This window comes from Phoca vitulina, unplaced genomic scaffold, assembly GCF_004348235.1.
Source record: "Phoca vitulina isolate PV1807 unplaced genomic scaffold, GSC_HSeal_1.0 scaffold2, whole genome shotgun sequence".
NCBI lineage: Eukaryota > Metazoa > Chordata > Mammalia > Carnivora > Phocidae > Phoca > Phoca vitulina.
The window spans coordinates 73,982,004-74,052,818 of record NW_022589705.1 but is presented as its reverse complement, the minus strand read 5'-3'; the positions used below and the strand labels follow the sequence as shown (position 1 = coordinate 74,052,818).

At 45.8% G+C, this 70,815-nt stretch overlaps 2 protein-coding genes and 1 pseudogene across 5 annotated transcripts; 1 reads left to right on the top strand and 2 right to left on the bottom strand.

Moving 5' to 3' along the window:
• Positions 1–19,134: 19,134 nt before the first annotated feature.
• Positions 19,135–24,015, bottom strand: CUNH1orf216 (chromosome unknown C1orf216 homolog). Of its 3 annotated transcripts, XM_032387977.1 has the most exons (4): positions 23,848–24,015; positions 21,870–22,024; positions 20,816–21,509; positions 19,135–20,257 (listed from the first exon to the last, which is right to left on the bottom strand). In XM_032387977.1, exon 3 carries the CDS (start codon positions 21,502–21,504, stop codon positions 20,818–20,820), a length of 687 nt encoding a protein of 228 aa, XP_032243868.1. In that variant the 5' UTR covers positions 21,505–21,509; positions 21,870–22,024; positions 23,848–24,015; the 3' UTR covers positions 19,135–20,257; positions 20,816–20,817. The 3 variants fall into 3 exon arrangements, 2 of the variants coding, with proteins under 2 accessions (XP_032243868.1, XP_032243859.1); XR_004297491.1 differs by lacking the exon at positions 21,870–22,024 and having other exon boundaries at positions 20,750–21,509; XM_032387968.1 differs by lacking the exon at positions 21,870–22,024.
• Positions 24,016–39,147: 15,132 nt separating this feature from the next.
• Positions 39,148–69,397, bottom strand: CLSPN (claspin). 2 transcript variants are annotated; one of them, XM_032417509.1, is made up of 25 exons: positions 69,315–69,397; positions 66,709–66,817; positions 65,753–66,201; positions 64,978–65,148; positions 63,396–63,473; positions 62,993–63,065; positions 61,401–61,509; positions 60,639–61,216; positions 55,916–56,107; positions 53,237–53,487; positions 51,870–52,048; positions 51,479–51,543; positions 50,685–50,884; positions 50,200–50,354; positions 49,112–49,338; positions 48,467–48,578; positions 44,195–44,270; positions 43,875–43,978; positions 41,665–41,829; positions 41,451–41,572; positions 41,078–41,205; positions 40,649–40,751; positions 39,988–40,070; positions 39,564–39,725; positions 39,148–39,258 (listed from the first exon to the last, which is right to left on the bottom strand). In XM_032417509.1, the coding sequence occupies exons 1-25, from the start codon at positions 69,336–69,338 to the stop codon at positions 39,148–39,150; spliced, it is 4,026 nt and encodes a 1,341-aa protein (XP_032273400.1). In that variant the 5' UTR covers positions 69,339–69,397. The 2 variants fall into 2 exon arrangements, with proteins under 2 accessions (XP_032273400.1, XP_032273406.1); XM_032417515.1 differs by lacking the exon at positions 55,916–56,107.
• LOC116640474 lies at positions 44,530–45,016 on the top strand (annotated as a pseudogene).
• Positions 69,398–70,815: the final 1,418 nt, after the last annotated feature.

Genomic DNA, 70,815 nt, shown 5'->3' with positions numbered 1-70,815 from the left:
GAGCTCGTGTTTGTTTGCTTTTATGTGTACGGTCAAATAAATATATGTAACCTAAACGTTACCATCTTAACTATTTTCAAGTACACAGTTCTGTGGCATTAAACACATTTGCACTGTTGTATAACCATCACCACCATCCTTCTCTAGAATTCTCTTTTCATCTTGCAAAACTTAAACTCTATGCTCTTTAAACATTAACTCCCCATTTCTCCCTCCCCCAGTCCCTGGCAACCCAATTCTACTTTCTGTCTCTGAATCTGACTATCCTAGGTACTGTACAACTTGTCCAACTCTTGATTTTGGCTCAGGTCATGATCTCAGTATTTGTTGACTGGCTTTTTTCACCTAGCATATTGTCCTCAAGGTTCATCCATGCTGTGGCATGTGTCAGAATTTCCTTCCTTTATAAGGCTGAATACCATTCCATTATATGTATACACCACATTTTGCTTATCCATTCATCCATTGATGGACACTTTGTTTCCACCTTTGGCTACTATGAAGGATGTTGCTATGAACATGTTTGAATCCTTGCTTTCAATTCTTTTGGGTATTTACCCAGATGTGAAATTTCTGGATCATATAGTATTTTATGTTTAATTTTTGGAGGAATTGCTGTACTGTTTTCCATGTCAGCTACCCCATTTTACATTCTAACCAGCAGGGCACAAAGCATACAATTTCTCCACATCCTCATCAACGTTTGTTATGTTCTGTTTTTGTTTTCCAAATTCTGATCAGGTCAGCCTCTGCTGACTTCAGGGGAAAGTGGGACAATCAGTGGCCATAAGGGACTTATGGTCCAGGTTTCATATATGTGAGGAGCCTGAATTCTGTATTTTAAATTTTATTTCCAACGAGATAGTACATAGACTTGTTCTGTTTTTGTATCGCTATTAAAATAATCGATTTAGGGGCACCTGGAGGCCTCAGTCAGTTAAGCGTCCACCTTCAACAGGTCAGGATCTCAGCGTCCTGCGATTAAGCCCCTGATGGGCTCCCTACTCAGTGTGGAGTGTGCTTCTCCCTCTCCCTCTGCCCCTCCCCACTGCCTGGGCCCTCTCTCAAATAAATAAAATCTTTTTTAAAAATAATAAAACAATCCATTTATTAATGGAAGCATTTAAATTATACTACACTTAAAGCACACTGTATTGGTATTAGACTTGCTTGTCAAGTCTGAGTCAGTTCTCCCCCCTCTCCTTTAGCCTACATCCAACTGATACCTCATAAAGGGTATTAGACTTGGCCTAAAGTCTCTTGAATTCATCCCCATCCCCTCCCTTCTTCCCCACCACTGACCTGGCTCAGGCACTCACAACCTTGTTATGACACTGTACTTCAATTACCTTCGAGCATATTCAGTGGAAAGAGCCACTTAGCACAGAACAGGTGCTGCATGAAAGATTTATTGGGATATTGTTAAAAAAAAAAAAAAAGAGATGGGGCACCTGAGTGGCTCAGTTGGTTAAGCGACTGCCTTCGGCTCAGGTCATGATCCTGGAGTCCCTGGATCGAGTCCCGCATCCGGCTCTCTGCTCGGCAGGGAGTCTGCTTCGTCCTCTGACCCTATCCCCTCTCATGTGTTCTCTCTCTCTCATTCTCTCTCTCTCAAATAAATAAATAAAATCTTTAAAAAAAAAAAAAGAGAGAGAGAGTGAGAGGTGTTTGGGTGTCTCAGTCAGTTAGGTGTCCAACTCTTGATTTTGGCTCAGGTCATGAGCTCAGGCTCATGGGATTGAGCTCCCCCCCTTTGGGCTCTATGCTTAGCGGAGAGTCTGAGATTCTTTCCCTCTACCCCTCCCCGCTTTTGCATGCACATATGCATGCTCTCTCTCTCTTTCTCTCTCAAATAAATAAATAAATAAATAATCTTTTAAAAAAGAGAGAGAGTGATACTCAACCTCACTAAAAATCGGGAAGGAAGGAAAGAGAAAAGAAGGAAAATGAAAATAACAGTTTTTGTAACATATTAATTGTAATATATAATAATATAGAGTATATTTTGTGAGGTATATATACAATTATATCCAATAACTATTGATTTTGTATTTATTAAATTTGCAAACATGTTCTCATTTCTCAAGAACAATAAAGACCCTTTAATCCAGGAATCCTAACTCTGAGAACCTACCCCAAACAAATAGTTTGAAATATGAGGGGAAATATAAACAAAGATGTTGATTATAACATTATTCATTATTGTGAAAAAACTTGGAAGCATCTTAATTATCTAACAATAGGGGATGAGTTAAGTATGTTGTGGTTTGTTCTATGTAACATTATAAAATTGTTAAAAAATAATAGTCGGACAGTCGATGTAACAGCATGGAAAATGATTACTGCAATGTTGAGTAAACAAAATTGAGATTCATCGTGCTTACACATTATGGTGGCGATGATGTAGAAAATATGACTGGGGAAACAATCTGAAAGAAACAGCATGCTAAGTAAGAGTCATTGTATTCGAAAAGAAGAGTCATTCCTGGTATCTTTAGCTCCTCTTCTTTCACCATAATCTCCTCCTCATCCTTTGCTATTGACATTATTTTCTTAGTGTACAAAGTGGAGAGAAATGCAATTCCAAGATCCACTCCCTGCTCCCTTCGGCAGCACGTATACTAAAATTGGAGCCAAGATCCACTCCCTTCCACCAGACTGCCATCTGAAACCCCTCTTACACAATAATTATGGAGTCACCACCAGCTATCTCTAATCCCACAACCCTACTTTTCAAACCTGTAGTTGGTGACCTTATTTTATGATATGATATATAACATCATATGATTATAATAAATAAAAAATGTATCAGTGCTTTAGTTCTTTTTATTGCTAGGTAATATTCCATTGTATGGATACACCACATTTAATTTACCCATTCATCAGTTGATGGACCCAAGCTCAAAATGGAATCACTGGTGGGGCACCTGGGTGGCTCATTTGGTTAAGCATCCAACTCTTGGTTTCGACTCAGGTCATGATCTCAGGGTCTTGGGATCCAGCCCTGAGTCAGGCTCTGTGCTCTGTGCAGAATCTGCTTGGGATTCTCTCTCTCCCTCTTCCTCCCCCTCCCCCCACCTCATGGGTGTGCGTGCATGCTCTCTCATAAATAAATAAATAAATAAATAAATAAATAAATAAATAAAATCTTAAAAAAAAAAAAAAAAAGAAATCACTGGTGCTAAGCCCACATCAGCAACCAAGACCTACTATCCAATCTAACCTTAGTTTCAACTTGTCCCGGGAATGTAACCTTTAACCAGTTGTTCTGGAAGCACCTCATCAGCACCAGTGAGGTAATCTACAGGATAGATGCCCACCTTTCCTCAAAGGAAGGTAACCTTGCCTGAAACAGTCTCCTCTTTGCTAGAATTATTTCTTGCCCCACCTCCTGCTGCCTATAAAACCTTCCATTTTGAACAGCTCCTTGGAGCTCCTTTCTCTCTGCTGAGATGCTGCCCAATTCATGAATCATTAAATAAAGCCAATTAGATCTTTCAATTTATTCAGTTGGATTTTGTTTTTTAACAGGTTGTTTCCACTTTGAGCTGTTATGGAGAATGCTGCTTTGAACATTCACGTACATGTTTTTTTGGGAATGTATGTTTTCAATTCTCTTGGGCATATACATACTAGGAGTGAAATTAGTGGGTTGTGGAATTATGGTAACTCTATTTTAACCTTTTGAGAAACTGCCAGATTGTTTTCCAAGCAGCTGCATCATATTACATTCCCACTCACAGGTCACGAGGGTTCCAATTTCTCCACTTCCTCACCAACACTAGTTATTATCTGCTGCTTTGGTTATAGCCATCCTTGTGGGTGTGAAGTGACATCTCGTTGTGGTTTGATTTGCATTTTCCTAATGGCTAATGATGTTCACCGTTATTCATTTGTAACTGAAAGGAATTTTTTTAACAAAATAAAGTTCAAATGTTCCCATTATAAAAGTAATTCATGCATATTATTAGATATTTTGGAAACAGATTTTTAAAAATTCAACCACACCCAAATAGCACCATCTAGAGGTAATCTCTGCAAATATTTCAGTGTTTCCTTTGAATATTTTTTTTCTCTACTTTTTCTAAAATATGGCTGAAGTCACGTGACATTTGTAATTTTTGCTTCTGGCATTTTCACCTAATATGATAAAATGGGAATTTTCCCATGGCTGGATGTAACAATGTCCTTAGCCATTCCCTTTTGGATGGTCTTAGGTCCTTTCCAGCTGCATATAATATTGTAAATGATGCAATAATACAGTGATTTGATACTGCTTTTTGATCTGTGTTCCATCTGTCCAGTAAGGCTGAGATCTTTGAGGACAAAGAATCTGTTTCTCTTCCCTTTCTATCCATCAGCATCATCCTGGGATAGGACGTGGTACAGAGGACTTACTGAGTCTTCACTGCAGGACAGGCACTGTTCTAAACATTTGACACACATCAATGCATTTAATACTCACAACTTCCCCATGACTAAGTAATATTATTATCATCCCTATTTTACACATGAGGCAGCTGAGGTAGAGAAATTCGCCCAGGGTCATCAGCAAGTAAAGGACAGAGGTGGAATTTGAATCCAGGCAGCCTGGTTCCAGAGTCTGAACTCTTAACCGTCAGCCATACTGCTTCCCTGTGATGATGGGGGCAAAGGGAACTGGTGATGGGAGACAGCAATCCCAGCTTTGGAAACCAGTTGGTTTCATGTTTGAAACCTGGCACCCAAGCTTCATCTCTTAATTGGGAAGGGAGGGTCAGGAAGCCTTAGGGGAAGGAAGTGATTCAGATCCAACTCACAGGAGCTTCCAACTGTGTCCAGCCTTGCACCTTTCTATTAGCCCACAAAGCACCAGAGGGGTCTTTCTCATTGCAAATCCCATCTTGTCACTTCCCTGCTTAAAGCTCTCTACTGCCTTCAGGATAAATACCCAAGCCCATACCTAGCAGGCAAGGTTCTCTCTAGCTCCATCTCTCTCCATTCTCCACCTGGCTTCTCTTCTCTGCCTTACCCACAGATCCTTCAAATCCCACCACACTGGGTCTCACTCTCATACCTTTTGGACTAGTACCTTGGAGAGCTCTTTCCTACCTCACTCCTGCTTACTTTGGCCTCCCTCAAAGTCTGTTTAAGCACTCCTCTTTTCTAGAAAGCGTGCTCCAAACCCCTTGACTGGATTGTGTCCCCTCTGCTAGACCTGTACTTCTCTCCTGACACTCACCATATTTCTTGTAATTGCTTCTCTTAAAAGCAATACTTTTTTATTCTAGAAAATTCAAATATAAGAAAAACAAAAGAGGATATGCTCACCCCACAACTTCAGTTACCAATTCAGTCAATTGGGTTTCACCTGAGCTCCCAACTCCTTCCCACCTCCTGTATTATTTTTAAGCAAGTAATATAAAGCATTTTATTTCATCTGAAAATATTTTATTTAGCAAGTGTCTCTAAAAGGTAAGGACTTTTGAAAGCATAATTACTGTATCATCCTCATACTTTTGAAAGCCAATTATAATTTTCTTTTTTCAACTTTTTATTTTGAAAAATTTCAAACTACAGAAAAGTTGCAAGAGTAAGTCAATGAACAACCCTAAATTTCTCACCCGATTCACCAATTGTTGGCTTCTTGCCACATTTGTTCTCTGAACCATCTGAGACTAAGTTACGAATATCATGATCTTTTTTTTTTTTTTTTAAAGATTTTATTTATTTATTTGAGAGAGAGAGAATGAGAGACAGAGAGCATGAGAGGGGTTAGGGTCAGAGGGAGAAGCAGACCCCCCGCCGAGCAGGGAGCCCGATGCGGGACTCGATCCAGGGACTCCAGGATCATGACCTGAGCCGAAGGCAGTCGCTTAACCAACTGAGCCACCCAGGCGCCCCATATCATGATCTTTTATTCCTATACATCTCCACATATATTTCCCCCAAGCAAGGAGATTCTTCTATGTAACAATAATATGCTGATCATATTCAAGAAATTTAAGATAGATATGATAAAATATGTATAATACAATCCATATTCACATTTTGCCAAATGTACCAATGCTGTCCTTCCCAGAATTTTTTTTTTCCAGTCCAGCATCTGATCCAGAATCATGCATTGCATTTTGTTGTCTTGTCTTTTTAGCCCCTTTAATCTGGAACAGTTAATTCTTTCATGACTTCGGTGTTTCTAAAGGGCCCCTGCCTGTTTCCTAGCCTGACCTTGAATTGGGGTTTGTCTGATGGTTTCCCTCCTGGTTCTGCATCCCTCAGGTTCTGCATCTTTGGCAGGCCTGCTACCTTGATGACAGTGTGTCCTCAGGGCTTGATACTTGGAGGTGGATGGCCATTGTCTCACTATGATGATATTGATTTTGATTGCTTGATTAAGGTGTCCTATAATTACTTTTAAATTTTTAAATGATCTGGGGTTTTTTGTGGGGTTTTTTGTTTGTTTGTTTGTTTGTTTTTTCCTGCTAGACTGTGAGCTTCATGAGGGCAGAAGCCATGTCTGTTTTCTCCATCTCTGGATCCACCAAGCAAAGCAGATTTGTTTAAACTGGAAAGGTGCACCTACCCTGGGCCCCCAGACTTCCACTGTGTTCAGCTCACAGCAGCCTTGGGAGGGACTAATTGAGACCTCAGATGAAGAAAATGAGGCTTAGAAAGGGCCTGGCTCCATAACAGAGTGATTTCCTCCAACTTCTACCTGAGCTGTTCCCTCCCTCCTAAGACTCTCTCTTTGGATGGCATCTGGGAAAAACCTCCCCCCTGCCCCCCTAAAAATTGGTTTCAATGGAAATAGAAATTCCCAAAAAGAAGGAAATCACATAGCTGCCCAGAGCCTAGGGGCTGGAGGAGAGAGGTGGGAGGCCTTATTTGCATTTTTTCCATTAACAAGCTGGAATCGAGCTAGCTCGCCTGGGGAGATAATTTGAGAGGGAAATCTTTGCATATTTTATTTAAAAGCACCCTGCGTTAGGCGGGTAATAACGCAGAGTGTGGTGATTAGGTGAGGCCTGCGGGGGGCGGGGGTGGGGTCCTTTCCCTCCCCTCCTCCTACCACCCTATCCCACCCCTCATCACCACCCCCCCCCCCCCCCCCCCCCCCCCCCGCCCAGTCCTGGGAACCAGCTTCCTTAAAGGAACAGCCTCCTTAGGCCTCAGAGGCAGGTTGGGGCTCAAGCCTCAGTATGTCTTGACATTTTCCTGCCCAGAGGTAGAGGTCCAAAACTGAGACACTAGCCCTGTGGTCCTAAGTGGCTGGGGTGATGGTGGGAGTGGAGGGTGGGAGGGGAATACCACCCCTATAGGGGGGTTTTAAAAAATATGAGAGAGATGTATTGGTTGTCTCAATCATTGCAGAGGCAGTCCTATTGGTATTTCATATCTGGGACCAAGGATGCTAAAGTGGGACCCTGCATTGCCCAGCACAGTGCCACTGAAAGAATTATTCAAACGCCAAAGGCACGCCCTCCCCGCACGCGTGCACAAGCCTTTCCTGTGAGGCCTGCAAGACTGTGGCATGGGTTTCAACCCCGACCTGCGTGCTCTGAGTAGTTAGCTGAATGGGCGGGGTCCTTGCTCCATCGTAAGTTGTCCGACCTAATACAAGTCACTTAACCTCTCAGAGTCTTCACTTCCTCTTCTGTAAAAAAGGCATAACAATGCCTCCTTCTCAGTATAGTAGTGAGACAGCAATGGGAAAATAGCGGTTCTATTTTCTATAAGTGTTCTATAAACTACAGAATTCTTTTTTTTTTTTTAAGATTTTATTTATTTATTTGAGAGAGAGAATGAGATAGAGCATGAGAGGGGGGAGGGTCAGAGGGAGAAGCAGACTCCCCGCCGAGCAAGGAGCCCAATGTGGGACTCGATCCCAGGACTCCAGGATCATGACCCAAGCCAAAGGCAGTCGCTTAACCAACTGAGCCACCCAGGCGCCCTAAACTACAGAATTCTGATCGCACATTAGAGGATGTAAGGAACTCCTGAGGGTAGTTATCCTTCTCTGGGTAGAGTTTATAAGGCCAAGGCGACCCTAAAACCATTCCCTCCTCACCAGTAAGGGACTCATTAGGTCACAAGATCAGTTAACACTGCTTGTCCTTGACTATAGCTTCTCCACTGAAAAATGGGGTTCATTGCACCCTCTCTACAGCCAAATAACAGAAGTGGAAGTGATTTGAGAAAATCTTAAATATTATGAAGAGGCAAGGTATGAGAAGTTTCCATAAGGTCATCTGTCATTTCAAAATGAGCCGGAAAAATCTGCCTTCTCCTCTCCCTGCCTCAGTCTCCTCATCTGTTAGATGAGTGCATAGTCATTGACTCATCATCCCCAAAATGCATATGCATGCATGCCCACCCACACATACACACACACCCACGAACTAGAAGATCTTATAAAGAATTAGGGGAGTGTCTTAGTGTCTCACACAAAAGAAGTTTCATTATGGAGATGAAGGGGATGATTGCACCTGAGACAAATTGGGGAGAGGGGCAGGAAATCAATAAAAGAGTCTGTTCTTATCTGCCTGAGTTTGGGGATGGGAAGGAATTCAGGGGTAAGGTGGTTTGTGAGTCCTGGGAGGCACAGGAAGCAGAATAAGTACACCTTCCCTTCCCTCCATTTTCCCAAAAGAAGGAGGAAACTGTCATTTAGAGCATTAACTGTAGGGGCACCTGGCTGGCTCGCTCAGAAGAGCAAGTGACTCCGGATCTTGGGGTCATTAGTTTGAGCCCCACATTGGGTGTACAGATTACTAAAAAAAAATAAGTAAAAAAAAATTTTTTTAAATCTAGGGTATTAAATGTAAAACTGTACCATGAGGCAGACACCAGCTCTCATTTCTCCCTCCCCCTTCCATTCCAATGGCAAGCTCCCCACTCTTTCCTGCTCAGTTCCACTTAGCCCCAGGTGGGTTGGTGGGGGTGTCCTCTAAGTTACAGAAGCCTTTCTGAGTACAGATGAGCCTCTTTCTCAGGCAAGGAGTCTGTAACTTTGTTTCTTCCTGGCCAGGTTTGGAGGGGCAGTGTGAGAATGCAGAGTAGTTTGTGGGTCCTACCGGAAATGGAACCCACCTAAAGTAACTTCTGTGTATTCACCTGTAAAATGGGATAGTAGAAAAAGGGCACCTCGGAAGGCCTGAAACACGGTGCCCGTGCCCCTTGTCTGCTCTGTATCTCTACCTTCTTCCCATTCATGTCTCTGTCCCCATCCCCCAGTCCCCATCTTACCTCCTTCCCATCCTCTCCCACAGCACCTTCTCTCAAAACCATTCCATGTTCAGGAATACTAAAAGCAGAACCTCCCATGGAAAGTATTCCCAACTTTGCGAATAAAAGCAAACTTTACTTTTTTTTTTTTTTAAGATTTTATTTATTTATTTGACAGAGAGAGACAGCGAGAGAGGGAACACAAGCAGGGGGAGTGGGAGAGGGAGAAGCAGGCTCCCCACCGAGCAGGGAGCCTGATGTGGGGCTCAATCCCAGGACCCTGGGACCATGACCTGAGCCGAAGGCAGACGCCCAATGACTGAGCCACCCAGGCGCCCCAAACTTTACTTTTCTTTTAAAAAATTATTAATCACAAGCAATAAAGATTACATTATCAGTAGACTTCATTACAATTAATTTCAAAACAGCATAAAAATATCACTGTTTAGAAAACAAATGGTCAACTACTGAAATAAAGACATTTGCTTCTAGAAAGGGTGGAAAATAATATCAAGACAAATTAACAGGGGTGCCTGGGTGGCTCAGTGGTTAAGCGTCTGCCTTCGGCTCAGATCATGATCCCAGGGTCCTGGGATCGAGCCCCACATCTGGCTCCCTGCTCAACTGGAAGCCTGCTTCTCCCTCTCCCACTCCCCCTGCTTGTGTTCCCTCTCTCGCTGTCTCTCGCTCTGTCAAATAAATAAATAAAATCTTTTTAAAAAAAGACAAAAAACAACACATTGACCTGTAACAATTTTGCAATTTATAAAGCAATTTCAAGAGCATTTTTTTTAATACCTAAAATAATCCTGTAAAGTAGATGGTACTTGGGGCGCCTGGGTGGCTCAGTCAGTTAAGCGTCTGCCTTCGGCTCAGGTCATGGTCCTGGGGCCCTGGGATCGAGCCCCATGTCGGGCTCCCAGCTCAGCAAGGAGCCTGCTTCTCCCTCTCCCCCCACCTCATGCTCTCTCTCTCAAATAAATAAATAAAATCTTTAAAAAATAATAATAATAAAGTAGATGGTACTTGCTTTCTTATCCCCTTCTAACAGATGTGGGAACTAAGGCTCCAAAAGATTAAATGAATGTATCTCTTGGTCACAGGACTAGTGAGCTTGAGAAGAGGCTGTAAAGCTTACAGTTTTCTAAAGGGTACAGGGAAGAGAAAGGGACTAGAGATGGGAAGGTCAGATGGGGCTGCTGGTGATGAGTGGGATGAAACTGGACAAGGAGTAAGTGGGGTGGGAATAATACGCTCAGGACAGGATGATAATGGCATCTGGGCATGGAGACTGGGGCGGGGCTCTGAGTAGGAAGAAATGAAGAAATGTACAGAGGTAAGTGGGGGTGGAAGTGGGGCAGTGTGGAATTTGAGGGGGTAAGAGCACTGATCCTGCAGCCACACCATCTGGGTTTGAATCCTGGCTCTGCCTCCTACCGAACTGTGGGAATTTAGGCCAGTTGCTCAACACCCCTGGGCCTCAATTTCTTCATTCACAGAATGGGGATGGTAATGGTATCTTTCTCCTGTGGTCACTGTGAGGATTAGCTAAGTTATCACGCGTAAAGCGCCAAGAACAGTGCCTGCCCTGCACAAAGGAAGTGCTCTATGGGCACGCTCTCCCCCTCCTCTCCCTTCCCCTCTTCCTCCTCTTCTCCCCTCCCCCTCCTGCTGCTTCTTTCTCTTGTTGTGGGTTAGGGAACCAGGAACCGGTTTGGGCTGCGGTAGAGAAGTGAGGTGGGAAGCTGGTTAGAGGATGGTTAGAGGATGCGCTGGCTGTTGAGGGAGCAGGAATAACACGTGGACTCTGGTGGGAATAAAGTGGGAGCGAGCACGGCATGGAAAGCCGCCAGAACAGCCAGAGAAAAGATGCTCTGGGCTTCTTCACAGGAGTCTGGACACACACATATTCACCCGTATACACCAGCATGTTCTAGATGGAGCCTATGTTGGGCTCTTGTGGGACCAAATTCAGTTGACACAAAGTAGGGCCTTTTGAGGGAGTCTTGTAGGCTCCCATGGTGACGCCCAGCGACCTAGTATAGAACCCCTCTTTACAGAGGACTGGCTTCTGGGGTTCCCAGTCTGCACCCATTACTACCCCATAAGCACCCAAACTGTGACAGTCCTGGGGGTGTACCTGAAGACAGAGGTATGTCTGGCTCACAGACAAGTGGGCTATTTTACTGACTTTATTATACTACCAGCATCCCAGGAAGTGATGTGCTGTCTCAGGCCAAACTGATCAGAGGGAACATCTGTCAGAGCTGTGCAGATAAAGCCCCTTTCCACATTGCAGTTGCTGGCTCAAAAAGACGCCTCTGTCTCTGGGGCAGTGCCCTGCTTCTGAACCCTCGCAGGTCCCAGGTTCCTGCCTCCCCAGGGCAAGTCCTCTTCCCTTTTCCTACAATGCTCTTTTCCTCACCTACTTTTACTCATCCTCCAGGGTGACCCCAGCTCCTCTGCGCACTCTTTCTAGATTGCCACTTACCTCCCTCATTCCTCTTTCCACCCCAGACACAGAAGCAGGCTCTCCATTCGCTAGGTTCCCATGGCAATGTGTTTCCCAAATATGATCTCTGGGAATGATCTATGAAAAAAGGGTTCCATGCTCAAATAAATTTGAGAAACCCTTTTCATCGGCTGCTCTCCTCCCAGGAACTCACAACACATACAGTAAATGAAACAGTAAAGGCCCTGAAGAGTCCTGCAGTAAAAGTTAAAAGGGGCACCTGGGTGCCTCAGTCGGTTAAGCGTCTGCCTTCAGCTCAGGTCATGATCCCAGGGTCCTGGGATCGAGCCCCACGTCGGGCTCCCTGCTCAGCGGGAAGCCTGCTTCTCCCTCTCCCTCTGCCCCTCCTCCTGCTCATGCGTGTGCTCTCTCTCTCTCTCAAATAAATAAATAAATAAAATATTTTTTTAAAAAAGAAGTAAAGCAGTCCAGTTTGCATGGTTAAACCCAAGCCCTTTGATCTCGGAAATCGCTTACTTCCTGTCTATTATTCTGGAAAGTGCTTCCATAGCACTGTGTACAGACTTCCATTAACACTTATCACACTGCACTCTGATTACTCATGTCTGGGTCTGTCTCCTGGAGAGATTGTGAAATCCCTGCGGGCTGCGACTGTCTCTGATTCGTCTGGGTCCCCGGTGCCTAGCAGAGAGTCTGGCACATGGAGACAGTAATAAATATTTGTTCAATGCAGGGATTTCCTGTCTGGGACTAAGATGGGGACATGAAGGCAGGTTCCTGGCAGCACCTGGGAGGAGATGACAGTGGTGACAAGAGCAGGGTGACACAGATATGCTTGCAGACTGTGGGGTTCTAGGCCTTCCGGGGATATGATTCATCCTGAGGGATCAGGGACAGAGATGAGGGTGTCCAGCATCTCTGGGGATTCAAGCACCCGAAGTGGCCTCCGTGGCCGCAGTGGCCTGAGAGAACCCAAGGAAGGGCGGGACCTCATCAGCTTGGGAGGAGCTTGGCTGTCCTGCATGTGGCAGGACACCACAGTGTGGGTCGGGCTGGGCCAGCATACACCCTCTTTGGAGAGCCTGGCTTCCCTGACTCAGCCACTGCCCTGTCGTTCCCTGGACCTTGGGGCACTGAGGGACGGTTCTGTGAGGAACGAGGCTAAGCCAGCGATTTCATTCCCTTTCCTGAGAGGGAAAAATCTCCAAGGCCCTTGAGGAAGGTCTTTGTGGACTAGACAGTAACTTGCAAAACACCAGACCCTGGGGACAGATGCGGCCAGCACGCATGCAGGAACCAAGAAGGCCTCGCAAGCCAAGCGAAGCAAGTGGAGTCACTGGAGAGCCTCAGAAAGGTCTGAAGTTGGAGGAGCCTTGTGGAAGCCCACTCTAGACCAGTGAGGGTGAATGGAAGGAGTGGGCTGGAGACGTGCCTGGGAGTGGAAGCAGAGCACCTGGTGATTGACGAGGAGGGCCCCAGATGACTGAGTGGAGCGAGGAAGTTTGTGGGTGGGGAGAAGGTGGCTCAGCTTGGGACTTGGGAAGTTTAAGGCGCGCTGAGGCATCGGGTGGAGCTGTCCGGTAGGTAGCCGACTATGCGGGGGGGCGGGGCAGAGGCCCTGCTGGAGACAGAGGGTGCGGAGGGCGTCTCCCGGACGGGAGAGGACTGAAGTCACAGAGTGGAGGAGATCGCCGGAGGAGTGTGCAGAGAAGCGGCCCCAGGACAGCCCAGGGGAGCGTCAAGGGAGCTGCTTGCCCTGAGAGCTGAAGGCTGACTGCTAGGGCCTGGCTAGAGGAGTCTAAGCAACAGGCAGCGCCAGCCTCCCACCCACAGGTCCCGTCCCACACCTGTGTTCTCACTTGCACAGCCCTGCACTCCAAGCGGGGAGCACACCCCGCAGCCCCTTTTTGCTCTTCCCCCCCCCACGGCCCCGCCCCTCCCTGCAGACCCTGGGGTTAATCCTCCCCTCCCCCAGATTAGGGGCGCTGCCCCGCTTTGTGCGCCCAAGTGCCGGAGGCGAAAGCCCTGGGAGGCTCGCGGCCGTCCGGGCAGCTGAGGTGGGGAGGGCGGAGTGGGGCGCGGGGAGGAGACACAAAGAGGGGGAGGGACCCCGGCTGCAGCTGTCCCGCGAGGGGGCCGGGACAAAGGGCCTGCTGGCGGGCCGGCCCGAGCCGTTTTCATGCTTGTTGGGATTAGGCGCAGGAAACGTCGCTCCCAGTCGTGCGGATCAGCAGTCCGGGGCGCACCGGCGCGTGGGGCGGGCTCGGCCCCGCCCGCCCCCCGCTTTGTGCGGAGCCGGGGCTCCCGGCGGCGCCGGGCTCCGGGGAGGCCGCCCCTTTGTCTGCGCCTTTCGGGGGACGAGCCCCGCCCGGGCCCGCTGAACACCAGCTGAACGCGGGCCTCCAGCCCTCTCCTTCTTCCCCAGCGCGGAGCACTGGAGCTCCACCTTGACCCCCCCGCCATGGGGCAAGGTCATGCCCGCCCCCGCCCACGCCCGAGGCCCTCGGACTGCTCCCACCCCACGGCCGGAGCCTTCTCGCCTCCCGGGTGGGGGCGGGTACAAGCCTCTGGGGACCTAGCCCCTACCCGGGCCCTGACCTTAGTAAGACGAACCCCCCTTTCTCACGCTACCTCCCCCTTTCCTCCCGCCAGTCCCATAACCAGATGAATCTCTTCTCAAATCTGGTGATAAATGAGAATGAAGCGATTAGAGGATCGACCGGTTCTGAGCCTGGGGTTTTGGGGGAAGGAGCTGGGCAAGGATAAGTTTTGGCCAGAGAAGCCTCCAGGCCTGGAGAGGAAAAGCAGACACATTTCTGGCTGTCAGGTGCTGGGGCTGGGAGAGTCTCGGGGGTCTGCCGGAGTGTGGACACCTCCCCAGGCTGGGTGCAGTCTTATTTCTGAGAGGGATTGAGGGAGGAGGAAGGAGCACGCATGTGGGGTCTGTGGCCAGGAGTGTGAATTTGTGAGTCTGAGCGAATTTGTGTGTGTGTGTGTGTGTGTGTGTGTGTGTGTGCGCGCGCGCGCGCTCATGCATAGGTGGGGGCCCCTGTGTCTGGGGGCGTCTAGGGGATGTGGGCATGTATATGAGTGTGGGTTTGAGGTCTGGCTCAGACCCCAGAACGGCCCCATCTCATGCTCCTCTTCTCACCACCAACATTTCATTAAACTCATGGGTCTGGGATTCAAGGCCCTTTAGCAACGCTTTTAATAGCACAATGGCCCAGCTGCATTTCCTACCTCTGCTGGCTCCCCATCCTCTCCTTGTCAGTTAATAACAGCTCAGGTTCGCTTCTTTGTGCCAGGCTCAGGTGTAAGCCTTTTACATGTGTAAACTCATTTATCTGTCACACAATCCTATGAAAGAAGTACTAATTATCCCCATTTGACGGTTGAGGAAAGTGAGGCATAGCTAGGAAGTGGAGGATCCAAGACATCTGGGTCCAGTCTACACTAGAAATCACTATCCTCTGTTGCTTCAACTTTTACTCATTCTCTAGGCACTTCTTCCTCCAGGGAGGCTTCCTAGATCAGGTGCTCACAGATTTTATTGATTTCCTGTTCCTGTCACCTGTTCCAGGATTAGGAACCGCTTGTAGGAAACAGAGGCTGGTAGGGCACAGGCCGCTACCAGGGGGCATTCAATCTCCTTAGAGATGGTCACCACACAGAGCCCTGATGAGCCAGGTTGGGGAGCTCACCCAGCACATTCTGAAGCCTCCTCATACCCCCAACTCTTTATACTCTTCCTTTGTTCCCACTTCACTCCCTGCACCCCAGGCTTTAACCCCATCCCCTCGGCCACACTTAAAGGAGATGACCTCCTATTAGGTCATCTCCTAGGAGAGAAAGTTTTCATGGAACTAGCCCATTCTTCTCTGCCCAGAGGACCCAGCCCAGCACGGCCTCCCCGTCAATCCCTTCCATGCCTCATCCTGTTCCTGGGACCTGCTCAGGCCTCTGCTGTGTGCCCTGCCCCTGTGGGGTCTCTGGCTGTCAGCTCCAATCTCATCCCTCCTTCCTCCTTCTAAGCAAGACTCTTCAGGTAGTACCAGAAACCTAGTTGGACTTCCTCGCTGCTGGTCACGGGATTCCATTCCGGCTGGAAGGGGAAGGTGGCTCATTGGTTAATTCTCTCCCTAGAGCATGAACCTTCCCTACTCCCTTCCCAGTCCCAGGGACTAACTAATCCCCACCCAATGACTTTAAAACAAGCTCTCAAGTAAAGCAGTCTCCGGCGAAGACCTGCACAGAGGGCCAGCTCAGCTTCCCCTCTCCTAGGTTCAGAGTGGTTTATGCATTAGTCTCTGGGATGCGAGTCTCCTCTGCCTGAGCAGGGCAGAGGCGGGCTCCACAGGGCCTCGTGGGTTTTGATGCATACAAAGCATCTCCAGGTTCATTTCCTCATTCACGCTGACCCATTGCCACAGGTGAAGAAGCCGAGGCAGTCTAGAAAGCCTCTGGACCCTGTCTGCCCCACATCAGAAGTCCAGAAATAACTCCAGCACTTCCTGTCATCAGGCCTCCAGCCTACCTGGTGGGCAACGGCATCCCCTGGGGTCCTGCCTCAGTTTCTCTGCCCCAAACTCTGGCCTGGCTGTGCCCTAACTCCCTGCTCTTGCCCGGTTTCTTCAGTTTCTTCTCTCACTCCCCACCACACCAGGGGCTGGGCCTGCCCCTAGAGCCTCAGTGACTGGCAGGGGCCCATATGATTCACCACCCTGGCTCCTTGGTCTGGCTTTATCTTTTTCTCAGTTCAGACAGCTCTTTTATGGAAAGGAATACTAGGCAGCTTTATTTTTAAAAGCTTTTTTTTTAAGATGCCTTTCAAATTTTGGATTCAAATTCCTTAAGGAAAAATTTGATTTTTTTTTTAAAGAAAAATGTAAGTGTGCATCACAAAAGCACGATTTATAATAACTCTCATTAATGCAGTTTACTCTGTGCCAAGTAGAGTTCTAAGCATTTTGCACATTATATATTCATTTAATCCTTGCAACAACCCTGTGAGGTCCTTACTACTATTGTCTCCATTTTAAGATGAGGAAACTGAGGCACAGAAAAGTAAATTGACTTGCCCAGGGTCACAGAGACAAAAAGCAATGGTGCCAACGTCCAAATCCAGGGGTCTGGCTTCAGAGTCTGTGCTCTTAACTGCTGGCTGTGCTCAGAAGAGCCTTCACACATTTAGGAAAGAGCCCCTTCTAAAAATTCACTATCTTGTGCTCTTAGAGATTGACGTTGTCTCCTTGTTAGAGATCTCCATGATTAAAGTCGTTAACCTTAAAAATAAAACCGTCAGTTATTTTACCAGGAAAGATGGGTTTATTTGAGGGTAGCAAAGCATTGCAATTCAGAATAAACAAGCTTCAGCAAACCATAGGCAAGTCCAGAGAACAAAGGAGAAGAATGCTTTTTTATAGAGGAAAGGGGGAATTGGGAGGAGCTGTTATAAACAAAAAGTCCATTGGAGTAACCCGGGAGTTTGAAGTGTAGTGGTGGTCACTGGCTGAGTTGTGACAGCCTCTCATTGGCTGGGCTATTGCCCCGCAGGGAGAAAACCTTTCTTCTTCCTGCTCCGGCAGCGAAGTATCTGCTTCTTCCTGTTGGGAATGCAAGGTAGTCTCTTCCTGTTAGTTATGCAATTGACTGGGAGTGATAGTGGGTGAGAGCTCCCCCTTCTGGCCTCCCTGCTGCTTTTAAATGAGGTTTCCTTTTATTAATTTTCAATTATTCGCATTTAGCTATATAACTCTTTGCTAGAATGCCATCCCTTAATAAGTGGAATTTGTTAAAACTGGTTCAGTATTGTTTCTGTTTAAATGGCAAATGTCAAGGTGACAAGAATTATTAAGAATTATTAATACCTTGGGGCTCCTGGGTGGCTGAGTTGGTGAGAGGCCGACTTTTGATTTTGGCACAGGTCATGGATTTCAGGGTCCTGGGATCGAGCACTGAGTTGGGCTCTGCACTCAGCATGGAGTCCGCTTCAGATTCTCTCCCCTTCTCCCTCCCGCTCACTCTTTTTCAAATGAATAAATAAAATCTTTAACAAAACAAACAAAAAATACCTTGGGTCACTGTTTCAGTGAAAAGTATACTTTGTGAGGTTTAAAATATATAAACCTTGTTGGGGAGAAGTACAGGGGGACATTAGATTTCTCTGAAATGTTTCAATTTATAAAAGGAGACATAATTTTTATTTGTATAATTAAAAACCAATAAAAAAATATGCCTTTATTTAATCAATCAAAAAATGCCTTCTGTGGTAGGCAGCCTCTACCTCCTGGTAATTAGTCTTATATAATACCCTCCCTTTGAGTAACTTGCTTTTTTATTTTTTCTACATTTATTTATTTGAGAGAGAAGGTGCGTACAAGCGAGTGGGGGGGAGGGGCAGAGGAAGAGAATCTCAAGCAGATTCCCTGATCATGGACCCCACGCGGGGTTCAATCCCATGACCCATGAGATCATGACCTGAGCTGAAATCACAAGTTGGATGCTTAACCAACTAAGCCACCCAGGCGCCCCTTGAGTAACTTGCTTTTAACCAATAGAATATGACAACACTGAGGGGTTATCCCTTCCATGAGTAGGTTGCAGAAACTAATGACCTCTGTCTTGCTAGTACTCTATCACTTTCTTGGCTTGCATGCTTTGATGAAGTGAGTTGCCATGTTGGAAGAACCCACATGGCAAGGAACTGAAAATGACCTCCCTCGAGGAACTGAATGTTCCCAACAAATAAGACCACAGACCCTAGACTGACATCTTGATTGCAGCCTTGTGAGAGATTCCTGACCTACAGAAATCGTGAGATAACAAACGTGTATTATTTTAATTCCCTAAGTTTTAGGGTAATTTGTTATGCAGCAATAGATACCTTTCTTTATACAGTGAATTTTTGAGAAACTAATTATTAAGCCATCATACAAACCCATGTAAAAGAAAAGGTCTAGTCTAGATTGGCACAGCAAATATCTGAAGGCATAGACATGCACTATAACCACATCTGTCAGCACCATCTGAGGAGCCTAACTCAAGTCTTTTGCAGTCAGGGCACCCTTCAGGGAAGTGGTGGTTCTAGGGCAGGGTTAAGTAGGAGTGTGGGGGCGGGGAGGGAGAGAGCATATGTATCCCTCACCATCAGTGCCTACTGCCCCCCCCAACCTTCAGGCCCAAAGGTGCCTTAGGACAAGGGCAATCCCATACGGGGCTCTCAGGCTGAGGCCAAGTCGCCCCTGTCAGACCAAGAGGCCCCTGAGGAGAAACCTCTTGTCACCCCCATCAGCCACAGCAGGCTGAATTACTCCTCCCCAGTGACTTTCCTCCCGTCTGTCTTTCCTCCCGTCTGTCTCCTAGCTCCCAGCCCAGAACTCTGCTCAAAAGGGCAGCTCACACGGTGTGGAAAAGAGGCCACCAGACAATGGGTAGAATAGAAACACAAACTCAAGAAATGCATTTCTCTGCCCCAGTTTATTCACCCTGGCTTGGCCCAGAGGCCAGGTTCATACTCAACATGCAAGGGCTGGACACAAAAGTCCCCAGGACCATTGCTTCAACCTCACTAATATGCCCTTCACCCACCGTCAGGGATAGAACTCTTTAGAGAGAGGAAGAGCACCCCCATTTCGCAGATAGGGAGACTCAGCGTCATGCCACTGCTCACCCATCAGGATCTTGCATCCTCATGGCTCCCAAAAGCAAAGCACAGAGCTTGGCTACCTTAGTCCTTATTTCTCCCCAGAATTCACCCACTCTCCATTTCACAGAGCCTCTGCTGGAGCCAGTCAACCCCCACTGAAAAGACCATGCAGTGACGGAAGGGGTTATGACCCAGCATCCTGAGAGCTTCCAGAGGCTGGGCTGACATTGCCCCCTGCCCACCCTGGAAAGCCGACTATGGCTCCTCTGGGCCTAGACAGCCTGATTTCAGGAAAACAGACCAACCTAATTGAACATCCAGTGTTGCTAAAGCCAGAAAGGGACAGCAAGTAGAGGCACAGAGAAGAAAGTGAGATTTTTTTTCCCCCAGCAGTCTTGGAGCACGTCATCCATTCCTTGCAAGCGTATAAGTGCACATCCGCTTTCATCAGAAGCTTAAATCAATATGGTCTGCAACCGCTCCTTTGCCGTGGAGAAGCGTGGTTTGTTTCCAAGTGATGTTTTAGAATTCCCTTTCTCCTATTCTTCACAAGGTTCTGCCACTGTCATCTTCCCCATCCCCATCTCCCATGTGCCCCAAGGCAGAGTTCAAGTGGGACTTTATCTTCTTCTCTGATCCCACCCCCACCATCCCTGCCACAGTGCCGATCACCAACCCCAGCTCCCCTCCCTCATACTCATTCTCTACCAGTCGCCCTGGCAAAACTGTAGCCAAAAAGCCATGGCAGGCCAGAGCAGCCACCACACTTCGTCCACAGCAAATCCACCATCAGGGACAACAGCCTTAGCAGAGCGAAGTCTGAGAGGAGTGATGGGGAGAGGGTGGAGAGGTGGCTGGGAAGTCTCAGGGGAATGGATCAGCCACAACCCTCAGATAAATACTGCAGCCAGCCCTCTCTCCGGAGCAATGGGACCCTGTGGAGAGAAGAAGGCTAGGTTGGCAACGGGTAACACAGCGTGTGGATGCCCCACATAAGCAACTGAATATGTATTTGCATATACCTCCTTGTGAGTCTGCCTGCGAACACACACGCTCCTACTACACACTTCCCATGCCTGCACCTGCACACAAAGGCCTGCACACACAAAGACACATTCATATACACCCACCACAAGCCTACACACTCACTCAAACTCACTCATACGCACACACAACTTTTGCATGTATCTCCTCACTCATGCACATATATGCACATTGTTGGATACCTGTTCGTGCGTACATATACAAACTTACTCCCTCTCACATACATGCCATACACACACATATGTGCACACACACAGGCCTGCACTTAAGTTAGCTTGTGTGTACATATAGGTCCACGCCTGGACCCATCTGCCTACATGTTAGCACGTACATACTCACGTTTGCTTACCTGCACTCATACCAGCAAATAATCATGTACTTACTTGTGCACAACCACACACATGCCTGCAAATATGGACATACACCCCTGCTCCCCTGCGGAGGCACACCCTTAGCCCTGCTCCTGGGGCCCGGATGGGGCTGCCCTCTGTTGGAGACAGCGGATAAGCTCCTTTCGGTTGTCCAGGATGGTGTCGAAGCTCTCCTGCAGACGGGTCTGCTGGTCTACCAGCTGCTGCTGCAGGCCCCGGATCCACTGCAGCAGGGCCAGGCGGCGGTACATCACCAGGTGCACGTGGTGCTTCTCCTTCTCCTGCTCTTTGTAGCGCTCCTGAGCCTGCAGCTGCTGCACAGCCTGGGCCACCGAGGGCAGAAGGGCATCTGGAGGGCCCGGGCCCCGAGGGGTCCCACAGGCAGGTGCAGGACTGCTGCTGGGGCTGTCGGTGCTCAGGGAGCTGCTGGCGTAGCCGTTGTCCTCCAGCGGGGAGCACGCTGGGCTGGCACCACTCAACTTCTCAAGCTCAGCTCCGGGGATTTCTGCCCCCTCTGGTGGGCTGCGCACCTCCCCCTCGGGGAGCCCAGGGGCCTGGAAGACCTGGTTGTCAGAGGGCAACTCAGAGGAGCTCTGCATCAGGATGGGCTCCACGTGGCCTGGCATCCCATGCCAGTTCTCATTGGCATCTTTGGCACTTGCCATGAAGTTAGAGTTGCTGTCTGGTTGGAGCTCCGGCTGACATACTCCCGGCGGGCCCCCCAGGAACTGGCCGCCCTCAGCCACCCCTGGCTGGATGGCAAACATTTGGTCTGTAAAGGGGGAGCAGAAGAATGAGTTAGAGCAGGACGGGGGTTGGGGGGTGGGCTGGGGTCCGAAGTCATGGCAACCCAGCTGCTGGGGCAAGGCCGTCTCAGTCCCTTTCCCTCTGGCAACACCTCCTTTGTGGTTCTCCTCCTCTTTCTCTGTGGACTCAGACTCCTGCATAGGGTTTTCTCAGCCCTCTGAGACAGCTTGTCTTCTCGTTCTGTGCATGTCTCCCCAGAGGGCCTCATCTTCTGCTGTAGCCTTAAGAACCTTCAGGTGTTGGTGACTCTCAGATGTGTCTCCAGCCCAGATCCAAATGCTGTCCAACTCTGCAACCAACCATAGGCTTCCCAAATTCTACATACCCAAACCAGCTCTCCTGCTCCAGCGTCCTCAGCAAAATGGCCCACTCTCCATTCAGTCACTCCAGCCAGAAACCTACGAGCAGCCCGGACTCCTCACTCAGCTTCCTCCCCCATCAACTGGCCACCAAATGCTGACAGTTCTTCCTCGTAAAAACCTGTGTGTGTATGGACAGACGTCAACCCTCACTTTCACTTGGTTCAGGTCATTTCTTACCCGGATTACTGACGGCCACAGCCTTCTCACTGATCTCCCTGCCTCCAGTTAAAAAGGTAAACTTGATTTGTCACAGCTCTGGGTGCCCTCTCTAAACTGCTGAACCTCCACATGGCCTACAAGGCTGTGCTTCAGCTGGCCCTTGCTCACCCCTCCGGACTGGCCTCTTCCACCCCAAACTGCTCAGAAATTTCCGAAAGTGCCATCTTTCACTTCACACAATTCCCCTGGCCTGGGGCACCTGGGTGGCTCAGTCGTTAAGCGTCTGCCTTCGGCTCAGGTCATGATCCCAGAGTCCTGGGATCGAGTCCCACATCGGGCTCCCTGCTCGGCAGGAAGCCTGCTTCTCCCTCTCCCACTCCCCCTGCTCCCCTGCTTGTGCTCCTGCTCTCGCTGTTTCTCTTTCTGTCAAATAAATAAAATCTTAAAACAACAATTCCCCTGGCCTCTAAGCTCCTCCCTTCTCCACCAGCAAATTCCTTTCCAAACTCAAAACCCAGCTCTCATATCCCCCCTCTCTGAAGCCTTCCTGATATCCTCCCCCAGCACACAGAACTAAGCACCGTTAACTATGCACTTCCCCTGGGTCCCCACTGCCCCGGTACACACTGCTTTCTCTGTATTTGTTCCTTGGCCCTGGAACATAACTGATGGTCAGTAGATGTCTCTATGTAGTCGTTTTGGGGTTTGTTTTGGTTTTGGACTATCTTGTGATAGCAGCTTGCACATGTGGCTCCCTGACTAACCGTGGAGTTCTTCCGCATATCCTCGGTCATACCCCCGGGGCCAGCACGCAGCCTGGCTCTACGCCGCTGTCAGTACACAGTTGCTGAGGGAGTGATGGGGGAGGGGGACTGCAGTGGGCTACCTATGCTCGGGAAGAGGGAGCCAAGAGTAGCAGGAGGCTACTGCAGGCTGCCCAGGGCTGGAAGACCGGGCTTCAGTTCCCCCCTCGGCCCCAGGGAGCGCCCCCTCCCGCCCCGCCCCCCATTGACAAGCCTCTCTTCTGACCTTGCCCTCTTCCCTCTGTGTCTACTATCTTGTGCCCCGCCCCTAGCTTGCTCCATCCTGAGGCCCCAGAGGGAGGGCATATCACAGCATTCTTTCCTCCCCAATAAGCACCTCTTACCAAAATTAGGGTTTGAATCGACAAGAGATTTCTACTGACCTCATAGTGCTAGGATTAGAAAAATAGGGGATCAGTGAGAGTGAGGGATAGTGTAAGTACAGCAAGCACTAAGAGGTTTTTATAGGTGGCAGGGACCCTCCCTACATTCAGTAGTGGGCAAAAGTCCTGGGGGTGTAGGGACGGTCCCTTAGTGACCTACACGCTCCCATCCCTCTAAGCAGTCTTGGAGATCTTCCCCGGCCCAACTGTTTTCTCTTTTTCCGAAGCTGGGCGGGGCCACAAGGCAAAGCTCAGACGCGGTGGCTGTGGTGCTAAGGCCCACGGGGTTCTCAGGGATGGTGAAATGGGAACCCAGACACCCCAGGATCAGGCTTCCCCCCAAGCTAATCTGTAGTCGGCCGGGGTCGGGGATGGGGCGGGTGGGGGCGCTTGTCTCAGTAATGGTGGGGGAGGCGGCCTCCCTTCCTGCCTAGTCCTGCGGGAGGGGACTTCCCCAGGAGACAGAGGATAGAGACCGTCCTTCCCTAAGCTCCCCATAGGAGGCAGCTGGGCGGAGGCTGCGACAGCCCACCCCACCCCCCGACACCCCCCCCCCCCCCCCGGGCCCCCCACCCCCCCCTCCGGGCCCGACTCACGGCCTGGACGCGCCCGCCCCGGCGCGGCTGGCTCTGCTCCCGTAGACCCCGTGGCGGGAACTCGTCCCTCGGGGCTGGCGGGGGAGGGGGCGTGTCCCTCGGCCCGGCCTGGGCAGCCCGGCGGGCGGGGCGTGGGGTGCGGGGCTCCCGGACGGCGCGGCCAGCCCCAGGCCTGGACTCCGGAGTCGGGCGGCGTCAGCGCGGCGGGGCGGGGCGGCCGGGCCCACGTGGGCCGGTTCGGGGTTCCGCCGAGCCAGCGGCCGGTGCAGCCCGAGCGCCCGAACCGACTCCCCCGCCTCCTGCAGCCTCGACCGACGCCTGCCGGGTCGGGTTTATCTTCTAACTGCATCCACTGGGTCCCTCGGATCGCTTTGCGTCACTGCAGATACTGTGACATTTTCAAAATGAAAATCCGATCATGTCACCAGCCCCTGCTTAAAGCCTTTCAAATGGCTTCCCTCTTGCGGGGTAAATCCTTAAGGCGGCAGCCACAGGGTTCCGAGCCAGCTTCATCCTCTGCCCTCCATCTCTGCAGCTGGGCCTCACGATCCTTTCTGCCATGAGACTTCTGCACACACTGTTCCCTCTACCTGAAATTCTGTTCCCCTTCTCGGCTTACTCATATTTCAGCTCTCTTCTCAGATAAACCTTCTCTGACCTCCTAGACCAGATTCATTTCCCCTTTTGTGTTATCCCAGGGCACTTTGTTCCTTTTCTTCATTGCATCTATCACAATTTGAAATGACATATTCATTTTGTGCTTATTTCATTAAAGTCACCTAATGAAAGCTATGTTTTAAGAGAAGAAAGAAAATCTGCTCTGGGACAGGACTGGGTCTCCTGTCCTGCACCTAGGCCCAGGCACCCTCCTCCCTGCAGGGCAGAGAACCTCTCCATAGTGTCTGTGCAGTGAGCTCTTCTCAGCTTCTACTTACCAAAGCCTGATCCCCCTCACTCCCTTCTTCTTAGGAGGAGATGAGGAGGGTTGGGACTCGGTTTGCAATCAGAGAGAATGGGGTCAGAGTTGGTGCTGACCCTAATGATAAGAAAACACTGGCTGGTGTGAGGGAAGTTAGGGCTTCTTAAATTAAGTTTTTGCCTAAGGCAGCCCTAGGAAGGAGACTGGGGCAAATTTAGCCCTCAGGGCACCCACGTGAGATTCTAGGAGGTCCCTTCCATACTCCCTACTTTACCAAGTAAAGCAAGCAACTGGCTACAACCTTTTTCATGTCCTCCCCCCATTAAAAACAAAATAAAACTAACAGGGATTCATCTTTGGATCATAATATATTTAAAATACTCTTGTCTTTCCCTCATCTCTTTCTGCTGCTTTTTTTCCCCCTCTCCATCTTTTGCTATTTTTTAGACCTCAGCCCCATTTCTACACAGGAGCTGAACCCTAGCTAGTCTTCCTTTTTCCCTTACCCCACTCAAGTTCCCTTTGCCTTTAGCCAGGTGACCAAATGAGGTGACCCAGATCCTCACTCCTAAAGCCACTCTGAGCCTGGGTGGTCTAGAGTTGTGCAGATCTTCCTGTGTCACACAGCTACGTCAGATACTTAGTTGTTCTGTGGGCCCAGAGCTGCTCCTCCCCGCCTCTCCTGTGGACCCCATCTCTCCCAGATCTAACCATGTGGGCCAAAAGGGAGCCTGATGAGTCCAGAGATGGGAACCCCATTCCAGGTGAGTTAGCATCCTTCTCTGGGACTTTCTGAAATAAAAGGAAGACGAAGCAGGGAAGACATACGGGTAGGGATGCAGCAATCGCATTCCCTGCCAAGTGGAGTCCGTTTGTAGTAGGAGAAAATAATGCTCATGCACGGAAGCAGAGGCAAAAGACGGAAGTTCTGGTGATGTTCCAGTCCCTACTTCCTGAGGCCTATTTCTATATCTTCCAATAAGGCCCTTATTTTGCCAAGCCTAACTTGAGTGGAATTTCCTTCACTGGCAATCAAAGAATCCTGATTAATACAAGAGCACAAGGTGGTGACCCAGGGGTCCCTCTCATATACCTCTCAGCCCTCATTAAGGAATAGCAACTCTTTCCCCATGGTAGCCATTATCAATCCAGTTTACACGGTGACCTCCTTTGAAATGCAGTGGAATCATCTTAGTGTTCCCTCATTAGAAACATTCCTCCCTAGACGCTGAAACCTGCTGACCTGTAGAGGCTAGAATGGTGGAGACAGGAAGTAAACTCTGGGAGAAAGTCATCAGGTACGATCACATAGCGTGCCACACTTACCTCTGCCACTTCATATGTATTCTGGCTACAGATGACAAAGAATTCTGTACTGATCGTTGACTTCGAGCCTCTATTGTACTCTGCGGGGCAGCAGACAGCCTGGCTTAGCTGAGTCATCAGTCAGTCTTTCCTTTGTTCTATTAAGCTAGTTGTTTCTAAATAACATCATCTCTGAGAGGTCAAGTGAATTCCAAGGGCATCAGATTGCAGCCTCTCTTCTCTTAGTCAAGGGTAAAGTTGGGTGGGATGCTCTAGCACTGTATAATTAACCCAGCAAGTGCTCAGACTGTGGTCCTGGGCACTCCATACTTTTCAAAAGCCGGGAGCCTTGAGAACAAAAAGCCCCAGGAAGGCGGGGCGTCCGTGTCTGCATGATCACAGAAAAGCCGGTGTACAGAGGTCTGTGATTCATTCACCAGAAGATTCCACAGTCAGGATGCCAAGGAATCAGTCTTTCCAGGTAGAGCGGTAAAGTGTCCACCTAGCTACATAGATTTCAGGGACTTAATTGGCAGGGACATAGAAATCACCAGAGATGGCCAGTAGCAGCCCGGATAGGCTGGGTAGACATCCTGGCAGGCAGACAGATGTCAGAGCCAAGAGAGGCTAGCAGTGAGTAGCCAGATCCAGGTCCTAAGGGCCTAGAGCGTCAGGCAAGGGGACAAGGGAGATGAGAGGTATTTCTACCCCAGGATATAGGACAGGCAAGAGTTCCTCTCCAGGTGGAGAATTTCTCAGTGTCAGTACTCCCAGGAAGAAAGGGGTGGGGGTAGAATCAAGGTGTTTCAACCTCAAAGACTTTGCCCCTTCCTGTCCCTTCACTCACATCCAGCAGAGTGCTCTCCTCATGTCACCTGCTGTGTTGGGGATTCAGAGCAGAATCAGGACTGATGGGGGCCTTGTGTGACTCCCTGTTTAGAAAGGGAAATAGAAAAAAGTGGGTCAAAGGAATGAGTACAAAAGAGGGTAAGGAAAGCCTTCACAGGCTTTAAAGGATGAATAGAAGCTCCCCAAGAGAAAGCGGGGGAAGGCCGAGGAGACTCTATGTGGTGTGTATGCTCAGAGTGTGGTCAGGGTGACTGGAGCTTGAGGGGAAATGGAGGTAGGAGATGAGGTTAGAAGGTAAAGTTGGCCCAGTTGTGAAAGGCCTTGACCACCATTCCAAGGAGCCTAAGCCTCATCCTGCAGGCAGCAGGAAAATAGCTGAGCAAGCCCTCAAAGCTTTCTTATCAGAACAAAGCACAGGCCTCTAGCCCTGGAGGACAAGCTCTATTGCTACCTGCTTTCTTCTCTTTCCCCGAGCTCATAGCACCTGCCAGCTTCCCCACATGGCTTTGGGAACTTAGGCAAATCAAAACATTTTAAACTTTTCAGAGTAAATAAAGATATTATGCCTTGAACATGGTTAAATAACATTGTAATTGTGAACATTGTTCCTTGGACTCCCAAGACTAGGTACAGCCCTGGAGGACCTTTGGTGTCCCAGAGAGTCCTGAAGGCAAAGGAGAAGGAAAATCATTCCCCAGAATTAGCTCATCCTGGGAAAGAAGGCCTACAAAGCTGGTGACCTGGTTGTTTTGTTCATCCGGTTCTCTGCTGCCTCTTAAAGGTAAAGCGCCACTCTATTCTATCAAGAAATTGCTGTGCTGGGGCACCTGGGTGGCTCAGTCGGTTAAGCATCTGCCTTCAGCTCAGGTCATGATCCAGGGGTCCTGGGATCGAGTCCCACATCGGGCTCCCTGCTCAGCGGGGAGCCTGCTTCTCCCTCTCCCTCTGCCTGCCTCTCTGCCTACTTGTGCTCTCTCTCTATCTCTCTGTCAAATAAATAAATAAAATCTTTAACAAAAAAAGAAAGAAAGAAAGAAAGAAAGAAATTGCTGTGCCATCACTTTAGGTAAAACATGTCCATTCCCTGCCCCCGATATGGCTGTTTTCTCAGCTGTAAAATGAGGGGGGCGGGTACATCAAACAGAAGTTTCAAAGCTTTTTTTTTTTTTTTAGCCTTGGAATCTTTTATCCCCCCCCAAACAAAATCTATGTAGTATACCCAGATGGAGATCTTGTCTCCTCCCTGAACCCTCCACCCTGAATGGCTCCTGAGGAGGCTCCCAGGAAGCTTTTAAAGCTCGGATGGGGCATAATTTCAAATGCCCTGCACCATAAGAACCTAGGAGACAAATCCCTCCACTCACCATCCCTGCCTCCCCTTCTGAAGGGGGCAAGGAGAAACTGAGGGGGTGTTTTGGAGCTGCTGGGAGAATGAAAGGTAGTATAGACTCTTTCTCTTCAGTGCGCCCAAGTGGTAAATGGCCTCTTCCAAACCCCTCTTCCACCACGAGACCAGAAAGCCAAATCCAAGGTCCCGGAGGCTGTGGGAAATCCTAGAACCCACAACAGAGGGACTGGGCTAGAGAAGCTGATGGGAAGGAGGACTGAGAGAAGGGAGTGCCTGTTCTACCCCCTTCCTAGCAGCTGCCTCTGTGGGCTCCATAATCCCCATGCCCTCTCCGCCACCGCACCCTCTGGCCTCCCACCTCTCCTCCACCCACCCCATTCATCAGTAGGAGGGCGCGTATCAGCACAGCCTTTCAGGGTCTGACAGGTCCTTTCTGGGTGCCCCCCACATGTAACCACTTAACCCCCGGCACAAAGGGCCTGGCTGAATGGGCTTGGAGCCGGCGGCTCGTGCAGAGGGGGAGGCCTCAATAGGATTTGGGGAGCTGGGTGTATAAACCGCTCTGCTCCAGCAGCCCTCAATGGAGGAGCTGGAGTCGGGGCATGTGCCGAGGGGAGGAGCCCGGCAGCTGCATCCCACCCCTGAACAATGATTTATTCATTCTCCAGGCACACACAGAGAAAACAGGCCCGAGGGAACGTGGCCCCACAAATCACCCTTGGCCTCAGCTGATTCCCATGGCAATCCCTGCAGCTCAGAGCGCCCCCTCCTACTCCTAATGTATTGCCTCCAGCCCGCCCTTCCTCTTCCTGGCCAGCAAGTAGAGTGCAAGATGATGATCAGGGAGGCCTTTAGTAGCCTGCAGGTCAGGCAGGCTTGCTCTTTGAATTGTCTCCACCCAATCTCAACCTCACTCTCTCTGAAATCTTCCTGGTCAGGTTTTTCTCAAACCCATTTCACAGCCAGAGAAACTGATGCAGGAAAAAAAAAAAAGGCGCATCGCTTGACCCATCTCAGGACTGACCCAGGGGAAAGACTGAAAAAGAAGCAGGGTTTGGGGGTTCAGCCTGGAAATAGCCTACAGATAAAGGGCATGCAATAAAGGCTTGCTGGGTGAATTAATGGCTGCTAACAAAAGGTATCCTATTTGTTGTCCACACTCTTTTCCCTAGCCCCCATCCTCCAGCCACATCTGGCTCTGATTCCTGGAACAATCTTAGGGAGAACATTGGGGATTAGGGGAGAGAAGGAAGACAGATAAGTAGAGATGCTAAAACCAGTAGATTTAAAAAAAAATATTTGGGTGGGGGCGCCTGACTGAAGGTAGAGCATGCAGCTCTTGATCTTGGGGTCATGGGTTCGAGCCCCACGTTGGGAGGTAGATTGTACTTAAAATTAAAAAAAAAATCTTTAAAAAAATGTTGGGTGGGTAGGTGGTTTCGAGAAGCAATAAATTGTGACAAGAATAAATTTGTTTTTGCCTTCTAGCGTCCACACCTCACGTTACCAGAGCCAGATCAAAAAAAAAAAAAAAAATCATCATAATAAATAAAACTAAAAATCAATAATGTTAGCAGAACAAGGAGAACCAGATTGAAGTGACCATCCTCAGACTGGCCCCTGGGCCTCCTGGCCTCAAGATCATAATTACCCTGTCACACAGAAAACAAATCTGTTGTGGGTGTTAAATGTGGAGAGGTGGGAGATCCTGGGCAAAGAGGTTGCCCAGCTCAGAAGGGGGAAGGGAGTTGTAGTAGGAAGACCGATTGGCCTTTGGTGCTGGGGCAGGAGGGGGGTGGAGGGGGGTGGTTTGAGACTGACAAAAATTAAAGCCTTGAAAGTTTCAGAAAGTTTTCTTCCATGAGACAGGAGGGTAGACGCATGAAGGGAGGTGATCCTGCCTAATACTGAACAGTAACGGTGGGAAGTCGGAGGGAGAAGTCCCCCAGCCCACTTCGCTGAGCCCAGGAGGGCGGGTTGCTATGCTGCTGCTGCCCTCTGGTGGCCAAAAAAAGAGTATCAACACCTCCAGTGCTGGAAACCGCAAAGAAGTCTGTCTCCTTTTCTGTTCTAAAGCCTTGGCCACCAAGACCTGCACATCCCAGGAAGCAGATGCTGAGACAGTTTAGCATGTAGGACACTCATTAAGAAGTGCCCTTGGGGGGGGGGCGCCTGGGTGGCTCAGTCGTTAAGCGTCTGCCTTCGGCTCAGTTCCTGATCCCAGGGTCCTGGGATCGAGCCCCGCATCGGGCTCCCTGCTTGGCGGGAAGCCTGCTTCTCCCTCTCCCACTCCCCCTGCTCGTTTTCCCTCTCTCGCTGTGTTTCTCTCTCTGTCAAATAAATAAATAAAATCATCTGTGGAAGGGAGGGGACAGGAGCCGAACTGCCATTCAGACCCCTGATAGTGTCAGCCAGCCCCTCAGGGAACTCTGAAGGTTGGATGGCCCTTCAGAATTGTCCCCAAATGAGCTGAGATGGCCAGCCCTTTATACTCCTTCACTGGATGTGGGCCATGCTGGAAAGGGGCATGACCGCAGGCAAGGGGTTCTCTGCTGCAAAGGCAGTCCCCCAAGGGGCTGACCACTGAAAGCTATCTGCAGACAATGCTCCCAGAAACTGGGCCAACCCAGTCTTCCAGGACAGGGCAGTGCATTCCCGCCTACCCCACACATGCCCCACAGATACTCATTAAACATGTGTTACGTGAGCGGCCGGGTTAGATCATGCCTCAGGCTCCAAGCTCAATGGGGACAGCCTGCAAGTCTGTTATTCAAGCCACTGATCTTGGGAAATGGTCAAGGGAGCCTTAATGCTCGAACTCACAGATCCATTCATTCAACAAACACTCACTGGGCTTTACTGTGTGCCAGGCCCGGAGAGAGACACTTCACCAATGTTTTTCTTATTTAATCCTCACAACTGTGTGGCTGGTATTAACTTAGATTATTCACATGAGATCAAGTTATCATGTGGCTTTCGCCGTGCAATGACACTTATAAAAAAATGACACAATGGGACAAGTGCTATTGCTGCTGTCAGAGGTCCTTTGGGCCACAAAGGGGTATCGGCTCTGTTCTGTGTGTGTGCATGCATGTATGTAGAGACAGGGCTCTCTCTCTCTGCTTTTAGCCAGAATATTTCCTCGATCACAGCCGAGAGTCGTGCCTCCATGGCTTCTGGCTTTAATTCATTTCTACAGAAGCACCGGCTTTAAAAAGTCCTGGTTGTGGGACGCCTGGGTGGCTCAGTCGTTGAGCTTCTGCCTTCGGCTCAGGTCGTGATCCCAGGGTCCTGGGATCGAGTCCCGCATGGGGCTCCCTGCTCAGCAGGAAGTCTGCTTCTCCCTCTGTCTGCCACTCCCCCTGCTTGTGCAGGCTCTCTCTCTCTCTCTCTGACAAATAAGTATCTTTAAAAATAAATAAATAAAAATTCCTGGTTGAAGCTACAGAGCTAGCTCCTTCCCTGGATATTTAAAGGGGAAACCATTCTTCATCCCTGGTGCTCTTTGGCCATCTGATCATTAGAAAATCATGAAAGAGTGAGTTCTATCTCTAATGTCTAACTTCCCTATCTGCATGATCATTTGGGGAGAACCCTGAAGGGCAAGAGGTGGAGGTTTCTGCTCCAAAAACCTCTCTGTATCCTATGCTTCTCACCAACCCAACTTTGTAGGAGGTGATAGAGGAAGCTGTCAGCAGCTGTTCCATTATAGCCCTGACCTGTTCTCATCTTTGGCCAATTAAGTCTCCCAGCCATCCTAGCCACCAACATAAAGATTTTAATTTTCTCGGGGCGCCTGAGTGGCTCAGTCTTTAAGTGTCTGTCTTCGGCTCAGGTCAGGATCCCAGGGTCCTGGGATCGAGCCTCGCATCGGGCTCTCTGCTCAGCGGGAAGCCTGCTTCTCCCTCTCCCCCTGCTTGTGTTCCCTCTCTCGCTGTGTCTCTCTCTGTCAAATAAATAAATAAAATCTTCAGGAAAAAAAAAAAGACATTTAAAAAAAACTGTAAAAAAAAAGATTTTCGTTTTCTCATTTAGATTCCAATCATAAAGAACTTGAAGGAAAAAGAGGCATGTATGTGTGTTGGGGGGAAGCTTGGATGTCATGGAGCAATTTCTGGGTCTGACTGCAGAGAGACATAAAGTACTCTCAATATTCCTCACCCCCCCCCCCCCTCACACACACACACACACACACACGCCTTTCCTCCTGGGTGCCCAGAACCTAATTTTTCACATTTGGAAAACCCAGATGATTTTTGCCTGGGTCCATCTGGTTTTCCAAATAACCTGTCTTTTTGATAAATAACATAAGTTAAATTAGACAAGACAAACAAAGAAAGGGGTGGGCAGTCAGCTTTTTTCCTTCCATCAGCCCCTGAGAGAAAGACGGGCTGAAAAACGTACACCATGACTCACTCCCAACCCTGCCCTAGCACTTTCCACCCCTTAAACTTGGTCCTGTGATTCCCCAGCCTGGCCCCTTCACCCCCACAGGCCCCTTCACCCCCACAGGCCTAGCCCATCAGCCATCAAGAATACCAGACTGTAGTGCTTTCTAAAATGAAGGGAAAGAACCCAGGCGTTCAGCCCCAGAGCTTCTTCCAAACACCCTGAGGCTGTAGCTACTTCAAACCCCCTTTTCCCATTATGTATCCCACCACAGGGAACAACTAGATCAATACACTGAAAATGAAAACCTTTAAGGTGAGAGAAGAGAGGACAGAAAGAGGGGATGGGAAGGACGGGGATAGTAGAGACAGACGATACAACTACTAGGGATAGAGATCTGGCACCGGGGTCTCCAAAGGTAAAATCTGAGGTGACCCCAGCCGTCCACAAAGCCGTGCTGATTTCCTGAGCTCGCTGCGAGAGTCCAGGTACACGGCCAGCGCCCATCCCAACCACTCCCACAGGTCCCAGCACAGAGCCAGCCCATGGGCCATGGGCTGCTGGCTGTGGCAAGGCTTGGCTTCTCCTCCCTACTCAGCCAGACCACGGTGAGCCTGAGCCCCACCCCGTCCTCAGCAGCGGGCTAGTGGGCATCAGTGCGGCCTCTTACGTGTGCTCCATCATTTCAGATTAATTTGTGCCTCTGATCCCAACCACAGCCCTGTGAGCTAAACCCAGTCATTCCACTCGGGCCTCATTTTCCAGATGAGGAAAGCAGGTCAGAGAATGACTTATTCAAGGTCATGCCACTTGTAAGTTGCAGAACAAGGACTTAAGGCTTTAGCTACCACCTCTACACTATCCCACACTAGAAAGCTTCTTTGCAAGCAGTTCAGCTCCAAGCTTCTCCCCATTAGCTCTTCCAGGCTTCAAATCAGTCCTTGCTCAGGAGGTATTTATTGAATGATTCTATGTGCCAGGTACTGTGCTACCTATGCTTTTCTTTCTTTTCTTTTCTTTTCTTTTTTTACATTTTTAAAAAGATTTTATTTTTAAGCGATTTCTATACCTAGTGTTGGGCTCAAACTCACAACCCCGAATCAAGAGTCACACGCTCTATGACTGAGCCACCCAGCCACCCCTTTCTTTACATTTTTTAACAAAACAGATATGGTCTCTGCTTTTACAAAATTTAGCCTAATGAGGAAGGCAGACCTACACAAACATTAAGGTGGCAAATTGTGATAAAAGGGGGCACCTGGGTGGTTTAGTCGGTTAAGCGCCTGCTTTTGGCTCAGGTCATGATCCCAGAATCCTGGGATCAAGCCCCGCATCGGGCTCCCTGCTTCTCCCTCTCCCTCTGTGCTCTCTCTCTCTCTCAAGTAAATAAATAAAATCTTTTTAAAAATTGTGATAAAAGATGCAAAAGAAAAGGAAACTAACAGAGGTAAGCTGATTAAGAAAGGGGTGGTAATGGAAGTTCAATCTAAGCTAACATCTGGAGAATTATACAGTAGCCAGACAAAAAAGGAGGGTGGAGAGGAGGCATGCCAGGAAAAGGGAAGAACACTTTGGAAGGCCCTGAGGTTAAGTGTAATGTGGAAGGAGAGTGGACAGGAGGTTGGGAGGCAGAGCTATATAATGGAAGACCTTGTAGGCCATGAGGAGTTTGAAGCTCATTTTGAGTGCAAAGGAAACAATAAAAGGTTTCATTTTTTATTTTTTATTTTTAGAAGGGGGGGAGGGGCAGAGGGCGAAGGAAAGAAACTTTTTTTTTTTTTTTAAGATTTTATTCATTTGAGGGACGCCTGGGTGGCTCAGTCGTTAGGCCTCTCCCATTGGTTCAGGTCATGATCCCAGGGTCCTGGGATCAAGCCCCACATCGGGCTCCCTGCTCAGCGGGAAGCCTGCTTCTCCCTCTCCCACTCCCCCTGCTTGTGTTCCCTCTCTCGCTGTGTCTCTCTCTGTCAAATAAATAAATAAAATCCTTAAAAAAATTTTTTTAAAGATTTTATTCCTTTGACAGAGAGAGAGCAAGCACAAACGGGGGAGAAGCAGAGGGAGAGAGAGAAACAGGCTCCCTACCGAGCAGTGAGCAGACTTGGGACACCATCCCAGGACCCTGGGACCATGACCTGAGCTGAAGGCAGACGCTTAACGACTGAGCCACCCAGGCGCCCAAGACACTGAAAGGTGTTATATGAGGGAGTGGGATCCTCCAATTTATGTTTATACAAAGGTCACCCTCTGGCTGCTGTGCATAGATTAGATGGGAAGCAAGCAAAAATATTTTAGGAGAGGAGAGATCAGGAGGCTGTCACAGGCCGCTGGCAGGAAATTATGGAAGCTTGGATTAGGGCACTGGCTCTGGAGCTGGGAGACCGCTGAGTCAAGATGCAATGTGGAAGTTGAAATAACAGGTCTGAGAGAGTGTTTGATTACGGAAGTAAGGAAGGAGGTGTCAAGGATGCCCTTACAGAGGTGCCTGGCTGGCTCAGTCAGTGTAGCGGGTGACTCTTGATCTCGGGGTTGTGAGTTCAAGCCCCGCATTGGGCTTAAAATATAAAAGAAATATTTAAAAAATAAAAGAAAATAAAAAGAAAAATATTTTTAAAAAGAGAGAATGGTCATATAAATTAAGTCATGGAGATGTAATATACAGCATGGTGACCGTAGTTAATAATATGGTATCGCATACTACAAAGTTGCCAAGAGAGTAGATCATAAAAGTTCTTATCACAAGAAAAAAAATGCGTAAGTAACCATGTGTGATCATAGATGTTAATTAACTAGACTTACTGAGGTGATCATTTCACAATATATACAAATATCAAATCCCATTATAATGTACACCTTAAACTAATATATTTTTTGTTACAATTACAACAAAAAAGAAAATCCTTTCGACTCAGATTTGAAGGAATGATAAAATGAAATAAAATCTTCATAACTTAAAAAAAAAATTATGCCCTTCAGGTTTCCCACCTGAACGACTGGGTATATGAGGTACTTATTTTTTTTTTTTTAAGATTTTATTTATTTATTTGAGAGAGAGAATGAGAGACAGAGAGCACGAGAGGGAAGAGGGTCAGAGGGAGAAGCAGACCCCCTGCTGAGCAGGGAGCCCGACGCGGGACTCGATCCCGGGACTCTGGGATCATGACCTGAGCCGAAGGCAGTCGCTTAACCGACTGAGCCACCCAGGCGCCCTATATGAGGTACTTTTACTGAAATGAGAAACACTGGAGGAAGAGCGGATTTTTAGAAGGAAGGAAGATCGTATTATTTTTTTTAGAGTAAGCTCTGGGCCCAACATGAGGCTTGAATTCACAACCCCAAAATCAAGAGTCGCTCGCTCCACTGACTGCACCAGCCAGGCTCCCGGGGGAATATCACATTTTTAAGATGCTTTTTAAGGGGCACCTGGGTGGCTGTTGTTAAGCGTCTGCCTTCGGCTCAGGTCATGATCCCAGGGTCCTGGGATCCAGCCCCGCATCGGGCTCCCTGCTCCGCGGGAAGCCTGCTTCTCCCTCTCCCACTCCCCCTGCTTGTGTTCCCCCTCTCACTGTGTCTCTCTGTCAAACAAATAAATTAAAAAAAAAAAAGATGCTTTTTAAGATCACACATTTGAGATGCTTATGAGACAATGGGCCTTTAAGTTGTCCACAAAACGTGATACAGTTGTGACAGGAGTGATTTCTCAGGCTTGCTGCGTAGCACTTGACATAATGCATTCACGTTCGTTTTCCAACGTAAGCCTCACAACTCTGAGACAGGCATGAATGACGATCCTCATTTTATAGCTCTCGATGGAGGCTCTGAAAGGTGTGGTATTATTCATTCAACCTTTACTAGGCAACACTACATTCCAGGCCGCATGTCATGGAGTGAGAAGGGCATTTGGCTGGCTCAGTCCGTAGAGCGAGCAACTCCTGATCTCGGGGTTGTGAGTTCGAGCCCCACGGTGGGTGTAGAGATTACTTAAAAATAAAATCCCTATGAATAAAAGAAAAAAAGAGAATACAAGGTAGAAGATAGAATACTGTCTCAAGTATGATATGATCAGATACCATGACACTCCTCCCTATCGTTAGGTGAACAAGTCAAGACAGGAAGCCCTATGAGTCATTAAACAAGTAGAGGACATAAAGACCAAAAACGTCCAGTCTGAACCATTAGAAATTCTCGAAGGGCACAGTTTGTGGAGAAGCAGTTGAGATGAGGGATTGCAAGGGAGCTGAGCAGCTTGTCCCCATGGCGCTTTAGTGACCAGAACCTGGCGCTTTATGCAAGAGGCCCTAGAACAGTCTGTAGTTTGTACAACTGTGGACTGAATTAACGAGATCAGAGACCTGTTCGCATGAAGTAAAACCATGTGTCCCTACCCCACGGTGTGGAACCAGGTGACAGGGCTGACACTGAGCATATCTCTCTCACAGATGCACAGGCTCTTACCCCTCCAGGGAGGAGTTCCAAGCTGGCGGAGCAGAGTCCCGGCACGAGCTGTAGCAGCCGGCCCTGGGGCCTGTTTCATTAAAACATCGCTGAAGCTCATGGCTCAATGTTTGGGGCAGAGGCATCTGGGTCAGGAGGCAACTCTCCACTGCAATCCTGTTAGGCAGGTCGAGGCTTAGCTTGCCCTGTGACAGCTATGCCCACATGGGGAAAAAGTGACCCAGAGCTGAAGACCCAACTTCACTTTCTCCAGAGTGCTTTCTTTCCAGAGCCTAGGACAGAAACCATTGGCTCCCTGGATATCTTTCACACTGCTTTTCTTATCCTCAGTGGTCAATGCCAACCCTCTTCTTCTGTCCCCCCAAAAAGGGTCTGGGAAAGCAAAAGGAGAGAAGTATCTCGCCCTCCTTCCCAGTTCTCTTCTGCATGGCAGAGGCTGCCTGTCTAGGGCCCTGTTTAGAGGGCTCAGAGGGAGGGGCATTAGCCCTCACCGTGGACCCAAGGCTGCAAATCAAAAGCTATAACCACAGACACCATTTATGTAAACTCTCCTCACCTGCACTGAACCCAAACCACATGGGGAGTTAATGTGATTCACCGGAGTGGAGAGCCCAGGGAGGGACAACTGTAGCAGCCTTTCTCTCTAGACCCAGGGGGGCTTCCTTAGGAGACAGGTCGCCTGAAAACAATGCTCCTGAACATTAGACAGGCACTGACCTAAGAATGAGGACCCAATCTGGACGGCAAACCCTGCCTTCAGGCACTGAGATTTATTGAAACACTACATACATATTAAAACATCTTTATATACATTTTCCCCATTACAAGATTACAAATATACAAATTCAAAGTCAGCATCTTATGTATTAGAAACAACTGTAGAAAACCTACACCCTAACTCCAGCAATTAAATTGGTGTTCCCCGTCTGCCCATCACAAACTGGCACAATTCATCCAATTTGTCAAGTCCAGTTCCTGACAGTGAAACCACAGTATTCACATGGTATGTTTTTCCAAAGCAGCAGTGACACTCAGTTCTGGGGGGTGGGGGGGAGGATCTGTCTAGAATTCTGAGAGCCTCATGATTGTTCAGGGAAGATTGGGAGTGGGGGGCAATTCTCTTCAACAATATTTTGATTATAAACTCGATAGTGGTCTTCTCTCTAAATAAGCAATGAACTGTTGTCCTCTGACTGGTCAGGGCAATGTAATAAATCCAGTTGAATGCAATAAATAATGGTTATATGTCTTTTTGTCAGGATGAGAAGGGAGGTCCTTGAGCAACTTTGTTTCACATTGAGAATTTAATCCCAGGAGAGAGCTCTCTCTGCCCCATCGGATATATAATGTGGAAGACACCGGGTGTGTATAACCCTTAATCTTCATCCTCGTAGTCCAGAAAATTAGGGCAAACATCTTTCTGACTTGGGTACTGATTTGAGTCCTTACTATAGGGGAAGCAAATGTTAATCGGCAAGTTGAGGCTGCCTCAGGAAGAGGAATACAGGAAAATGGAAGGGGCGAGACAAATATAACGGCCCATCTGTTGGTTCCGAGGTCCTCCAAGAAGGCTCTCTTTCACTGAGTCCAGGTCACTGTGGGGCACATCTTACGGTGTGAAGGATTCCTACTGGTATCGACATCGGCATTCTCTGTTTTCTGGAATTTTCCGTAATGCCATACTTTTTCATCCTCCTCCTCCAACCACCCCTTTCACAAAGAGCTATCAACCCAGGAGGCTGCTAGGATAAAATGTCAAATGTATAATGGAGGAAGTGAGCCTTCACCCAAGCATCCATGAATTAATGTAAACATTGCAGAATTAAGATTAGTGGCCAACCCAGGAAATAATACTAGGAAAGGAAAAAGACGTCCAGAGCGATGCAGTGGAAAGAACTGGAATCTCTGTCTGTAATCTTAATGCACTGATTATAAAGGGGAGCAGAGGGGAGGTCATCCATGTGAGCATCAGTTCCAATCTTCAATGCCAGAAACTTCTCAAGTCTCAACACAGGTGCCAGCACCCTTGATGATATTAGCTTTCCAAGTATCTGAAGATGCTTTGCTTCAATCCTGAAGTGCTATCATCTGTTTTGAGGCGCTTGGGTGAAGGGGATGTCATTAAAGATGGAGCCCTTCTCCTTACCTAGAGAGCAGAGAAAGAGTCAGGACCAGCTCAAGACCCTCATACAAGTACTTACCTTCAATTAGCTCTTAAGAACACATAGTTAAATCATGGATATTTAGGAAAAAGAGAAATATAATCTTTCCAGGAAAGTTTCAAAGCTGATTACCTACTGGAGGTAGCAGTCCTCTTGTACTTCATTGGGGAGTGCAAGATTAACACCCCAGCATAAGCCTTTAAGCCAGAAATATCTATATTTTTTATTTAAAAATCAATCAATCAATCTTGCCCTGGAGAGCCACCAAATCAGTTCTCAAATTCCCTACCTGAGGCTTAGATGATTCCTTCGCTGCCTCAGCCTTAACAGGAGAAAGTGTATGGAAGACAAAGTTTCTTAAATTTCGGGGTGCACTGGGGTTCAGGTCAGAGAGGGCAGCCAGTTTCTGAAGCACAGCTTTGGGCTGGTTTAGCAGTGAGCCTGTCTTCAGCTGAAGAGAGAAGAGTCGGTTGGCATCAGATCCCAAGTGCCAAGGGAAGAATGAGAAGTCAGTCCCGCCCTGCCTCCCCAGGTCTTGAGGGGACATATTCCTACCCCACTCAAGTAAAAAAGAAAGAGCAGAATCTTTTGACATCTACTTTCATTTCCTGCAGCCACCTCCCTCCGCTAATGACAGAGCATTCCTTAGCCTGACCTGGGCCTATAGAACCTTGCAGATCATGATCATCAGCCTAACCAAGTCCCCAACCAACCTGGTGGGCACTTTCCGGCCTGATGGCTTCAAAAGGATTTCTGAGTAAAGACTTTGGTTCTTGAATAACCACAGCATGATTGGCTGAAAAGACAAGATGGAAAGGCTTATTCTGGGCAAAGCTGGGTAGAATTACCTTTAAATCTAAACAAGCTAAGAAGCCTGTAACTAAACGAGTAAACTAAAGCTTAAAAACTCGGATTATTTTATAATGGTGACTTGAAACTATAGTAAGGAGTGGCAGGAAGAAAGACAACCAACTTGAACGTTGACAAATAGTTAACAGTAATAAGCAAAAACAAGCATGGTAAGAGTACAGAATAGTGTTTAAGAGCCTCATTCTGGAATTAGATATATCTAGGTTCAAAGTCTAGCTCTGACACAGTCCTGGGCAACTAAATAAAGAAGCCAGAATTCCTGCTCCGAGCTGCCTGAGAAGATAAAGTCAACCCAGCTACCTATACTCACAAGTACGATGTCCACTGCCTGATAGTCTAAGATCCAAAAACACTGTCATTTCCCATCTTGGAGGACCCTCTTTAAGACAATGCTAGACACAGGACCATGCCTCAGCCGCAACAGTCCCTAGGGCTGCAGTCGCTTCCAAGGCTCCAGCACGAACAGTCCAGGGGGCTGCACCCGAAGGAGGGCCAAGAGCTCACCATTTTTCTGTAGTGCTTTGGCTGTAACTTTCTTGGCTAGCATCATAAACTGACTGTCTTCCCCAATGTCGTCTTCTTCAGCTGCAATGTTCCCCTGCTGTGCCTGAAAATAAGAATCAACATTAACGGAAGCCTACCACGTCCCCAAACGGCGCAGCCTGGATCGTGAAGCTGAGGCACCTGGGATACCATTTGCTTTCTTTTTTGCAACCTTTCTTGCTACAGACAAAAAAACTGATATTGGACAAACAAATACGCACTGAACTGCTCATGATCATCTTCTCAAAGCACAAAAGAAAATTCAAGGATTAAAAGGGACAGCAATAAGTTGCCCAAGATTTTGAAACTAGCCTGACCAATGAGGTGAGTGGGTCCTCTCCTCCTCACAAACTAGGGACAGAACAGAGGACGTTCTTACAGACTTCCTACCTGGTCCCGAAGCCACTGCTCTCGTTCAATTCGCTCCTTCCTCCAACGGGCTTCTGTCTCATCAAGCTGCTCTTCGATCTGATCATCATCAGAGTCTCTGTGGAACAAGTCCATCTGGGAAGCGTCATCTAAAGCAAAGAGTCAAGGCTATCAGCATTCCGCAGTCTCCTGGGAGAAGGGGCCCGGGCAGACACACAGAACTCATCGCTCATCATACACCGACACAAGCTTTCCCCACTCACTAACACAAAGTCACGGTTACGGCCAGGTCCTCCTCAACAGCCTGCTGCGGTTTTGATTTCCACTTGCTGTCTTAAACTGGACAAACACGGATGCCGTACCATTTTGTTTCCGAAAGCAATGACCAAGATACCTATGTTTTTCCAACGGAATTTCCTCATTCGGCCAGGACCGTCACTGTGCAGATCCCCATCAGCGAGGTACCTCTCTTGGTACAAACGTAGCTCTCGCTTATCATCATCCAACATCGTTTTCCTGCAGGGAAAGTACAGCATTCAAAACCGGGACCACTCTGGTTGGTCGTAGAAACACCCCATTATGCAGAAGGGGCCTGTTGGGATACTGACATGTGTATTTTCTTGATTTGATTCTGCAGCTCCTCGTCAGAAGGAAGTACTTCATCAATTTCGTCCTGTTCATATTCGTCAAGCTCTTCCCCATCATACTCATCTTCACTTCCCACATCACTCCCCGACACCTCTGCCTCATCCTCCAGGTACTTCTTCAATCTCCTAGAAAAGAATTGTAAAGATTAGAAATGCAACAATGAATATAAACATACACAGACTATGGATGCAGTGAGAAAAGCAGAACATAGAGCCACTTAAATTTTAATAATATATTTTGAAGATACTTAAAGTCTATCATTTAATACACACTGTATGCCAATAACTGTCCTTTCCAGGCATTGTGGCATTATCTCAGGGGGGAAGACTATTATTCCCTTCAATTTACAGTTGAATGAAATGAGTAAGAGTAAACAGAGATGAGAGAATAAATAAATTACCCAAAGTCACACAACTAGGAGGTAGCAGAGCCTGGATTCTTTAAAGCCAGAATCCCAATCTCCTCTATACATTTGGGACATACCTGCTGGCAGGTTCAGATTATTCTGTTCTGTACTTAAGCTCACCAGTGTTGGGAGACAGATTAGAGATGGTATGGTATAAAGACATAATAGATTGGGATCCCTTACAGCCACCAGATCTCGACCCCCAAGTTAGAGGCATGACTGAGGCTCAGAGTTACTGATAAGTAAAACCACTACTAGTTAGTTTTTGTGACCTCAGTTCCTACTGAGAACAAATCTGCTGTCACTTTGGGCTCAAAGTCCTGTCATCTCTGGTCATGGGTGATAGAAGTATGATGGCTATCTGAAGGCTGATTTTTATCAAAGACTTGTTATTTTTTTTAAAGATTTTATTTATTTATTTGACAGAGAGAGAGAGAGATCTCACAAGCAGGGGGAGCCGGAGACGGAGAAGCAGGCTCCCTGCTGAGCAGGAAACAGACGCGGGGCTCGATCCCAGGACCCTGGGATCATGACCTGAGCTGAAGGCAGACACTTAACCGACTGAGCCACCTCAGCACCCCAGACTTACGTTATTCTTTTAAAGCTGAGTTCCCCTAAATCCTAGGGTTCCTGAGGAATTCCATCGGAGGGCTACTAGCCACTGAGTTCTCTAATCGTCCCATTAGCCCCTTTGGAGCAGTTCAACTTTTAGCTGTCATTCTTTCTAAGATTTCATTTGGACAAAAGACTTTGCAGTTAAATAAGGTTTAAGAACCACTTCTTTAGAAAAATCTATAGATGACCCAAAGCTGTAGGAGATAGTTAATCTGAAAAATGACAAATTAGAACCCTAAACTTGATCTTAATAGAATGGAATGATGGGCTAGAGACAATAATATAAAGCTAGTAGGGATCAATATGATATCCTATATGTTAATTCCGAAAGTCATCCACGTAAAATATAATATTGAATACCTATTAAAATGGTATTTATAAAACTTTTAACATCACAGGAAAATGCTTACGGATATCCTAAGTGAGAAAAAAGCAAGATGCAAAAGTGTACATGCAAAAAAAACCAAACAAACAAACCTGCACAGATCTCAACTATATGAAAATATATGCATAAAAATGGTTATGGAGCAATCTACCATCCACACATTCATTAAATACTTGGATGGTGAACACAGATGATTTTTATTTGTAGCTTTCTGTCTTCTTTTAAATATTCTAAAATAAATGGTTTACTTTCATGAGCAGAAAAACAAAACATTAAAAAAAAAAATGAACGGGAGGTCATATGCCCAACACTAGGATGAGGAAAACCTGAAATGACAGTAATTCATAGGAAAAAAGACCCTACTCCTAGACAAGGAATTTTTGTTGTCTACTAAATCCTCAGGATCTATAGTGACTCAGCTCTTATGATCTTTGGTTACTTTACAAGTAGTGTGCGTCCAGATCATGGTTGTACCGCTACCCACAGCGGGAGTCGGACCACACCTGAGGATAAAGAGAATATCCAGGACACGAGGAGTCGGGAAGCAACGTCATGTGAGAAACAGCTGAAGGAACTAGAGATATTTAGTATAGAACTCACTTAAGGGAGTACATAACCATCTTTGAAGACTCAAGAGATATCATGCGAATGGGGTTTATTTAATCTGTGTTAACCCCGCAGACTTAGGTAAAACGGTAGGAAGTTACAACTCAACCGTTAGGAGAACTTTCTCTAGCAATGGAAGGAATGGACATAACACCTACATTTGCCTTTTCAACCTCTCAGACTGCTTCAGGACCTCTTCCTCATCATCATCTTCATGGTCTTCCAGGGCCAGATCTTCATTAGCAGAGTTACTGTGTTCATCCTGAAAAATCAGAGTATCACACACAAGAGTCAAGCAGAACAGAACGTGTCCTCAACTAAAACAGGAATAAACTTCTGCCCAAACATCTCATTCTAGGAAATGGCTTCGGATGACATGCCAAACTTAGAATTCTCAACAACTCAGACTAGGAAAAAGACAGCAGCAGCAGCAACACCTGGAGTTCAGTTAGGATTACTCTGTTCCCTTCCAACTCACCTCATCACTATCAAACTCATTATCATTTGGGATAAGCCGAAAGTCTCCAAATTCCTCCTCTTCACCTTCTTCTTCCCTAAAGTGCAAATCAAGAAACCAATAAATAGGTTGTTGAAAGCAAACTACAAGGATTCAGCCAACTTAGGAATTGAAAATATTTTATTGGCACCAACAATCTCTTTAAGAAACAGGAAACAAGATACCTTGCCTTTAAAAAAAAATTTGTTTTTGATAAAATACACATAACATAAGGCACCACATCTCAGCTGGCCCGCCCAAGACACCCTGAGTGCCAACCCTATTCCCCCTCGCGGTCCCATTTCCGATCCAACAAGATGAAAGAAACTATCATGAACCAGGAGAAACTCGCCAAACTGCAAGCACAAGTGCACATTGGTGGGAAAGGAACTGCTCGTCCAAAGAAGGTGGTTCATAGAACGGCTACAGCAGATGATAAAAAACTTCAGTTCTCCTTAAAGAAGTTAGGGGTAAACAGTATCTCTGGTATTGAAGAAGTGACTATGTTCACAAACCAAGGAAAAGTGATGCACTCTAACAACCCCAAAGTTCAGGCGTCGCTAGCAGCGAACTTTCACCATCACAGGCCAGGCTGAGACAAAGCAGCTGACAGAAATGCTACCCAGGATCTTAAACCAACTTGGTGCAGACAGTCTGACTAGTTGAAGAAGACTGGTGGAAGCTCTGCCCACACAATCTGTGGATGGAAAAGCACCACTTGCTACTGGAGAGGAGGATGATGATGATGAAGTTCCAGATCTTGTGGAGAATTTTGATGAAGCTTCCAAGAATGAAGCAAACTGAATGGAGTCAACTTCTAAAGAAGTTGAAGTTACTGGGAGCTGCTATTTTATATGACTGCTTTTTTAAAATTTTGTTCATGGATCTGATAAAATCTAGAGCTCTAATACTTTTAAGCCCAAGCCCCTTGGACACTGCAGCTCTTTTCAGGTTTTGCTTATACACAATTCATTCTTTGCAGCTAATTAAGCTGAAGAAGCCTGGGAATAAAGTTTGAAACAAGGTAATAAAGTTCTTTGCCTAGGAAACAAACAAACAAACAAAATACACATAACATAAGCACAATGCCCAGCGCAGAGCCCGAAGCGGGATTTGATCTCAAGACCCTAAGACCATGACCTGAGCCGAAATCAAGAGTCAGGCGCTTAACTGACTGAGCCACCCAAGTGCCCCAAAACTCTGTATCCTTTAAACAACAGTTCCCCACTCTTCCCTCCCCTCAGCTCCTGGCAACTACCCTTCTACTTTCTGTCTCTATGAATCTGACTACTCTCAGTACCTCATCTAAGTGGAATCCTACAGTATTTGTATTTTGGGACTGGCTTATTTCACCTAGCATAATGTCCTCAAGGTTCATTCATGTTGTCGCATGTGTCAGGATTTCCTTCCTTTTTAAGGATGACCGATCCATTTTGTGTGTGTGTGTGTGTGTGTGTGTCTACCACATTTTGTTTCTCCACTTGGGATGCTTCCATTTTTTTTTTTAAAAGATTTTATTTCTTTATTTCACAGAGAGGCACAGCGAGAGGGAACACAAGCAGGGGGAGTGGGAGAGGGAGAAGCAGGCTTCCCGCCGAGCAGGGAGCCCGATGCAGGGCTCGATCCCAGGACCCCGGGACCATGACCTGAGCTGAAGGCAGATGCCTAACGACTGAGCCACCCAGGCGCCCCTTGCCTTTTTATTCTTAATAATTATGAACATTTATTAAGCACCAAGAGTATACTGCAATGGTTGCTATGTAAAAACACAATTAACAACATAGTGTCCCTGCCATCGAGTTTACAATCTAAAATGAAATACAACAAGAATGCTGTAAGCCTACCTCAAAATTTCCTTAACTTAGAAAGTGGCTATTTTGGCAAGTAAATGAGGCAAAATGGCCTATCATTTTAGGTACAATGTTAATAGGCTTTGAACATGATCCAAAGAATGTTTTACTTGTACCCAGACATTTCCCCCAATTACAGTAGGCTTGGTAAGAAAAAGAGCACTTAGAAATTGGGTAAGAACAATGAATTATTTCAAATTGCCTTGTCGGACTTTAAATAGAGAAATGCTTACTAGCCTGAGTCTTTCCACAGCTAGGGAAAACCCCATGAAAAATATCATGAACTCAATCAAGCCTATCTTCTATTCCACTTGCAACTTTTCAACTTCCTCCTCCTTTCCCACAGGTAAGGGCTCCAGTGACGCCCCTAGCAGGGAAAAAAGTACTGTATCTAGACAAAATATCCTAAAGTTGTAGAGGGTTACCAAATTGAACTTCCAGGAAATATTAATTCCTATTTTAAAAGAGGAGTGAGAAAAGACAGCAGTGTGCATCTGGCTGCAGGGGAGGCCTGGGTATGTAAGATATGTAAACAAAGCAGCTGAGCTCAGTTCATGCATCTTCAAAGTGATTAAGAATATGGGTAAATAGTTGCTTTTCTGTCCCTTATTTCTGATGTAGGGGGATTTGACAATTTAGCATCAAGATCCCAAATTGCAAAGCCTGTACTATTTTGCCTATATCCATAGTATAATATTTAATAAATACTTCCAAAGTTTTCCTTGCTGGTCACGTATTAGCTGACAAAGGCACACGGAAGGGATTTTGATTCTTACTGTCAAATGCAGACTGTTTTAAACATCTGAGTACATATAGTCTTAAACTATATATTATTTTCTTTTTTTTTATTTAAAAGATTTTATTTATTTATTTGGGTCAGAGAGAGAGAGAGAGAGAGCAAGAGCACAAGCAGGGGGAGCGGCAGGCAGAGGGAGAAGTGGACTCCCCGCGGAGCAGGGAGCCTGATGCGGGACTCGATCCCAGGACCCTGGAATCATGACCTGAGCTGAAGGCAGATGCTTAACCAACTGAGCCACCCAGGTGTCCCTATACTGATTATTTTCAATCACTGATAATTCTTTGAATTTTTAGTGTTCTCTAAAAGAACACTAAATCGTAATTGGTTATAAGTTATCTGAAAAATGAAATAGAATTTAATTTACTCTGTAAAGTGCATGCACAAACTTTTAAAAAAATACATGCATACAAATATTTTAATTTGCCTTTTTTTTTTTAAAGAGAAATGTTGTGTTTAATGGTAAAGCTTAGCACACTTTTAACACCAGCCATGGCCTGAAGTCGAAGCAGCAGGGACAGGTAGGCGACCCCCGCGGAGTCTCACATGGGGAAGAGAATGAGGAAGGCGACCATCCCACAGAAGAGCCCTCTGTCCTCAGACAGGGGAAAGCCCAGAATGGCACAGGAGAAGAGCTGCTGCTTGACAGACGGGTTCCTGGCCCGGCCAATGATCAAGCTGCGAACACTGTTCCAGAGCCAGCCCCTGAACCAGCCACGCTAACTGTGGTAGCCCCAGCACATTGCAATAATCGTGGCTGCTGGGGCGCCTGGGTGGCTTGGTCAGTTAAGCGTCTGCCTTTGGTTCAGGTCATGATCTCAGAGTCCTGTGATGGAGCCGCGCATCGGGTTCCCTGCTCATCGGGGAGCCTGCTTCTCCCTCTCCCCCACCTCCCCGCTTATTCTCTCTCTTTCAAATAAATAAATAAAAATCCTTTAAACAAACAAACAAACATGGCTGCCGCAGCAACATCCCAGGAGAGAACACTGGTCTGGAACTCCGTCCGGCCCCCTGGAGCAGGGAGCTGCTGTAGGAGGGCTGCTTAGATGGGATCCTGGCCTACTCAAGGAGGCAGACACAGGCCTGACTGGAGCCTTGGTACAACAGCGGATCAGAGCCAGAGGAATGAGCAGTGCCTGGTGCTCTGCACTGTCTGCCTCCCAGCTTTAGCTCTAGGTCTCTATTCTTGCCGTTTTTGTTTTGTTTTGTTTTAAAGATTTTATTTATTTATTTAAGAGAGAGAGAAAAAGCACGAATGGGGGAAGGGGCAAAGGGAGAGAAAGAAGCAGACTCCATGCTGAGCATGGAGCCCAACTCAGGGCCTGACACGGGGCTCAATCCCAGGACCCTGAGATCATGACCTGAGCTCAAGTCAGACGTTTAACCGAGTCACCCAGGCGCTCCATATTCTTGCTTGCTTTCTTTAACCCTGTTCTCCACCAACCAAAGGAAAGCACTGTAATTTCCTTACTTTGCAAACGAGACTCAAACGTAATGCAAGACTCTCAGACAGGATAGGAAGCCCCTAAGATGGTTCCTTATTGCTGACCTCAGGATTTTATCAGAAGACTGGGCCTTCCTACGTTCCCTCCCATCACTGAGACTCACCTGTCTGTGGGGAAAGAACCTGAGCAAAGAGCAAGTGCTTCTTCCATCGGATCCCCCAAGCTGCTCTCCTTCTCCTGCTTATTTAACTCTGATGGAGTCAGAGTAGAGGCATCTATATTACAACAAAGAAAAAGATTTGTCACCAAGAAGTAACAGCTTTGTCCTCTTTCCCCAGCTCGATACAGTTCTAAGGTAAGCTTGCCAAAAAGATCCATTCATTCAACAAATCCTTATTTGGTGCTTACTATGTGCCAGGCACAAGGGATACGGTAGTGAACAAAACAAAAATCCCAGCTCACATAGAGCTGACATTCTAGCATCGGGGAGAATGGAACATGCAAGTGGAAACAAGTAGGCATTTATATGAAATTAACTATACTTCAACACTCTTCTAAGCTTTGCACGCATATTAACCATAAATGAGAAATCGCATGGCAAAAGCTGAAGCTTAAGTTGACATTTTAACACCTTAAGAAAGTAAGGGCTCCAAATGTCAGGAAGCTAAGAATTCAACCTATACACAAGAATCCAGCACAGCCCTGTTTTCTGTGAACTTTTCACCCAAGGGTAACAGGCTTCTTTTCAAAGACACTGACTTAAGATATTTGGCTGTGGTGAGCTTGATTTTCTCTGTTGGCTATTTACCTTGAGAAGTGAATTTTCCTGAACAAAGATTCAGAAGTTCCTCCAGGTTCTCTTTCTTGTCATTCTTCCTGGGCTGAGTTTTTTCAGTTTGAGATGTGAACTTTCCGGTACACAGATCCAATAGCTCATCCATGTTAGCGTCCATGGCATTCTCATCCATACTGGCCAATGGCAAGCCAGGCTGCAAAGCCTGGTACTGATTCCTGTGGTTTCTAACGTTTAAGAACCTACAAACACAATGAAGAATATAAGAAATTCTCTAGGGGAAAAAAAAGTAGTAGGTAAAAAAATCTAAAGAGGATTTTTTTTTAAGAAGGGGGGAGGGGCAGAGGGAGAGAGAAAGAGTCTTAGGCAGGCTCCATGCCCAGCCTGGAGCCCAAGGCAGGGCTTGATCTCACGACCCTGAGATCATGACCTGAGCCGAAATCAAGAGCAGGACGTTTAACCGACTGAGCCACCCAGGCGCCCCATGGGGAAAAAAAATTGGATGTTTCTAAAACCTAACTTAAAAGCTGAATCCCAGGGGTGCCTGGGTGGCTCAGTTGGTTAAGCATCTGCCTTCGGCTCAGGTTATGATCTCGGGGTCCTGGGATCGAGCTGCATGTAGGGCTCTCTATGCTTCTCCCCCTCTCTATGCCCCTCCCCATTGCTCATGTTCTCTCTCTCAAATAAATAAATAAAATCTTAAAAAAAAAAAAAATGCTGAATTCCAAACCAAAAGACTGTAGCCTTGTGATAATCTAAAGAGGGAGGGAGTTTAATAAAAGAATAAATGCTATTTGAAAGGTAAAGGGGTAAAGGATAATTTTTGGTTCCAGTGCCAGAGTAGAACTTGGTGTTATGTCCACGTAATGTGCCACGGATCTGTAAAGCAGAGATCGAAGGATCAGAATGCCAGCAAGGACTATTTACGTTTTATTTTCTGGAGGGCCTTTGTTCAAACTTGCAGAATGTAATACTAATGGTCTGTACACCTTCTCTTTCTCAGAAGAGAAAGCACAGATGGAGCGACAGAAGCTCACTTTATTTTTAAACAAATTAAGCAGTACCCAGCACCATCCCACCCACAGAAACATAAAACTACCTACCCATCTGCATCCAACAGTTGGCTCTGAGTGTCATCTTCTAAACAAAACTGGAAGTCTCCGGCTCCTAGGAAAAGTGTCTTAGGCTCTGGGGAGGCGTTATACAGATCCTGGGAATCCTCGATGGGAAGTGAAGGCTCAGACAGCTTTCCTGAACTCTGGCACCAAAACAAAACCAAACAAAAACAAAACATTTTATAATTGTCATTCACTGTCATGACAACAACAGAAGTTGCTATTTGCAGGATTTTATCTACTCTCAGGCAATTGCAATTGAGGAGGACAATGCATAGCCAAGAGAGGAATAAAGAAAAACATCTTCAGGAAAGTAAGAACACTGGATGAGGCTTGTTTTTAATACACAAAGGGGGTGGTTTCTTTAAAGTGAACACACATAATGTGGTGGGAGTTGGTTGGCTTGGACACACTTAATTTAGCAGTGTGGGAAGTAAAAGGGGGAGGAGATTAGAAAACAATTACCATCTTACCTTAGAAGCTGAGCTGACCAAACTGGCTCGAAATAGCCCAGGGGAAGGAGATCTGAATCCTCCTGCTGTAGGGAAAAAACTGGTCCCACGGCCTGTCTGTCTATTGCAAGGCTGATAGGATGGAATCGTGGAGCCAATCAGCTCAAAGCTGCTATTGTGGCTGCTCTCCTTTGTTAGCAATGAGCATGAATCATCTTCATCTAAGGAAAGAGAAATAACTTCTAAGTACATGATTCCAGAAATAAGGTGGATCTGTTTAGGACAAAGAATTGAGAATGAAACTGTCAGGTAACATTCATAGGCAAACCTCTCAAGTTATATGTTCTAAAACATGAAGTCGAAGGTAAATTATAGTACTAACTAGCATTATACCATCGAGGTTTATCACTGAGCTAAGTGACACCTGAAAGTTCCCATCTTTCTCTCACCCTGCCTAACGCCTATGATCACTCTCCCCATTATCCACTCACGTATACATCTTCCTTTCAACTACATATGACAGAAATGTTTCACGGTTCACTTAATCAACACACACTACTAAGGACCTATTATATGTCCATGGTCAACTGTAAGGAAACTGAATGTAAGTTTTCAAAAACAGAACCAAGAAAAATCTTCTAATTCGTAAATTCCTTTCAGAAGAATTTTCTAACTCATAAATTCCTTTCATTGCCACAGGGGAGACTGAGAAAAGTCTACTAGAGTTCAAAAAAATGGAATCTTACGGAATTGTAGTCCTAAAGTACCAAAGTTAGAGGAGCTAAGAAAAGTTCTGTGTAGGAGTTACTACTTACCCAATTTGCTAGACCTTTTGCCTGAGATTTCATCTGTTTCTGATTTTTCTTCACTAGGAAAGTAACTACAAAACAAGAAGGTAAGTTGTTTTATCTGGTTCTGCTTTTTTTTTTCTTTAAGACTTATTTTTTTGAGAGAGAGAGAGTGTGAACACACACGAGTGAGGGGAGGGGCAGAGGGAGAAGAAGAGGGAAAGAATCCCAAGCAGACTCCCGCTGAGCCTGGAGCCAGACACAGGGCTCCATCCCATGACCCACGAGATCACGACCTGAGCAGAAATCAAAAGTCGGACGCTTAACAGACCGAGCCACCCAGGAGCCCATGTTTCTGCTGCTTCTGAGAGGGGCAAACGCAAGGGAATCTTATCTTTCCCTAGAGAGAATTACTTACCCCATCTTGGAAGAGTTGTCCTTAAACAGAAGTAAGGTAGAATCGGATGACAGAGGTTTGGGGACAGAGAGAAGGCCAACTGACTTGCCAATGTTACTACTGCCGTCACTGTTGTCTTTCTCCATTTCTTTCTCGTCTTTGGTTTCCGTTTCTTCACTACTGAGAAGGAATTCTGCAATCTTCACCAATCACGCCGCCCCAGAACAAAAAAGTCCAAAAATTTAAAAGCAAATATGCTGTTAGCCTGATATATGGCTGCTTGGTTACAGGTCACATCTTAGATCTGAAAAGGTAAACCTAAAGGAAGCTTGGTCTAACCGTTAGCAGCAACATAACTTTCCCTGACACTTCTAGAGCTCTTTTATACTTATTTTACCTTTTACCCTCCCCAACTTGCTACAAGATTGTGAAAGACTGGATTATCATTTTATTGAGGCAATGAAGGGTTAAATAATTAGCCTGAGACTGAGGGACAACTAGCAGCCTCAGACCAAAAACAGACTGTGACAGGCAGTCCAGTTCAGACATTCAGACTCCCTTCTTTCTTGACCCAGGGATAAATATGAGCCAACTCTCGCAGTGACTTCAGAGTTCCAACACGGGGGCTTTTCTTTTTCTTTTCTATTATTTATTATTTTGGTGGCTTTTTTCTTTTTCAAAATACCCAAAACCCTATCATCATCTATCTTACCTAGGCAGAAAACAATACTGTGGAACAAGGGTAAGAGGCCCTTTTACAATTACCCTCCTCAGCAAAGAAAGAAACTCAGGAAGATCTCAGCCTGCCTGAGAACTTATTCCAGACTTCCACCTGATCAAGGTTAAGACTACTGTTCATTCTGAATAGAGAAAACTACATACACAACAAAGATAAAAGCATCTAAGGGGGCGCCTGGGTGGCTCAGCTGGTTAAGCATCTGCCTTCGGCTCGGGTCATGATCCCAGGGTCCTGGGATCGAGCCCCGCATCGGGCTCCCTGCTCGGCGGGAAGCCTGCTTCTCCCTCTCTCACTCCGCCTGCTTGTGTTCCCTCTCTCGCTGTGTCTCTCTGTGTCAAATAAATAAATAAAATCTTTAAAAAAAAAAAAAGCATCTATGAATACAAAGCTGTTTCCATTTTAGTCATATATTTCAATAAGTAGATTAACAGGTAGAGGCCAAGCCTAGGGCCCCACGAACGGCCAGTAGCCAAAGTCACTGACGGAACTGAATGCACTAGGACTACGGTACCTCTGAGCTACTTACGTCATCTCTGCCCCTAAAATCTCTTATACGATTGAACATGCTTACTCTACTCTTATTCACATCTGATTTTCTCTTTCCCTTACCCATCCTGACCGGGTAACAAAATTAAATAGTTGTCAGAACCTCCTGATTGCCTTCTTCCTCCTCTTCTTGCTCTAAATCTCTCTCTTCCTCCTCTTCTTGCTCTAACTCTCCCTCTTCCTCCTCTTCTCCATCTTCCTCCGACTCATCCGTCATTTCTTCCTCCTCTTCCTCTTCTTCAAATCCATCTTCATTATCTAACTTAAATAATGCTTGGCGCTTTTGGCGCTCCTCAAGCCTACGGAGTTTCATCGCTTCCTGTAGTTTGGCTTTCAGCACCTGAAGCTTTTCACCTGAACAGAAATATGAAGAAATGCTGTAGACACAATGACCGACTACCTACTGCAATCATGGAAGCGTGCACTTCAGGCAACTCCAGAAATGTTCTAGTCACATCCCCGAAGGAAAATCAGAGACCTTAGTACTCCAGGCTTTTGTTATCTTAACAAATAAGGAGCAAAACTACATCTACTCATAGATTACATATTTTTTTTTTTTTTTTGAAGATTTATTTATTTATTTGACAGAGAGAGACAGCGAGAGAGGAAACACAAGCAGGGGGAGTGGGAGAGTGAGAAGTAGGTTTCCCTCTGAGCAGGGAGCCCGATGCAGGGCTCAATCCCAGGACCCTTAGATCATGACCTGAGCCGAAGGCAGACGTTCAACGACTGAGCCACCCAGGTGCTCCAACATTGATAATATTAAAGAATAAAAGAAACAACGCAAGAGTAAAATGGGCAAAGGGTATGTTCAAAGAAAAAATGAACATATGTGGTTAATAAACAAAAGTAATGCTTATTAACCTCATTTCTCTCTTTTTTTAAGATTTTATTTTTAAGTAATCTTACACCCGACATGGGGCTCGAACTCATAACCCCAAGATTAAGAGTCACATGCTCCACTGACTGAGCCAGTCAGGCACCCCTCACCTCATTTGTAATTAAAGAGATACAAATCAAAATAAGAGATACCATTTTTGACATATTGGCAAAAATTAGAAGGTTTGATAGTATCTCTTATGAACAAGAAGAAACAGGAACTCTTACAAACTGTGATTCAGCGTGTAAATTTGTACAACTATTTTAAAGGACAATGGGATGATATATATCAAAATTTGACTCAATGATTCCACTGTAAGGAATTCTGCATCCAGGGGCTCCTGGGTGGCTCAGTCAGTTAACTGACTGCCTTCAGCTCAGGTCATGATCCCAGAGTCCTGGGATCAAGCCGCACATCAGGCTCCCAGCTCAGCGGAGAGCCTGCTTCTCCCTCTCCCTCTGCTGTTCCCCTGCTTGTGTGCTCTTTCTCTCCCTCTCTGTCAAATAAATAAATAAAATGTTTAAAGGAAAAAAAAAGGAATTCTACATCCAGATACACCAACATATACCTGATACGGGGGTGCAACACTGAAATGCCAAAAACTGGAATAAACAAGATGTCCATTAACAGGAGTATGGTTAAACAAATCATGTTACAGTCACACAATGGAATATTATGCAGCTGGTAAAAAAATCTCAAAAACAATATAATGTGTATCTGAGCTCTGAAGTTAGGAGGTCTGGATTAGGCTGCTGGTTCTACTACTCACAGGCTGTGTAAACTTGAGCAAGTTGTTTAAATGCTTTGTATATCAGTTTCCTCATATATAAAATAAGGATACTGATGTTATTTATAGTAAAGTACCTAGAGCAGTGCCTGGCAGAGAGTGAGTATCCAATGTCTGTCTGTCCGTCTCTCTCTCTCACACATACATACACTCTGGTGTATGTATATGAATTTTCTTCCTAGGATACACAAGAAATTGTCAAGAGCTGCCTTTAGGAAGACTAATTTTCCATTTCATACATTTTCCACAGTGTCTTAATTTTTTTCTACGTGATATATTAATTGTACTTTCAAAGTGGAAGTGGGGACAACAGACATTGTTAAAACAAAAAAGTAGATTAGAAATCAGAATGCATGGTATGATCACATTATTGTTTGTTTCTAAAAACATATACATACAAGCATGCGAAGAGAGATTAAAAGGATACACAATAGGGATGCCTGGGTGACTCAGACGGTTAAGTGATGGACTCTTGATTTCGGCTCAGGTCATGATCTCAGGGTTGTGAGATCAAGCCCCGTGTGGGGCTCTGTGCTCAGCAGGATGTCTGCTTGAGATTCTCTCTCCCTCTCTCTGCCCCTCTCCCAGCTCGTGCCCATGCTCTCTCTCTAAAATAAACAAATAAATAAAATCTTTTTTAAATAAAGGATACACAATATAGTTATAGGTGTCTCTGATGGAGGATCGTAGAAGCTTTTTCTTTATTCTTTCTTTGTATTTCCTACAATGGATATTTATAGTTTTTTTTTTTTTAATTAATGTATTGATTTTTGAAGTTTTTTATGTATTTAAGTAATCTCTATACCCCATGGGGGACTCAAACTCACAACCCCAAGATCAAGAGTTGCACACTCTTCCAACTGAGCCAGACAGGCACCTTTATTTATTGTTTTTTATAATAAGACAAAGACAATTGGAAATAAAGTCATCTTACCCACCCCACACATCTAAGCAATGCTCACGTGAATCATGCCACAGGTACTGCTATCTAATCTCCAAAGTGTCCAAGGAAAGAGATTCTAGAATTTTTCACTACAGGGTCTTCAGTAGCCATAAAGACCTGCCAGAGTGCAAAGTGTAAGGAATCAAACAAACAAAAACATGAACTCAAATACCTGGCTTTGTGTGGCTTGCTCCATCCAGCTTCTCAGCTGCCAAAGTCACGGGTACCACATCTGCCTTCAGCTCTTCCCTGCCATCAGTGTCCACGTCTTTCACTATGATGTTCACATTCACCTTCTGACCAGCCCTGGGCTTGACCGCTGGGTTAGCGTGCTTCCAGAAACGCTGTTTCAAGGCTTCCAGTTCTAGATCCAAAGACCAACCAGTATGTCAGTTTGCCATGCTTAAACTCTTTCCTTTAAGATTCCAGTTAAGAATCATAAGCTAAGTTTTTAAGCTCAACAAAGTTGCAGCGGGAAAAAGAACACCCAAAGACACCAAGAACTCCTTTGCTACTAACACCTATGTCAAATTCATATTCATATAACTTAACCAAACTAATGAAATGTTGCAATTGTTCTTCCTCAATATACTTCAAAAATCATTTTAGGGTAGGGGCACCTAGATGGCTCAGTTGGTTAAACATCTGCCTTCAGCTCAGGTCATGATCCCAGGGTCCTGGGATCGAGTTCCGCATTGGGCTCCCTGCTCAGCGGAGAGCCTGCTTCTCCCTCTCCCTGCCGCTCTGCCTTCTTGTGCGCTCTATCTCTCTGTCAAATAAATAAATAAAATCTTTTAAAAAAATCATTTTAGGGTAGAAATTTATAATTGAAGTTTCTAAATGTATGCAATTCTTTTTTTTCATTTTTAAAATTCAAATTCAATTAACATATAATGTATTATTAGTTTCAGATAAATGTATGCAATTCTTAAAAAAAAGTATTAAACTGATAGAACCAACACCATAATTATCAGTCATTCAATGGCTTAATTTTTCATTGATTCCAGCCTCTTTTTTAAAATTTCCCTATTTTGAACATTCCACTATTAATTAGCAATCTTACTAAATATGGGCAAGGTCAATTTAAAAAAAGGAAAAAAAAATTACAATCCATCCAGTCAGTGATGTAACTCAGCAGCAGGACTGGAAAAGTCTGTTGGTGAAACTGTCATACTAGTATAATGAGTATCATCAGAAAGGAAACCCTACTTACAGGTGGCCTCTATGCCACACACCCAACTTGTATGCAAAGGGGAATACACGTATTGGGAGCAGTAAGTTCAGTGGTCCAATGGCAGTAGGGCCTCTCCCCACTTCCCCATTGCTACAGTAGTTCAGAATTTCTTCCCCCCTTAGCTAGCTGCTCCCTGGCACCATCACCTAATGCCTCTGCTTAAGACATCATACCATAGTGGGTTGTTTTAAGAGAGCTGACAGTTATAAAGAGAAAAGATTCCTTTGGGGTTGAGGGATCTAGATATCTTCACGTGCCTTCTCTTCCACATAAAATGTCCAGAACACTCCAAGTTTGGTTCTTTTTCTAAAATGCACTCGAATTGTATTTTAGTAGTTTTGGGGTTAGCATCTAGATGTGGTTTTTCCTTCCCTAGAAGGGAACAGAAGAACCGGAAGGAAACCTTTTCATTCTGAGTCCCTAGCATTATTAGTAGCAAAAACCCAGCTCCAAAGGATAGTATGTTTACAGACAAACAGACGTGTAGGGAGAGAAGATGTTAAGTTTGCACCCGCTTTTATAGCAGTTCAGTAAGGCAGGAAGCAATGGGGAAATGGAAGTGGAAAGGTAACAGAAATGAGCAGGTCATTATTGGCACCAACAGAATAAAACAAATGGATGTGGAGGAAGATTTGCTTGGGACCTAAAATAATAGTGAGGCAGAGGAGTTGCCTTCATTCTTCTGGAGAAAGTCAGGCTCCTTAAAGCTCTTCATCTCCAACGCACCTGGGCACCTACTTTCCTTGCCTTTTACTACATGACTCAACCACCTCCCCCCTCACCCTAGAATCCCTGTTCAAGCTCCTCTCCCTGCATCAATCTTTGTCCAGCTCCATTCATGTCTGCTCCAGCTCAGGTCTCCACCAGCAGCAGCTTGAATCTAAAACTGTTCTCATTCCCATTGTTCTTAGTCCAGAAAGTAGAGGAATTAAGGGCAGAGATTACTACCTACACTATTGCAGGAAGCAGGAGTCCTACATTTCTGGCACCCCAAAGTTGAGATCTACATGCCTTTTCTCATGGAAACTTTATTCTATGTGAGGTTAAGGAAACTAAGCTATTCCTACTGCTTTTACTCTTAACCCCTTCCCCTGTCCACCCTACTAGCCACCAGATTGAACTTCCCAAAATGACTATCCGATTGGGTCATTTCCTTTGCTAAAAATCTGTCAGTGGTCCTCTGCTAACAAAAGGCGCAAGTAAAGCTCCTCCCATGGCCTAAAAGCCCTGCGAGATCTGGCCTCTAGTTACCCATCCTCAATGCCTTTGCAGTCTTCACTCCAGTTCGCCAGAACACCCAGTGTTCTCTCTTGTCACCATTGGGTCGTTTACAGGTCTGTTCCCTCCACCAAGAATGCCCTCCCTCACCTCTCTGCCTTGGTATCTCCTACTCGGCTTTCAGGACTCAGCTCTGGCATCGGTTCCTTTCAGAAGCCTCCCTGACTCCCCACGAGGTATCCCAAGGTACCTTCCTCCAGGTTCAGAGTATACCCAGCCCTTACCATCCAGTTGTGTTGTAATGGTCTGTGTGCCTGCCTGTCACTCTTACTAGACTTTAACTTTCTTGAGAGCAGGGACTATGTCTTGTGTACACAGCATCCGACACGATGCTAGAAAAAAGTTTATTGCCCGGATAAATAAAAGTCGATCCTAGTTCATACACATGGAACTGGCTGACATGGAAACCCAACTTTCACATCAAATACTATTTCTGAAGGAAAACATATTTTGAGTTAAAAATAAAGGCTACGACGTGCCAGGCACTGTGCTAGTTCCCTATATAAGCCAAGTGTAATGTTGGAAAAATGACCCAACCTCTCCAAGCCTCCGTCTCCTCACTGCAAAATAATACCTGGGGCTGTGAGAATTAAGAACAATAATAGAGAATCTATCAGTGTCTGATGTACTAGGTACTCAAAAAAAAAAAAAAAAAGGTTTCTTCCCTTTCCTGTCTCAGTCCAGAACCATTTAGAGAGCTTCAAATCCCAAATAAAAAAAATCTCACAGGAGCTAGTATTTTAAGTATTTAAGAGATGTTTCTTCCCCCTCTCTTACTCTGGGACTGTTTAGATAACTTCTAGTCCCACATCACGAAACTTTCCCTCCGTGTTCTGAGCAACAGCTTATTCCCCTGCTTCTTTGCTAATGGAGCTATGCTGGTTCTTGCTCTGGTCAAACGGACTTATCCATCCTCCCCATATGCACCATGCAGAGCTTGCTCTGTCCCTTCCAAGAATGTCCTCTCCACTTCCAAAAACCCATCCCTTCAATCCGCAAAGACTCACTGGGCATAATTTACACACTAGATACTGTGGATGAAAAGAGCACCTGCCAACCATAAGTTATTATGGTTATGATGTAAGTAATTTCACTAATAATAGAAGTAGGAGCCACTATTTGAGTGCTTCCTTATGCTATCTATTTCTATGCCTTATTTCAACACATCTTCACTATAGCCCTGCGAACTGGATATTCTTTTTTTTTTTTTCCTTAAAAAAAGATGGCTCGAGAGGTCAAATAGCACACTCAAGGTTAAACAGTTAAACTTCGCATTTGCTGGTGACAGAACTATGGTTGAGCAAGGAATTCTCTTGTCAGTGGGGGGAACTGGTCCTTTACATCAGATGTTTGTTACAAAACTGAATATTTACAAAAATTATAATCACAAGGAAAGCACAGTCCAGATTCAAACCTTGGTCTTGCTACGGAGCCTAAGCTCTTAATTATCATGCCATACTGCCTCAATTCAGAGGAGGGAACACCCAATTCTACCTACTAGTCAGGAAGTCTACCTAATATGGTAATATTTGAACTCTGTCTTGAAGGATCATTCATTCATTCCCTCATCCAATATAAACGCCTGTAATACGTCATCCACTGTGGAAGCACTGGTGATAGAGTAGGGAATAAGCCAGAAGATGCCTATTCACAGTATAAAGGGAAAGGCAATGAACAAGTAATTACATCCACCTACTCTTCAAGCCTTCTTTTAACCACCTATTGGAAGAAATTAATTCTTCCTCAAAACTGCCACAGCACTTTATTCTAAATGTTTCCTTCAGCAAAGACTACTTTTCCCTTTCCTTCATTTTTTCCAATCATCAGTGACACACGTTCATTATAGATGTCACTTTCCACCTTCTCTCTTGCATTACTGTTATTTGCATACTTATCTCCCCTACAAGAGTGTAAGTAGCTTAAATGTACGATAAATGTCAGATTGCTCTTGGTATGCCCTACAGAACCTCGCATGTCGTGGATAGCTTAATATTTGTTAAATGAGTCGGGGAAAAAAGAAATTCAGTTTTGCAGACAATTTACTGAACCAAAATGTTTCCCTTTAACATTTGAAAAATGTTATGTGAAAATGTGAAAAAATGAGTAATGCTTTTTTGAATGTCATACCATGTTACAACAGCGATGCACCTTTTTTGTATACTAACCTGTCAACAGGCTTCCATTTTAAACAAGCTTGAGAACACTCTGATGCCCTGCCAAATTTATCTAAATAGAATTCTACCCATATGTGGTACATCTACAGAATAGGATCATGTGTGGTTACGGGTTCCTCCTGGGTTCCCCCCTATCCTCCATAGTAGCAAATAATAGAAAGGTGCCAGAATAAATTACTCTGGAGGCGTCCCACAATTCAAAGGATTACCTCTGTTGGTTTCAGGTTCTTCAAGTATCACAAAGGAATCCTCATCAGCACCCAGTCGAGGTTTAATGGAAACATCTATCCCCAGTTGCTTCAGTCTATCCAGAGTGAACCTCCTCACTTTTTCAGGGGGCACAATTATTGATTTAGTTTGCTGCCCGGGCTCCTCCACCTTCTCATCTGCTTCTTCTGTTTTCTTCAGGCCTTCTTCTCCCTCCAGAGCATGAAGTTCAGGTGCCACAAGCCCTCCGGCCTGATACTCCTCATTGTCCTCCTTCCCAAGGAAGCTGGATTCCTGTTGTGCCACGGAGCTGTCCTCGGGTGAAGGTCTATCATCACTCTGCTTCTGTTTCTCCTGAATTTCTTGTTCTTCACTTCCCATCAAATCCTTACTGCAAGACTCATCTGATCCAGTAGTGATCTGGGGTTCCTGTAAAGCTGCAGGGAGTGCATTAATTTCCATTTCATATCCTGCACCTGTTGTCTGATCAGAATCTTTGCTATGGTGGTCATTATTCTTCTCACTTGTATTTGCAGTGTCTGTGGTTTCTTTGGGATGGCTTGACTGATACTTAGATGACCTAGAAAAAGGAAAATAAGCTGAAGTTGAAAATTACCCTAAGTGTGAAACTCTCATCTCAGCACATAATGATATCAGTTAAATCGGTTTTACGAGAGGGAGGAATCTGAACTTTTTACATCAGATGTTTGTTACAAAACTGAATATTTACAAAAATTATAATCACAAGGAAAGAGAGTTCTTACTTCAGTAGTGCCATGGCATTTCCCTGGCAAGTGGGTCGGGGTTTACGTTTGAAGAAATCATGAATGGTTTTATTTTCAGGCATATGATATGGAAGATTAAGTGCAGACTCTATAAAATGGAACAAAACAAGCAAATACATATACTGTATATTCTGAAACGTCACTTCATATTCAGTTAACTAAACAGTACAGTGAAAGACATCACCAGAAACAGAAAGCAATCTGGCTTTAATAAAGACAGGATCTAAGTACAAAAGAACTCCCTGAAGACCAGTGGCTTTTTTTTTTTTTTTTAGATTTAATTATTTGTTTGTCAGAGAGAGAGAGAGCACAAACAGAGGGGGTGGCAGGCAGAGGGAGAAGCAGACTCCGCACTGAGCAAGGAGCCCGATGTGGGACTCGATCCCAGGACCCTGGGATCATGACCTGAGCCGAAGGCAGCCACTTAACCAACTGAGCCACCCAGGTGTCCCGACCAGTGGCTTTTAAACCTAGTTGTGAAATCAAACTAATCCAGGAAGTTTTTTAAAAATACAGATTCTTGGGGCACCTGGGTGTCTCAGTCATTAAGCATCTGCCTTCAGCTCAGGTCATGATCCCAGGGTCCTGGGATCGAGCCCTGCATCGGGCTCCCTGCTCAGCAGGAAGCCTGCTTCTCCCTCTCCCACTCCCCCTGCTTGTGTTCCCTCTCTCACTGTGTCTCTCTCTGTCAAATAAATAAATAAAATCTTTAAAAAATAATAAAAAAATAAAAATAAAAATACAGATTCTTGGGGTGCCTGAGTGGCTCAGTGGGTTAAGCATCTGCTGTCGGCTCAAGTCATGATCCCAGTGTCCTCAGTAGAGATTCTGCTTCTCTCTCTCCCTCTGCCCCTCCCTCCCCCACCACCCCTACCCGCCACATGCTCTCTCTCCCTCTCAAAAAAAAAAAAAGTTTAAAAAAATACAGATTCTTGGACCCCACTTCGAGCCAACTGAATCAGAATTTCTGTGGACCTAAGAACTTTCACATTTGAAATGTTCCCAAAGGGATCCTGATAGAGCCAGTCCATAGAAAACCATTAAAAAAACCTCTCCCTCCTTACCACTAATACAGTTCTGGAAATTTTCTCAGTTTATACTAATGTTTGAGGGACTTTAGAACAATGGCCATTCACCAAGATCAACTCTAAACTTGATTATTATAATTCATACTAGGAGTGTTAAAAACACAAAAATCCCTCTTGGGGAACCCAGCTAACTCAGTTGGAAGAGCATGTGACTCTTAATCTTGGGGTCCTGAGTTCAAGCCCCACATTTGGTGTAGAAATTAAAAAAAAAAAATCTAGGGGCGCTTGGGTGGCTCAGTTGGTTAAGCGTCTACCTTCAGCTCAGGTTGTGATCTCAGGGTCCTGGATCGAGCCCTGTGTCAGGCTCCCTATTCAGTGGGGAGTCTGCTTCTCCCCCTGCGCCACCCCCTACTCATGCAGGTGCTCCCTCTCTCTCAAATAAGTAAAATCTTAAAAAAAAAAAAAAAAATCCCCAACAACTAAGTTGAGCTTATGAAGAACTATTGTGATTTGCCTTAAAGTTACTATAGTGGTTTACATTACCTCGAATAAGGCGCTGAGTTTCACTATGCAGTTTTTTTAATGCTTCCTTACTTAATCTGGCTGCCTTCCTTTCCTTAAAGAAAACAAAAAGTGAGACTGCATTAATGCTATTATCCAGAAAGATATTCATGCTTCAAGAGTTTGCCCTCTCCAAGAAAAGAGGATGGAGAAAGAAAAGTAAGCACTAATAAGTTCGGTACAATATAAACTCAAGGAGATCATTTATTTTGCATATCATATAGAATTAACTCAACAAAATCCATATTTGTGTCCCTACTATGTACAAAGCAATATCTTGGGTACCAGGAAAATATGATAGACATGATAAAATATTTATCCCTCAGAAATTCACAATCTCCTGGGGAAAGAATCAACATGACAGTTATATAGAGCTCCATCTCACCTTCCTTATGGTGCCTTTCGATAACTCAGTTTCTTCTTCAAATGGATATACCCCACCCTCCAAAGACAGTTCCTTTTTCTAAAAGAGAAGATTACAAGGTGAAAAATATGGACAAAAATTAAATTGAAGGGGTGCCTTGGTGGCTCAGTAAGTTAAGCAACCAACTCACGATTTCAGGTCATGATCTCATGGGTCATGGGATCCAGCCCTGTGTGGGGCTCCGTGCTGAGCGGGGAGTCTGCTTGGGATTCTCTCTCTGCCCCTCCCCCCACTTGAGCTTGATCACTCTCTCTCTCTCTAAAGGAAATAAATATTTTATTAAAAAATTAGGGGTGCCTGGGTGGCTCAGTCGGTTAAGCAGCTGCCTTTGGCTCAGGTCATGATCCCAGGGTCCTGGGATCAAGCCCCACGTCAGTCTCCCTGCTCAGCGAGAGCCTACTTCTCCCTCTCCCTCTGCCTGCCGCTCTGCCTACTTGTGCTCTCTCTGTCTGTCAAATAAATAAATAAAATCTTAAGAAAAGGGGGGCCTGGGTGACTCAGTCGGTTAAGCATCTGCCTTCGGCTCAGGTCATGATCCCAGTGTCCTGGGATCGAACCCACATCGAGCTCCCTGCTCCGCAGGAAGCCTGCTTCTCCCTCTCCCACTCCCCCTGCTTGTGTTCCCTCTCTCGCTGTGTCTCTCTCTGTCAAATAAATAAATAAAATCTTAAAAAAAAAAAAAAAAGCAAAAAAAAATTAAACTGAAATAACAGGACATTGCTTACTCAAAAGATTGCTTCTGTATCCCAACATCACATCATTGTTAATAACAAGCCAATAATTATCAAATAGAAAGTTTTAAACCTACAGCATCCATATAAAGCCTAGAAAAAAATTTGCTGTCTCAAATGGAGCTTGGGCTCTCATTTCTTACACTTCTTTATTATATCTTTCCCTAAGGAGGGACAATGACTCCCAAGGAACTAAAGATAATCTTAGCAAGAACAGAACAACTGTGCTTCCAAACACTCAGGACAATGATGTTTGACTGTTGTTTCTCTTTGATACCTTTCCAGAAACACTTTAGGTTCATTTCATAGAGGCCACAGGATTATAAAATTTGTATCTCTGCCCCATTACTTACCTGCTTCTTATACAATATAAAGTATCTCACGTTTTTTTCTCCTAACATTCCTATGAAGGCAGTCATAATACTAGCTCCTTGGGGTACCTGGGTGGCTCAGTTGGTTAAGCGTCTGCCTTTGGCTCAGGTCATGATCCCAGGGTCCTGGGATCGAGCCCCATGTTGGGCTCCCTGCTCGGCAGGGAGCCTGCTTCTCCCTCTACCCCCTGCTCATGCTCTCTCTTTCGCGATCTCTCTCTAATAAATAAATAAAATCTTAAAAAAAAAAAAAATACTAGCTTCCACACAAGTTAGCATGTCTATCACCTGTACTGCTTGATTCCAAAATTAACAGCCAAAAAACTTAAATCAATTGCCACATTTTTTTTTTCAGTTAAAAAAAAAGGTTCCAACAGTAAATTAGAAAATAAAGCAAAGGTTAGAAGCAGTGGGTTAGCTCTTTTGCAATCATCTACTTGCCTTGTGCTTTTTTACTTTGTTTTTCACAGCTGCCCTTATCGATTCTAATGACTCTTCATCTTCCAATGCAGAGTTATTTTCCTCCTCCTCCTCCTCCAGCCCAGTTTCAAAAAGGTCTTTATCCACAAGAAGACAGCCACTGTCATTAAATGGCTGTTCCACATCATCTTCCTGGACAATGCATAAAGGAAAAACAAAATCCAATCACCCAAACTCCAGTATTTCACAACATCATAAGGTAATTTTGATCAGGCCATAAAAAGCCCATATTACATCAGTGGACACATTTATGGCATTCTAGAACATTCTCCCTGGTTCCTACCCACAGTCATCCTTTGAGGTCCATGCTGTGATTTTACTGTCCCAAACCAACTTAATAACAGTATATATATTTTTTGAAAAGTCAATTAAATACTTATTAGGCAACTACTTCATAAAACTTGAGGAGGGTTTCTCTAGTTAGCAAACAAGACTTGACTTATGGATACCTAAAAAATTCTCCTCTGAAAGTTAATTTTCATCAAATCAGAGGCAGCAATTACTCCATGTGCTCAAAAAGAAAATCAGAAGCCTATTTATTTGGAAGTGTCCTCTGTTTATCCAAAATGGAGAATGAGACCAACAAGTTTTAAATTACGTATCTCATTACTTGCAATGCAAGAGTCTACTCAAAGCTATATTCTGAGTGCAGAAACCTCAAGAACTAAAAGCAACTTTTTCTAAGATGTTAAGTTCATCTGCCTTAGAAAGAACAAATTTATTCTTTTAAATATACCTCATTTTTCGTTTCCTTCTTTTTTAGTCGCCTGATTTTTTCCATCTTTCTTTCCTCTTTCTCAAGTCTTCTCTTTGATTTTACTTTTGCTTTTCCTTCAATTCCTTCTTTATCACATTTGGGTTTTTTGGAAATCTTTCTGTCAACTGTGAAGTCCACAGAGTTTTCAGATTGGAGACTCCGCTCTAAACAAGGCATCACCCGAGTTTCAAGATTTTCCTGATACAAAGACTCCTCAATGTCACTTCCAGCACTGTCTGCCAGAGTTTTGTAAATCCTTCTGACTTTTCCATTTTTTCCGGCATATAAATTCTCTTTATTTTCCTCCTCGACACTGTCATAGGGAGTTTTCTCTGGAGAGGCATTTGTGTCCTCTCTCTCAGACTCACTGTCTTGTAGCACCTTCCTGCTTTTTAATTTCTTACTCACGAATATCTCTTCATCTGAATCTGGAGGAAACATAATTTTTTTTAGAGGTCTACTGTCATTTGGCCCTCCTCCTAGTCCCACTGCTCCTCAAAAACATCCAATTATCCAAGTGCTATGTCACCTTGTGAAATTATGTAACTACCACTAAGAACTGATTGTAGCAAAGCAAATCTAAAAATAGGTTTTGAAAAACATTTTCCCTGGAAAAATGTCTCTTACTGAGAAATATAATTATATATATTTACAAAGTGTAAAGTTGTTCTAATTCTTCTGGCAGGTGTTAAAAATCCTTTTATTAAAGGATGAATGCATTCAACAAGGCAGTGGTAGCTCCTAGACATTTTATATATTTTATTCAATAACATAATAGAAATGGTTAATGTCAAAAGGGTACAAGCACTATTATTTTGTTTTTATAATAAATAAGACAAACAATAAGGTTAGACATTAATAATTTAATGAACCAAGAGAATAATGAAATTAATCCAATCTATTTTATTCCTAAAAATAAAATCACTATTACAAACCTCCGTCACTCAAGGGCACAATTGTTTCGCAGCTGCCTTGTCCACTGTCTGAAGGGCTATCGGCTCCTTCCTGTGAAATGAGCTTTGGATCACTGATTTCTAGGTGAACCTAGAAAATAAGAACATACTTGGCATTAACCAGCTGGTGACAAAAAGCTCTAAGTACATAATGATACACAAATCATAGGATCGTAACGCTGAAGTAAGGAAAACACCAATATAATGGTTCAATGAAGGGATGACATTAAGAATTATTGGATAAGGGGCACCTGGTTGGCTCACTAGTTAAGCGTCTGCCTTCGGCTCAGGTCATGATCCCAGGGTCCTGGGATCGAGCCCCACATCAGGTTCCCTGCTCGGCATGAAGCCTGCTTCTCCCTCTCCCACTCCCCCTGCTTGTGTTCCCTCTCTCGCTGTGTGTCTCTGTCAAATAAATAAATTTAATTTAATTTAATTTTAAAAAAAAAAGAATTACTGGACAAGGGGCGCCTGGCTGGCTTGGTTCAGTGGAGCATGTGACTCTTGATCTCAGGGTTGTGGGTTTGAGCCCCACAATGGGTGTAGAGATTATTTAAAAATAAAGTCTTAAAAAAAAAAAAAAGAATTAATTGGCAAAAAAAACACAAAAATTCATTGTTCACCTTTGAAGAATGCTATAGAACCAATGCTTTATTTTGAGTAATGGTACCTAAACAAAAAGAATCAAGTATTATATGTTTTTTGTTTGAACTGCTTCTCAGTGTATCCAAATGACACGTTAAATAACATCACAGAGATGCATCGAGATGTGAAAAACTCTATAGAACAAACAATGTGTTTCCTTAATAGTAAACTGCAAGAAAAAAAGAGGAGGGAGGAGTTAAGATACATATATACACACACATTATCAACAATTGCAATATGCAGACTTTGGATCCTGATTCAAATAAACTGAAAGTATACATATGAGTCAATGAAATCTCAACACTAGCTAGATATTTAGTATTAAGCAACAATTCTAAATTTTTTAGGTGTGGTAATAATATTTGTGGTTATCTGTTTTGGAAAGCCCTTATCTTAGAGATGCATAATGAAATATTTGTGGATGAAATGAAGTCTGGAATTTGCTTCCAAATAATCCAGTGAGGGGGAAAGTGAGTGGGACTATAAATGAAACAAAATTGGCATGATTCGATTAACTGTTGAAGTTAGGTGACAGTTTCATTATACCAGCCTTTCTATGTTTGTATATGTTTGAAATTTTCCAAATAAAACCATTTTAAAAGTCATAAGTAAAAAATAATAAGTAGTACAGGTGTGTTATTAGGTGACTTGACCAGGTAGTGACCAGGCTGATCCTAGAGGCCAGATCTCCTACATCCTTGTTGTCCTTAGGGCTCTGAATGGACTTAAATAGGGGGGTAAATATCAACATCTGTAAAGTAGTAGGGCACTACCCACCTTAATGGTTTCTCAAACAACTATTAAATTGATTTAAATGTTTGGTACAATTATTTAAATAATAACCAAAGGTAACAAGTACTGAGGAATCACTAAGGATCATCATGCATGTGCTGATGATTCTCCCAACAATCCAAAGCAGTAAGATTTTTTTTTTGTGGCTGCAGAAACTGAATTTAGGTAACCACATAACTCAATACATGGTGATGCTCTTAATCACTTTATTCTAGGCAATTTGTACCAATATCAGCAACAGTCAGGGTCAGGAACAGGGTGAGGACAGAGTCGAGTCTTAAAAACCTCAGTAATCAAGATAATATCTTAGTGCAATATTAAAAAAAATCAAATTGATAAACTATGGCTCATGAAGTCACCCAACTACTTTTGTAAATAAAGTTTTATTGGAACCAGGGCCAGGATTAGGGGAGGGTGACATGTAGTGCAACCGCAGGGTTTTGCTTTAATTTTTATTTTTAAAAATTCTGCATTAAAATATTTTCTTAATTACTGAGTTTTTGGGAGCTCTCTTAAATTATGCTCCCAAGGCTAGTGTCTCACCCTAGTCCCGGCCCCAGGAAAGAACACGGGTCTGGAATCATCTGCTTCTATGCCCAATCCCGCCAGCGATCAGCGAGCCACCAGCCGGGAAGCCCAGAGACTGCTACTTCTCCCGGGGTCCCGTGCATGACCTCAAAGTCCCCTTGCACACTCAATTCCGAACTCCCAGAGACTCCCGCCGTCCATTTCCGGGGAACCCCGCCCCGCAACCCAGCGGCCCAGGTCAGCCTGGGCCTTCCTCTGTTTTGGGGAGCTGAACAAGGAAGAGCCCCGGCGGCAGGAAACGCGCCAAAGGGGAGGCCGGACGGGCGGGGCCCGCTGAGGAACCGCTGGGCAGCGGGCTGCGCGCGCCGCAGGGGCCACAAGCGACGCTGCCACGCGCACCGAGGGGCGGGAAGCCCAGCGCGGGACTGGACCACAGAGTCGCGAGCCCACCGGGCCGCGGGGGCATCCCGCCAGACCGGACCGCGCGCCGCCACGGTGCACGCCGGGAGCTGTAGTCGTCCCATCCTCCGCGACCTGTTCCTCCCGGCTAGACCCCCTACCCAACCTCGCCCCACCGCGCCAGGCCTCTGTAGCTGCGGATGGCGGCCTATGTACGAACTCACCTCAGAAAACAATTCGCGGGTCATGACTCCGGCTTCCCCGTCGCTTTGCTGTAACGGAGCAGGTCTTCGGTTCTCTTAGCCGGGGTGCAGCTGCTCCCGCGGTCTCCAGTCAGGTAACACTGTTCGAGCTTTCGCGCCCAGCCAGAGTGGAGGCCCCGCCCTAAGGATTCACACCAATCCGGAGAAGTCTTTCTACATGAGGCCACGCCCCCCACCCTGTCCTACCAATCACGAAGCGCCTTCGGCCAGTCCCGCAAGTATAATCTGGGTTGGGTTGGCGGGTCCCGGCTCTTCCAGTCAATTGAAACTAAGGGAGGCTGGGGGTGTCCCGTCTGTGGGACGGAGGGGCCCTCTGGCCTTGCAAGGCGGTACCAGGCGAGTGGTGGCCTTTGACCTTTGGCCCTTGCCGCAGCGCATTTTGAGGTGTAAGCCCTCCAAGCGGGAAGTGAGCTGGGAGAAGGTCCCAGGGAAACCGAAGGCACCTATGAGGATTTTCTCCGGGACCTCCATCCCTGGAACAGCTAGATCCTACCTGCTCCTTCTTGTACATAGCGTTCACGCCACTGAACATCGACAAAGAAAAGTTTTATGGGCTGCTCAGATACCAAAGAATATCCTTGGATAGCCTTTATAATTTTATTTAAAGTTAATCTAAGGGACCCCTGAGTGGCTCAGTCGGTTAAGCATCTGCCTTCGGCTCAGGTCATGTCCCAGGGTCCTGGGATCGAGTCCCACGTCTGGCTCCTTGCACAGCAGGGAGCCTGCTTCTCCCTCTGCCTGCTGCTCCCACTGCTTCTGCCCTCTCGCGCGCGCGCCCTCTCTCGGGCAAATAAATTAAATAAATGGAAGGAAGGAAGGGAGGGAGGAAGGAAGGAAGGAAGGAAGAAAGGAAGGAAGGAAGGAAGGAAGGAAGTTAATTTGAGGACGTCTGGGTGGCTCAGTGGGTTAAGCGTCTGCCTCGGCTCAGGTCCTGGGATCGAGCCCTGCATTGGGCTCCAAGTCTGCTTCTCCCTCTACTCCTCCCCCTGCTTGTGCTCTCTCTCTTTCTCTCTCTCAAATAAATAAATAAAATATTTTTTAAAAATAAGGTTAATTTGAGGATACGGAAAACACCTACCAGTCCATTCTTAGACTCCTTAGACAAGGCAAGAAAAAAGAATAAAACGTCTGGAGTCAGACTAATCCCAGACAATTCTAATCCCTTGTCATTATGCTGGTTACTATCTTTTCCCCCTGCGGGTCCATTCTCTATCATTCCTTATCCTGCTCTGTCCAGGCAAGGCTGACTTCTCCCCACTGCGTTACCCAAGCTCCCTTGACCTCTGGCTTCTGGTTGAGTCAAGCTCCTGGAAGGTACTTTACAATATTGCTGTAAGGAGGAGATCAGAGAGCACCAAGAAAGAAAGGCCACAGTAGTTACTTCACTCTCATGAGCCTATCCCCTGGTAGGTGACCAACTTATCCCAATTTTCCCAGGACTTTCCCAGTTTTAGCATTGAAA

Excerpts from the sequence above, each read along its gene's own strand:
- CUNH1orf216 (XM_032387977.1), bottom strand. The coding sequence starts at position 21,504 with ATGTTTGCCATCCAGCCAGGGGTGGCTGAGGGCGGCCAGTTCCTGGGG.
- CLSPN (XM_032417509.1), bottom strand. The coding sequence starts at position 69,338 with ATGACCCGCGAATTGTTTTCTGAG. Across the intron at positions 56,108-60,638 it reads AGAACCTGAAACCAACAGAG|AACTGGAAGCCTTGAAACAG; the intron begins GTAATCCTTTGA and ends CTTTGGATCTAG. Across the intron at positions 41,830-43,874 it reads GAGAGGTTGAAAAGGCAAAT|GAGATTGAAGAAGTACCTGG; the intron begins GTAGGTGTTATG and ends ATTCTTTTCTAG.